Source organism: Ziziphus jujuba, chromosome 9 (assembly GCF_031755915.1).
Source record: "Ziziphus jujuba cultivar Dongzao chromosome 9, ASM3175591v1".
Lineage (NCBI taxonomy): Eukaryota > Viridiplantae > Streptophyta > Magnoliopsida > Rosales > Rhamnaceae > Ziziphus > Ziziphus jujuba.
In genome coordinates, this window is record NC_083387.1 from 16,579,230 (window position 1) to 16,651,318 (window position 72,089).

Here is a 72,089-nt window from a genome sequence, read left to right on the forward strand (position 1 = left end):
TGTCTCGGGTGGATTCGCATCAATAGACCATGGCAATTTGATAAAGATGCTACTCATTATAGTCGAGAGAATTGTATTATTTTTAGATTTAAAGGTAAGAAGGTTAAGCTGGAGCCATTGACCCTGAAGGAGGTTTTTAGACACTAACTACAAATGCAACAATGGAGGGAAGCCGAAAGGCTCAAAGAGAAGGCTAGTATGGAACCAACGGTTCCACCATCCATTCAAGAGGGAAAAGGTGAGCTTGCTGTCCAAGGTAAATCCTCTAAAACCTAGGTTGAGTGGAAAAATTATAATAAACCCAAGAGTGAGAAACTTGGAGAAGCAGCCGAGTGTGATGCAAAATTCAATGAAACCATGAGTGATAAAGGAAAAGAAAGAAAAGAAAGGAAAAATAAAAAATTTTTATTTTAGTTTTGGGGATGTTAATAAATCCATCTTGAGTAAGAAACCATTGCTGGTCATGAAGTATAAAGATGCTTATTTAAAGATGCTTTTGTTGTTTAGAACTTTATCTGCATTGTTGAGAGCTTAACTCTGTGGCAATTTGAAAATTAAGAAGAGATTATTTACTAAATTTAAAAAGTGTAATTTTTGCCATAATGAGCATGTATTTTTATATTTTGTTGTCATGGTGTTTGACCCAGGAGATTTGATTTAGTTGCACTTACGAAAGGAAAGGTTTCCAAAACAAAGGAAGTTAAAGCTTATGCCGTGCGTGGATGGACCTTTTCAAGTTTTTGAGCAGATTATTGAAAATGCTTACAAACTTAACTTACTGGGTGAGTATAATGTTAGTGATACATTTAATATTGCTGAATTATCTTCTTTTGCTGCAGGTGATGAATTTGATTTGAGGAAAAATCCTTTTCAAGAGGAGGGGAATGATGTGATTCCACCCGTGCCTGTTCAACTGATTACAGGCTGGGGTACAGGTCCTATACAAATAAAGATGGGGCCAATCACTATGGCACAAGTTAAGAGATTTAAGAATAAATTTTCTGGATTTATTCATGGCATGATTCAATCTCTAGAGGGCATGACAATATCTGAAGATACAAGACCCGTTTTAAGCCTCCAAGCGGTGGAGACCGATACGGACCCGAGTAGCTATTTTCGTACAAATTTAGGCTCTGGGCAGCAATGAATGGTTCCAAAACTTCATGAAATCAATGAATATCATTAAGAGGACATGGAATCTAGCCAAGGTAGAATCAAAAGCATCTAAAAAGGATTTGTACTGACAGCCTCTCAATTTGGCCGAAAATGTGCTGTTTTGCCGCTGATTTTGACTTTTCTTCTTGTTGACTTATTCCAATCAAGGGCCAACATGTGTGAATCATTATTAATCATATTTGGCATCCTATAAGGCATATGGAAGCTAATTTGGAGCCCCAAAAAGCTAGAGATTGGTCAAAGATACCTTAGTAGTCAAACTAGTCAACTAGTTTCCTAATTTGATTTTGACTTTTCGTTTTAGGAAATTAGTCTTTTATTTTTATTTTTATTTATTTATTTGCTGGACAAATAAGTTTATGAAAGTTATTATTTTAGTATTTCAACTGCAAATTAATTAATTCCTAATTCAAATTAAATAATCCAAATTAGTTTAGGAAACTAAGAAAAATTAGGCACTTTCCTTTTCTCTACTTTCTTTTTCTCAACACTTTGTGTTTAGCTTTGAATTAACTTTTTAGGGCTTTTTCTTTGTAATTTTAGCCTTTTTATAAGATTATTTTCAATGAGAAATCAACTTTGAATTTTATACAGAAAATTATTTTGTGAGATTGAATTTCTCTTTGTTCTTTTGAACACCTAAAACACCATTAGTGAATGAGTGTTTTTGTTTGACTTATCAATAGGATATCCATCATCTATTGGGACGTCTTTATTATACCAAGGTTTCTAATCACAGCTTGGTTAGGGGTTGAGGTGACCATTAGAACTTGAACATAATTAGATCCGGGCTAATATAATACAGGTTTAGGAGCAGGTCATCCTAGGTTCATATCATGCACCATTAAGAATTAATGAAGAGGAATCGATAGGATTTAAGGGTAATTCCCGAGCTTCGGGAAGTAGAGGTGAGCACACGGACATGATGGCACTCATGGAGCAATTACAGCAAATGAATACTCACTTTGATCACCTAGATCAAAGGATGGATGGGTTAGAAACATCACAAGCTGGGCTGAATCCAATGTTAGATGCACATGGTTGCCGAGGTTGAGGTTGAGGAGGCCGTGATTGACCTAGAGAAGAATTCGAGGAAGGTAACTTTGTAGCTGATTTTGAAGAGGGAGTAGATGATATTTTTGCTTATCAAGGAAGGCCAATTCGTGGGAGACCAGCAAGGAATAAGGATGATGATCTTGAAAATATTAAGGTAAACATACCATCTTTTATTGAAAAAGTGATCCGGAGGGTTACCTAGAGTGGGAGGAGCAAATGGAGATGATATTCGATTATCATAACTATTTAGAGACTAACAAGGTAAAAGTGGAAGCTATGGAATTTGGATATTATGCACTCCAATAGTGGACAAATGAGCAAAGTACCTGAAGAAGAGCTGGAGATGAACCTATTACTACTTGGCAACAAATGAAAAGAGCCATGAGAAAGAGGTTTGTACCGACCCATTACCATAGGTTGCTGCATCAGAGATTCCAATCATTATCACAAGGTAGTAGGTCCATGGAGGATTATCACAAGGAGATGGAGATGCTCATGATGAGATTGAACACGAATGAAGAAAGAGAAGCAACCATGGCACGGTTTCTAGGTGGATTGAATCAAGAGATAACTAATCAACTGGAATTACAACAATATGTGGAATTGGAAAAGATGTTGTATGTGGCTATCAAACTTGAGAATCAATTCAAGAGAAGGGGCACAAGTACATGGCTTTGAGGAGTATCAAATAGCGGGATATCAAATCCAAGTTTTTGGAGAAGCAATCTCACATATAACAACAAGCCAAAGCCAAAACTAGGTGATGAAAGCACCAATCAGCTAAAAAGTGAGGCTAGAACCAAATCTGTCCAAGCACTAAGGAATGAATGTAAATATGATCCTAAACCTTCTAGAGCCCATGATATTTTGTGTTTTAAGTGCTAGGGATGAGGACACATCGCTAGTCAATGCCTAAATAGGAAAATCATGGTGCTGAAAGGTAATGGTGAGTTAGAATCCGGAAGTGAGGAAAGTGGGGATGAAACCGAGCAAGAAGAGGAAGAACTTAAAGATGTAGCCGAGACCTTAAATGCTTCACATGCCAAATTGAGTTTGGTGTTTAGGAAAGTCTTGACCATATACAAATATGAGGATCAAATACAAAGAGAGAACATCTTTCACACTCGATATGAAATCCAAGGTAAGGTTTGTAGTATGATAGTTGATAGTGGAAGTTATGCAAATGTAATTAGTAATATTATTGTGCAAAATTAGGATTAACAACCATTAAGCATCCTGAACCATATAGATTACAATGGCATAATGATAGTGGTGAAATGAAAGTAAACAAACAAGCCAAAGTAAAATTTAACATTGATAAATATATGGATTTTTTTTGTGTGATGTTGTACCTATGCATGCCAGACATATTTTATTAGGTCGACCATTGCAATTTGGTAACGATACTATACATTATGGTCAAGAGAATGATATTGTTTTTAGATTTAAAGGTAAAAAGGTCAAGTTGGAACCATTGACTCCTAAGGAGGTATTTAGAGATCAGCTTCAAATACAACAAAAGAAGGAGGCCGAAAAGCTGAAAGAAAGAACTAGTGTTGCACCCACAGCTTTAATTATTATCTAAGAGGGCAAGACCGAACAAAAGCAGCCAGGTAAGTATCCTAAACTCAATGGTGAGGGGAAAAACAATGATAAAGCCGAGAGTGAGAAGAAACTTGAAGAAGCCAAGTGTGAGAGAAAACAAATGGAACCCGTGAGTGGGAAAGAACAAAAGAAAGAGAGAACAAAAGAAAGAAAAGAAAAAGAAAATGTTTTATCTTAGCTTAAATGAGCTTAAAAAGGAATTTATGAGCAATAAACCTATATTGATCATGATTTACAAATTGCTTATTTAAAAATGCTTTTTTTGTGTAGAACTTTATATGCATTGCTGAGAACTTTGCTTAGTGGAAATTTGAAAATTTTGGAGAGATTATTAACCAACTTTAAAAAGTGTGATTTCTGTAAAGATAAATTGGTATTTTTAGGATTTTTTGTGATAGTGTTTAACCTAAGAGATTGGGTTTGGTTACATTTAAGGAAGGAGAGGTTTTCCAAACAATGCAAGTCAAAGCTTATGCTTTGAGGAGATCGACCGTTTCAAGTTTCGGAACGGATCAATGAACATGCTTACAAACTTGACTTGCCAATGAGTATAATTTGAGTGCTACATCTATTGTTGCTGGTTTATTTCCTTTTGCTGCAGGTGATGATTTAGATTTGAGGGCAGATCCTTTTCAAAAGGAGGGGAATGATGAGAATCTGCCCGAACCCGCACAACGGACAACCTGCTGGGGTGCTGATCCATTACGGATGAAGATCGGGTCAATTACTAGGGCTCAAGCCAAGAGATTTAAGGACAACTTGGATGCTTTTATACAAAGAGTAATCAATTATTAAAAGGACTTGTCAATACTTGAAGATACGTAACCTGTTTTGAGCATCCAAGTGGTGGAAGCCGTTATAGACTTGGGTAGCTATTTTAGTGCAAATATGGACTTCGAGCAGTAACGAATGGATCCAACACTTCTTAGATTCAATGGATATCATCAAGAGACCATGGAATCATGTACAAGTAGAATCAAAAGTACTTAAAACCAGCTTGTACGGACAACATCTCAATTTGACCGAAAATATGCTGTTTAGCCATTGACTTTGACTTTTCTTCTTGTTTAAGTAAGTTTGACTTATTACAATCAAAGGGCAACATGTGGGAACCATAGTAAATCATATTTGGCATCCTAAAAGGAATATGGAAGCTGATTTGGAGCTTAAATTGGCCAAATATTGGTCAAAGATAGCAAGTGAAAAAGATAGTCAATTAGTTTCCTAATTTGATTTTGACTTTTTATTTTAGGAAATTAGCTTTTATTTTGGTTTTATTTAATTATTTTGCTAGACAAATTAACTTAGGAAAGCTATCTTTGACCAATTTCCAGTTTGTAAACGCTCCAAATCGTCCCATATGCAATTTATGATTCCAAATAGATTAATAATGATTCCCATATATTTCCTTTGATTGGAACAAAAAGAAAATGCTTAATCAACAAAATACAGCAAAGCCAACAGCAAATACAGCAAATTCGGCCAAAAATCTCTTCCATGCACGAATGGTCTCTTTGGTTGCTATTGCTTCCACCTTGACTTGATTCAATGATCTTTTAGTGATATCAATTGAGTTTCAGAAGTATTGAACCCATTCCTTGCTGCACGGGATCCACAAATGCACTAAAATAGCTACCTAGGTCCATATTGGCCTCCATCACTTGGATGCTTAAAACAGGCTTTGAATCTTCAGATATTTTCAAGTCCTTTTGAGAATTGATAACTCCTTGTATGAAACCAGCCAAGTTGTTCTTAAATCTCTTAGCTTGTGCCCTACTGATTGGCCCAGTCTTCAACTGTATCGGATTAGCACCCCAGCAGGTTGTCGGTTGTACAGGTACATGTGGATTCTCATCAACTTCCAACCAAGATCTAGACTTATTCTGATGGATTTGCACCATATGCACCACCCAAGAAGGTTACGCACCTCGAGATTTTTCAAAGCCTAAAATTTCAAGCCATTCTAACCTGCAACATGGTAGCAAACATCATGATTGGTCATGGAGCTCTAGTCAAACTGAAGTCTAGCCATTTTTTGTACAATTAATGCCTATTACCGAACCTACCGAACCTATTTTGATCCTCTTGAATCCATACATGGTGTTTACTTGTGCAAATTCTAAGAAAAATACAAGCTTTGTAGTAGCATTTTGGTAGTTTTTGAACTACCAATGATGTAATTACAACAAGGTGAGTTCATCATTATAATCCTTATCTCATGGGCTTTTCAACAATATATTATTTGCAATTTTTTACACTATTTGGATAGTTTTCTAATTTTTGGCTAAATTAGGTAAATTAGGTTATTAAGAAATAAAATTAATTTGTAATCAAATGACCTAAGACCACATTTGAGTTGTAAAAGTGTAATTGGAGTTTAATAACACTTGTTAGATGTTTCAACTTCATTAATTAGACCTTAAATTAAAAAATCCCAATTTTTAAGGTTAGGATTTTTGAAAAATTTTGAAAAATTATACTAGAAGGTGGGATTACAAGTTGTGAGAATGAATTTGGCCTTGCATATGTATCCTCAATTTTATTCTATCAAATTATGGTGCCTAGTTGGATAATTTTGAAAATATTTTAGATGATTCGACTGTGAATCAGAGAAGATCCGACAATGGATCAAGAGTGAGTTGCATTTATATAAGTGAATTTTATTTTTTGAAATGGTTTTAGGAATTATATATTTGATTTTATATGAGATATAAATTAGCTTATTGTTATTATTATTTATGGAATTATTTAAATCATATGCTTTATTACATGTTATGAAAGAATTACTTGACTTGGCATACTATGGTATATTAAAAGGAATGCTTTGACATAAATAATTTTTGGTATATGATTATACAAGCATATATATAAGATTATGTTGGATATTGTGAGAATATTTTGATATGATGGTTATAGGTACTATTTGATGGATTTTATATATATATTGGGCTATGAGTTAGATACTAGATTATGGATTATTGTGTGCTTATTATACCATGGATATGAATTTGTTAGATCATGATAAGGCACACTTATTTCACTATCCCTTACATAATCAGATGATTTTTAAGGTCCGATGGGACACTCCAATATGCAACGCCTCTGGAATTAAAAGGTCATATTGACAGTGCCCTTTCCCCTGATAGTTGACGACACACTAGAACCCTAGTCGTGGTCATATGACATATTATGGTAATGGATATGGTACATATGAATATTGTTGGTACATGACGGATACAATATATGTTTATATAGTTATATATATATATATAATAACTAATATTTATAAATTATGATTCATAAAAGTGTTAATTATTTATAAGGTGATGAATATTATTTGATTTTAATGTCCTTATTCAATGGATTATGAAATTGCTATGTTTTGAAAATAATTATAGGTTTTGTGAAAATTATTTGTAAAAACAGGAAAACTTTCAAAGAGTAAAAGTGAGCTCTTGGTAAAAATGATTTTTAACAATAATAATTATTTTCAAAATATTTTATATGTTCAGTCACTGAGCTCATCTCATAGTTTTGTATTTTTAAACTGTTTCCTAGCCTTAGCTGACAGGTTATGTACAACATGTCCAAGCATCTTTATTGTTCCTATGTTATTCTACCATGAATGTATTGTTCTTTCTTTGTCTCTAATGATAGTAAATATTCTTTCTTCCATGGATTATGATATACAAATTATTTTGAGCATTTTGTTATATTTGCCTTTATTCATTTGTACTCCTTCAATTGCTTCAGTAAATTAATCTAATATATATGACTTTTATATTGTCTTTGATAGATGAATTTGTGAAATTTTATTAAAAGTGTCGATGATATTTTACTTATACCATTGGGCTATATTCAATTTATAGACAGTCCTATTAAACTTTTGATAGCGGTTCTCCTAAGGTGGGAACCTGTCAGGTGTTTGAAAAGGACCACAGGAGTGGTCCTATCAGAGAGTGATGATAAGATTCACCATACCACCTTGAAAAGTTAAAGGTCATAATTAGTTTTCTATTCCCCCTTTGTCACACAGTACCATAGGATGTCAAGGATCACTTAACAGTACTAGATATATCATATGGTACATAAGTTTCTATATATGTATTTGATATTTATGATGATAATCTATTAATGAATATATTAATGCTTTTGACTAATTTATTTAAATGGTTTATTATATGACTCAATTATTTTCTTAATGGTAATCATATGACTTTGCACTTGGTTATCACTATTTTATAATGATGGTTATTTATAATTTTGATTTGTTTAATTGGTTGCATTTAAAGATTTTTTTAGATAATATAATGCTCGTGCTCTTTGTTTTCTCATTACACAAACTGATTCTTATGGAAAATTACATATTGATTATATATATGGTAATACAATTACTCATTGTAATACATATGGAAATCATGGGCTATACATATCAACAAAGGAGTAAGTAAAAATCAATGCTAGGAGTAGCTAAAAACCAGTGCTTGACTTCTAAAGTTAAGTTATGATCTTTGGATTCATATTGACTTACAGATTGGCTTGATGATAGCTTTCCTTTAATATCACCCACACAATCATTGCATGACAGTTTACCATTTGTGCATGACAATTTTCCATTTATGCATGTGTTACCATCTATGCATGCCTTATTACCCATAATATGCCCCCTCAAGCTGGAGAGGGGAACAATGTGAACTCTCATCTTGAACTTAAACAAGTCAAACTAAGTCAAGAAAGAGATTTGGTAAAAATATTGGCTAGCTAATCAGTACTGGAAATATAATGTTTAATAAGAGATCCTAAAGCAAATTTTTCACTCGCAAAATGATAATCAATTCCAATGTAACACCTCGACCCAAACCACATCGGAATTCATGCACGTTGACCGAGGTTGACCGTTGACTAAGTGGGTCAAAAGTTGACTTTTTGTTCCAGTTGAAATTTCTAGTTGACCATGGTACCGTGGCGAAGTGCATGATGCCCCGAGTTCGTAGACTAGTAGCATGACGAAAACAGAGCTACGGTTTGAAAGTTATGGGCAAAACAAGTCAAGATGCAAACTGTCCAAAAGGTGCCGGGAGTTGACATTTTATCGTTGTATAATTTTGTTTTGACTTTTGTATGGTTGTAAAGTACTCGTTGATATGAGTTCATAGACTAGCGGCACGCTTAAATTGGACATCTGGTTAAAAAGTTATGGACGTGTGAAGTTCGCCAGATACCGTAATATTTTATTATATCTGGCTTAAGTGCATAGTAACGCCATGTGTCATCACCTGATTGGTCCACATGGGTGAACAGTGTCACCCACGGTGGTTTTATTTGGCAAAAACGACGAGGAGGAGAGAGAAAGAGAGAGAGGAGAGAGAGAGGGAGAGAGAGAAACGACCGGCCGCTGGAATTGTCAAAGTTTTCGGCCGATCCTTGCTACATGCGCCAGCCAGACGTGAGCACCTCTCCATTCTCGGCCGAACCCCGAAATTTCACGACTTCCGTTCGCCGGACGCGCCCAGATCAAGCCGGCGAAGCTCGGCGGCAATTTTTCCCCTCCACCGCCGTTTGACCCGTTTTCGGCCACTTTCAAGCCACATGCGCCTGACCGGTCTCTCACCCGTGGGAATTCCGCCCTACCCACCAAATTTCACGGCCATCGGACCTCCAACGCCCGAAAACCTTCAAACCCCGATCTCTTCGCCGTCCGGCCTCCGTTTGCCTCACCGCCAGTCCCATTGGAACCCTCTCCCCTAGATCTGCAAAACTCCCAAAAATCTTAGCCATCGGCCATCGGACACGCCGCCGCCAACGACGGTTGCTGGTGACCGCGATGGCTCGCCGGGAATTACTGTTCTGGCGAGTACCCAGTTGCACCGCCAGTCCCTGTCCACTAATTTCGACCTCCTGAATCCAAATCCGGCATCCTTTTCCTCCAATTTGCGATGGTTTGGGAGAATCAAGGAGTTGAATCCCAAAAGCTTTCCGGCGAGATTCTGGCCACCTCGGGTCCGATCTCCGGGAAGTAAGATCGGATCTGTGATCCTCATCACTCAAGCCTTGATTCGGTATATTACTCGTCAATTTTAGTTGTCCTTTGTGTTCGCTCCCCGGGTACCCATTTGGAAGTTACCCGATTAAAATATTAATATATTTGGTTGGTGTACTGTGAATGTTTTAGGTGCACGTGGGGGTAGTAGAGTTGATCCTGCTGAGGATCTTAGCTGATATCCGTGCTTAAGGTGAGTGACCTACCTTTCAAAATATTTTGGGGCAATTAATTATATTTAATTGGTGTTTAATTGATATTTGGAATTATGCTCATGTGTTGCAATTTAATTATTATTTTATTGTGATTTAATTTTATTTATTACGCATGAGCAAGGTATTTTCAGTAATAAATCGTATGTGGTTTTAATATTATTTTTGGGCATAATTGGTTTAAATATTTTTAAGAAAAATATTTGTTGAATTGGTGGTTTAAATTTTATAATTATGCCCGTGGTATATTATTTGTTGAACCTCGTGTTACGAGAAAAATTATTGTTTTATCGTTATCGATGGTTTCGTATCGGGTATGTTAAAGGAAAATATGTGGGATGGTAAATTTGAAAATTTGTATATTTCCCACGATGATTTTGGAAAATCGGTACGGTTATAATTAATTTAGTAATTATTTTAGACGCACTCATAAAGTATTGGTGTTCCGGTGTATATGTGGTTAGCGTGCAAGTTATTATGTCTCTCGTGAGTTGCCATTGGACCGTGGGCAGGCAAGTTTGATATTGACCACAGCCGCTCCCCTCCTTGGCCGGGATGACGGTTTCAGCAGTGGTACTGTCGGGACACCGAAGTGCCATTTGAAAGTTTCTCTCCTTAACCCCCCGCTAGTCGGTGCTCGGGACACTGGGTATCGGAGGGTATCACTGGTATATGGTGTGGTGCGTCAAGTATAAATTTTCGGATAGAAATTTCAAACCCCAAAGTGTTCAAAATTATTTATCATATTTTATTACATTTTAATTATATTTGGGGTAGTTATTTATTTATTGTTTATTAAGTCATTTGATCCCTTGGTTTTCGGGAAATACAAATATCGGGTTTTGTGAAAATGTTTTAAAAAGGGAACATTTCCAACGGAGTGAATAGTGAGGGTTTTGAGAGAAATGATTACTTTCCACTATTATTATTTATTTATCTATTTAATTGCTGGTATTAATTAAATTTCCTTATTTCTTATATAATTGATATTAAAAGTGTTCAGTAGATGGGGTCACTCACTGAGATGATTAGCATCTCACGTTTTTAAATTCCATTCCCTTAGGTGCAAGGGGTGGTAGACGTTCTTCCGGAGCGAAACCAAATCTCCGCCGCTATCGTAGTTCGAGAAGTACCTTTGTACTCGTTTATTTCAATTGTAATATTTCTTTCATCTTTGTTGTATTCTCTGTTTAATAGTACTTCATGAAGCTCTGTATACTGTTCTGGACACTTATGTATTATTTATGCACTGGATTACTGTTATTCCTGTGAAGTGCTGTAAAATTGTGGAATCAATTTGTAGTATTGTGGGAGGAAACCCGGGGATGAATATAGAACTGTGTTTTCAGTGCAGGAAATTTGTGGTAAGTCCAACCCTTAGGGGAGGTTCTGCCGGATTTTCCGTTGGAGGGTCCGGTAGGGTTTCCCTGGGATCAGGGCTTGTCTAGAGTTCCGATGAGGAATTTTGGACGGGTCCTGATAGTTGGTATCAGAGCATAGGTTCTTATAATCCTAAGGGACTGTGCATTGCTATACAGCCCATCCGTAAATTTCTCTCTTTTTGTAATCGTGCTTAGGTGTCTTTGTTTCTAAACTCTTGTTTGTTTCCTCAGAATCTACTACGATGCGTAGACGGGACGCACGTAGTACTCGGGAACACTCAGCTGAGAGTTCCGGGAGTCGATCAAGCCTTAGGCAACTTGTCTCTTAACTAACTCGAGCCTTAGGAGGTTCAAGCTCTAGTAATCGATCAGTGGATCAGGCTCGACGTTTGGGAGCCGTGAATTTCGATGGAAGCCAAGGCCCAGCTGTAGCCATGAATTGGCTATCCAACATGGAGGGGATGCAGTGCCCCGACGAGGATATGGTGAGAATCTCTGGTTTCATGTTAGAAGGAGATGCCCGAAAGTGGTGGAAAGTAGAAAAGACTCGCATAAGGCATACGTGGGATCAGTTTAAGGTTGCCTTCACTACTAAGTATTGCCCTCCTGCCTACCGTGAGGTAAGAAGGAGAGAGTTCGAGGAACTGCGACAGGGGAACATGACAGTGTCCGAGTACGAGAGAAGATTTTGGGAACTATCCGAATTCTGCATGCACATGATTCCCGATGATCATGCGAAGAAGGTGAGGTTCATAGATGGCTTAAACGAAAACATAGCCCTCACCCTTGCTGGATCAGTACATTCCATTTATCAGTCCGCCAGGGATGCAGCGCTGGAACTAGAGAGACAAGTGGAGATGCGTAAACCCTCGAGGCGCAGATCATTCGAAGGTTCATACAGTGGAGCACCTAGCCAGGGATTGTCCAAGAAGAGCCATAGTTCAGGATCATCGGGTAGTGGTGGACCGAGCCCACGAGGCAGATTTTAGCGGAGAGGCAGTTATCATATGCCCCAGTCAGCTCGCCATTCGATCAGCGGGGATACAAGCTTGTATCAGCAGTCACACTTTGGTTCTGCGTGGATTTGTTCAATTTGTAAAAGGAAGCATTCCGGGCAGTGTCAGATGGATGGTTTATGCTTTCAGTGTGGGCAGCCAGGCCACATAAGGAGGGAGTGCCCTTATGGTAGTGCAGCATGCCAAGGGCAGGTCGGCGAGCACAGCATACTGGTGTATTTCAGGGTCAGAGTTCCCAGGGGAGTCAGGCAGTAGAAGCTTCTTCAGGATCAGCTCAACCGTCTGCAGGATCGAGTCGAGGTAGAGGAAGGAAGCCCCAGCAAACAGGTCAAGGTCGAGTGTTTGCTATGATGCAGCAGGAAGCCCGGGCCACACCTGACGTTGTTACAGGTACCTTGAATATTTTTGGTAATGACGCACGTATGCTTATAGATCCGGGAGCAACACATTCGTTCATCTCAAGAGAATTTATCGTTCGGGTCGGTATGACCCCTACTCCTCTAGAATGTCTATTAGAAATAGCCACTTCTGCAGGAGAATCCTTGTGGCCCAGCCAGTTGATCAAGGAGTGTTTCTTTTGCATTGAAGATCAAGTGATGGAAGCGGACTTGATCCTGTTGGATCTATCCAGACTTAATGTAATCTTGGGCATGGATTGGTTGGCAAGGAACCATGCATCCGTAGATTGTTTTAGCAAAGAAGTTTCATTCAGGAGGCCAGGTTTGCCTGAAGTGGTATTCCGTGGGGAAGTTGAGAGGCCTTTGCCGAGATTGATATCTACCCTCACCGCCAAGAAGCTACTGAATAAAGGTTGCCAAGGGTATTTGGCTCATGTGATAGATACCTAAGTAAGTGGGGTCAAGTTGGAAGATGCCCGTTGTGCGGGATTTTCCGGATGTGTTTCCTGAGGAGTTACCAGGATTGCCTCTGGAAAGGGAAGTTGACTGTCCTATTGAATTAATTTCGGATACCGTGCCTATTTCTCTACCACCGTATCGGATGGCTCCAGTGGAGTTAAGGGAGCTAAAGGTCCAATTGCAAGATTTGGTAGATAAGGAGTTTATTAGACCAAGCATATCACCATGGGGAGCTCCAGTTTTGTTTTTGAAGAAGAAATATGGTAGTCTAAGACTGTGCATCGACTACCGATAACTTAACAAGGTAACCATCCCTAATCGCTATCCGTTGCTAAGGATAGATGATCTATTTGACCAACTCCAAGGTGCCAAAGTGCTTTCCACGATCGACTTGAGATCTGAATACCATCAGTTAAGGATCTGAGAGTCGGACATTCCTAAGACTCCCTTTAGGACGAGGTACGGACATTATGAATTCCTAGTGATGTCGTTTGGACTCACCAATGCCCCAGCAGCTTTTATGGATTTGATGAACCGGGTGTTTCGTCCGTACTTGGATCATTTTGTCATTGTATTTATAGATGACAACCTAATCTATTCTAGGAGCCAAGAAGAGCACGTGAGGCATTTGAAGAGAGTGCTCCAAACTCTAAGGCAGCATCAGCTATATGCTAAATTCGACAAGTGTGAGTTCTGGTTAAATCAAGTGGGTTTTCTCGGACATATCGTGTCAGCCGTAGGCATCTATGTGGACCCTGATAAGGTGAAGGCAGTGTTGAGTTGGGAGCGCCCTACCACTATGAGGGAAGTATGAAGTTTTCTTGGATTAGCGGGATATTACCGTCGTTTTATAGAAGGGTTTTCGAGAATTGTTGGACCGCTTCATAACTTAATCAGAAAGAAGGTTGAATTTAGCTGGACGGACAGGTGTGAGCAGAGTTTTCAGGAATTGAAGCAAAGGTTAACATCCGCACCTGTCTTAACTTTGCCTAATGGGAATGAAGGTTTTGAAGTCTATTGTGATGCATCCCATCAAGGGTTGGGTTGCGTGCTAATGCAGAATCAAAGGGTGGTAGCGTATGCATCACGACAATTGAAGCAGCACGAACAAAATTACCCTACGGATGACTTAGAATTGGCGGCAGTAGTCTTTGCTCTAAAGAAGTGGAGACACTACTTGTATGGGGCCACATGCCAAATTTATACCAACCATAAAAGCCTCAAGTACATTTTCACTCAAAAGGAATTAAATATGAGGCAAAGGAGATGGATGGAGTTATTGAAGGATTATGACTGTGTGATTGATTATCACCCAGGCAAGGTGAATGTAGTGGCAGATGCTTTGAGTAGGAAGGCTATTGGATCTCTTGCTCACATCCAAGCCATCCAACTATCTCTCATGGTGGAGTTGAAGAAGATGGGAGTGTTAATACATATACATCCTTCGGGAGTTCTTATGGCTAGTTTTCAGGTGCGACCGGTGTTGGTGGATCGTATGTTGGAGACTCAAATGGAAGATCCTAAATTGAGAACAATTAAGAGCAAGGTACAAGAAGGTCTTGATCTGGAGTTTTCCATAAGGAGGGATGGAGCCCTCGTGTATAAAGGATGACTTTGCGTTTCTGATAACCCAGAACTCAAGAAGGAGATTTTAGAAGAGGCGCATAGCTCGATGTATGCGATGCATCCTAGAAGTACCAAAATGTACCGAACGCTTGTTAAGTATTATTGGTGGATTGGTATGAAGAGAGAAGTGGCAGATTTTGTATCAAAATGCTTAATTTGTCAACAAGTAAAAGCAGAAAGATAGAAGCCTTCAGGACTACTCCAGTCCTTACCTATTCCCCTGTGGAAGTGGGAGGAACTCAATATGGATTTTGTGTTCAAGCTTCCCTCTATGCCCAGGAGATATGATGGTGTTTGGGTGATCATTGATCGTCTTACGAAGTCGGCACACTTCTTACCGGTACGAGAACATTTATTACCCAAGAAGTTAGCCCAGTTGTTCGTGCAATGTATTGTGAGTCTTCATGGAGTATCGCTAGCCATCGTATCTAATCGAGATCCATGTTTTACTTCATGACTATGGCGGAAGTTGGCTGATGCACTAGGAGCAAGACTTAACTACAGTACCGCCTTTCACGCGCAATCTGATGGGCAAGCTGAGTGCACAATTCAGACATTAGAAGACATGCTAAGATCTTGTGTTATGCAATTTCGCGGTAGCTGGGATGAACAATTGCCATTGATAGAATTTGTCTACAACAACAGTTATTAGGTGAGTATTGGGATGTCCCCGTATGAGGCTTTATATGGGAGGCAGTGTCAGACACCTTTATGCTGGAGTGAGGTAGGAGAAGAGAGACTCCTTGCAACGAATAATGCGGTTGGATCTGAGTATTTACGGATGACCTTGGACAAGGTGAAGATCATTAGAGATCGGTTGAAGATCGCCCAAGATCGACAGAAGAGTTACGCCGATGTGCGTAGGAAGGATTTGGAATTCGAAGAAGGAGATTGGGTATTCCTAAAGTTATCTCCATGGAAAGGAGTAGTATGCTTTGGTCAACGAGGTAAGTTGGGTCCTCGTTATATTGGGCCTTACGAGATTACGAAGAGGATTGGCCTTGTGGCTTATAGATTGGCATTATTGGAAGAGCTAGCCCGAGTGCACAAAGTGTTTCATGTTTCATGGTACGAAAATATATTGCAGACCCCTCACATGTACTCGAGACTCCTGACATAAAATTAAGAGAAGATCTTTTGTATGTGGAGCAACCAGTGTAGATTTTGGATCGCGAGGAGTGGGTGCTACGTAACAAGACTATTCCTTTAGTTAAGGTTTTATGGCGGAATCATTTAATCGAGGAAGCAACATGGGAGCCCGAAGCTCAGATGCGTGATCAGTATCCTTATCTGTTCCAGTGACGTGTGAAATTTCGAGGATGAAATTCTTATAAGGGGGGAAGGTTGTAACACCCCAACCCAAACCACATCGGAATTCATGAACATTGACCGAGGTTGACCGTTGACCGAGTGGGTCAAAAGTTAACTTTTTGTTCCAGTTGAAATTTCTAGTTGACCATGGTACCGTGGCGAAGTGCATGATGCCCCGAGTTCGTAAACTAGTAGCACATCGAAAACGGAGCTATGGTTTGAAAGTTATGGGCAAAACAAATCGAGGTACAAACTGTCCAAAAGTTACCGGGAGTTGACCTTTTATCGTTGTATAATTTTGTTTTGACTTTTGTATGGTTGTAAAGTACTCGTCGATACGAGTCCATAGACTAGCGGCACGCTTAAATGGGACATCTGGTTAAAAAGTTATGGACGTGTGAAGTTCGTCGGATACCGTAATATTTTATTATATCTGGCTTAAGTGCACAGTAACGCCATGCGCCGTCACCTGATTGGTCCACGTGGGTGAACAGTGTCACCCACGATGGCTTTTATTTGGCAAAAACGACGAGAAGAAGAGAAAAAGAGAGAGAGGAGAGAGAGAAACGACCGGCCGCCGGAATTGTCAAATTTTCCGGCCGATCCTTACTACACGCGCTGGCTAGATAGGAGCGCCTCTCCATTCCCGGTCGAACCTCGAAATTTCACAACCACCAGTCCCCGGATGCGCCCAGATCGAGCCGGCGAAGCTCGACGGTAATTTTTCCCCTCCACCACCGTTTTACCCGTTTTCGGCCACTTTCAAGCCACACGCACCTGACCGGTCTCTCACCCGTGGGAATTCCGCCCTGCCCACCAAATTTCACGACCACCGGACCTCCGACGCGCCGGGATCGGAGTATTTTCCGGCGAGGCGCCGAAAACCTTCAAACCCCGATCTCTTCGCTGTTCGTCCTCCGTTTACCTCACCGCCAGTCCCGTTGGAACCCTCTCCCCTCGATCTGCAAAACCCCCAAAAATCTTAGCCATTGGCCAGCGGACGCGCAGCCGCCGGCGACAGTTGCCGGTGACCGCGACGGCTCACCGGGAATTACTGTTCCGGCGAGTACCCAGTTGCACCGCCGGTCCCTGTCCACTAATTTCGACCTCGTGAATCCAAATCCGACGTCCTTTTCCTCCAATTCGCGACAGTTTGGGAGAATCGAGGAGTTGAATCCCAAAAACTTTCCGGCGAGATTTCGGCCACCTCGGGTCCGATCTCCGGGAAGTAAGATCGGATCCGTGATCCTCATCACTCAAGCTTCGATTCGGTATATTACTCACCAATTTTAGTTGTCCTTTGTGTTCGCTCCCCGGGTATCCATTTGGGAGTTATCCGATTAAAATATTAATATATTTGGTTGGTGTACTGTGAATGTTTTAGGTGCACGTGGGGGTAGTGGAGTTGATCCTGCGGAGGATCTTAGCTGATATCCGTGCTTAAGGTGAGTGACCCACCTTTAAAAATATTTTGGGGCAATTAATTATATTTAATTGGTGTTTAATTGATATTTGAAATTATGCTCATGTGGTGCAATTTAATTATTATTTTATTGTGATTTAATTTTATTTATTATGCATGAGCAAGGTATTTTCAGTAATAAATCGTATGTGGTTTTAATATTATTTTTGGGCATAATTGGTTTAAATATTTTTAAGAAAAATATTTGTTTAATTGGTGGTTTAAATTTTATAATTATGCCCGTGGTATATTATTTGTTGAACCTCGTGTTACGAGAAAAATTATTGTTTTATCGTTATCGATGGTTTCGTACCGGGTATGTTAAAGGAAAATATGTGGGATGGTAAATTTGAAAATTTATATATTTTCCGCAATGATTTTGGAAAATCGGTACGGTTATAATTAATTTAGTAATTATTTTAGACGCACTCATACAGTATTGGTGTTCTGGTGTATATGTGGTTAGCGCGCAAGTTATGTCTCCCATGATTTGCCATTGTACCGTGGGCAGGCAAGTTTGACATTGGCCACAGCCGCCCCCTTCCTTGGCCGGGATGACGGTTTCAGCAGTGGTACTGTCGGGACGTCGAAGTGCCGTTTGCAAGTTTTTCTCTTTAACCCCCCCCCCCCCCAGTCGGTGCTTGGGACGCTGGGTATCGAAGGGTATCACTGGTATATCGTGTGGTGCGTCAAGTATAAATTTTCGGATAGAAATTTCAAACCTTAAAGTGTTCAAAATTATTTATCATATTTTATTACATTTTAATTATATTTGGGGTAGTTATTTATTTATTGTTTATTAAGTCATTTGATCCCTTGGTTTTCGGAAAATACGAATATCGGGTTTTGTGAAAATGTTTTAAAAAGGGAACATTTCCAACGGAGTGAATAGTGAGGGTTTTGAGAGAAATTATTACTTTCCACTATTATTATTTATTTATCTATTTAATTGCCGGTATTAATTAAATTTCCTTATTTGTTATATAATTGATATTAAAAGTGTTCAGTAGATAGGGTCACTCACTGAGATGATTAGCATCTCACGTTTTTAAATTCCGTTCCCTTAGGTGCAAGGGGTGGTAGACGTTCTTCCGGAGGGAACCAAATCTCCGCCGCTATCGTAGTTCAAGAAGTACCTTGGTACTCGTTTATTTCAGTTGTAATATTTCTTTCATCCTTGTTGTATTCTCCGTTTAATAGTACTTCATTAAGCTCTGTATACTGTTCTGGACACTTATGTATTATTTATGCACTGGATTACTGTTATTCCTGTGAAGTGCTGTAAAATTGTGGAATCAATTTGTAGTATTGTGGGAGGAAACCCGGGGATGAATATAGAAGTGTGTTTTCAGTGCAGGAAATTTGTGGTAAGTCCAACCTTTAGGGGAGGTTCTGCCGGATTTTCCGTTGGAGGGTCCGGTAGGGTTTCCCTGGGATCAGGGCTTGTCTAGGGTTCCGGTGAGGAATTTTAGACGGGTCCTGACACCAAGATGTTTCATACATGCATGAAACATAGGATTAATAGTCAGATATAAGGCACTAATGTTGTCACGTAATAACTAGGACGTTGAAGAAGTGGAGTACCAATATCTCAAAGTTAGCATAAGCCATAGATCTATATTCTACCTCTATACTAGACTTGGAAATAGTTGGTTCTTTCTTAGAACCCTAAGAAATACAATTAGCCCCACGATAGATAGAAAACCTAGTGGTGCTTCTTCTGGTGGATGGACAATCAGCCCAATTTACATTTGAGAAACCATATAAAGTAGAAGAGCTGTTGGATAGAAAACACAGACCATGATCTTGAGTAACTTTGAGATAGCATAATTTACGCTTGACAGCCTTAAGATGAACAATTGTAGGATTGTTAAATGATTAACAAACTCTAATAACTGCATATGTAATATCAAGTCTTGTAAACTAAATATTTGAGTGCTTCTCAATGCTACCAAATTCATGAACATTAACAAGCTCATTGTCTAACACATTAAATTTTTCTTTTTAAGAAATTGGAGTAGCAAGTGAAGAATAAGAAGTCATACCAACCCTAATGAAGAAGGTCTTTTGTATACTGAGATTGAGAAAGAAGAGCTCTACCTTAAAAATATTTAACAGAAACCCTTTAAAAATAATGTAGGGTACCTAAATCTTTAATGGCAAACTCTTGACCAAGCGTTTGTAATAATGTGTGGATGAGAGAATTATCATTCCCAGCAATAATTATATCATCCATATAAATTAAAAGCAAGAGAATAGCAAATTGATGATGATAGACAAACAAAGATAGGTCTGCTTTACTACAAAAGAAACCAATATGAAGAAGAAATTGTGATAGCCTATCAAACTAGGCATGAGGTGTTTATTCAAGACATAAGGAGATTTCTAAAGAAGGCAAACATATTTAGGGAAGCAAGGATCAGTAAAGTCAAGGTTCTTCCATATACACAGGTTCCTTTAAGTGTCCATGAAGAAACACATTTTTAACATCCAACTGTTTTAGAGTTCACTGATGTGTAAAAGTAAGTGATATGATAAGCTGAATGATGGTTGGCTTGACAACTGGATTGAATGTTTCATCATAATCGTGTCCAGGAACTCGAGTAAAACCTTTAGCAACCAAGCACCCTTAAATCGATCAAGAGAACGATCTTCTTTATATTTTAACCTATAGACCCATTTAGAACCAACAACATTGCCATGAGTAAGATGTGGTACTAATGTCTAGGTTTAATTTCTTTCTAATGCTTGAAGCTCTTCTTTCATTGTTGTTATCCATCGAGCATCTTTAAGGACTGTTCGTAACGTTTTAGGTTTAGTAACATGAGAGTCATCAACTGCCATAAACATCATTTGAGAAACAAGAGTTAGATTATGTTGAAGCTTTTGGTGAGTGATAATGTGATCTTGAGAAGAGTTTCAAACCATTGAGTTTGTTGTAGAATCAACTGGGAGTTAAACAAACAATTGGTTTGACATATCATTTTGAGATGCAAGAGGGATTTAAATATTTATTGAAGCAATAGTTGCTATAGAAGAAGTTAAAGGAGTCAAAGAAGTCTCAGTATTTTCAAATAATTTAGAACTACTAATTATTTCAGCATCCACATGAGGTTGAGAGTCATTGAGACTCTCAGAATCCATAGTAGTTTGAATGGGTGATGTGGCAATGGTGAAGGACTCAGTTTGGTCAATTATTATGCAATAGTTGGACTTTCAGCTGGCAAGTGAGAAGTATCTTGACATGAAGAGTCTTTCAGTTGCTAAACACTTTCTAAGGAACTTAAATTCTTGATAGTAAGGATTATACCACTCATCAAATTATGGGAATTCAGTGAGCTCTAAATTATGTGAAGTCTTATTATATTCTAGTGTGAAGCGTATGGAAAACAGGTTTCATTAAAGACAACATGTCTAGATATATAGACCTTATTTATGGACAGATGTAAACACTTATAGCCTTTATGAAGTGGACTATAGCCAATAAAGATACACGAGTAAGTTTTCTATTGAAACTTGTTATGGTTGAGATGTCTAAGTGAAGGAAAGCAAAGATAGCCAAACACCCACAAGCCTTTGTAATCTGGATGTCTCTAATAAAGTTTGAAAAATGGTGAGTTGTTATTCATAGCAGATAATGGCTATCAGTTTATCAAATAGACTGCATGCTTAAGTTTATAGGGGAGATTGGCTTGGAAAAGTAATGTAAGGCCAGTTTCCACAACATGTCAATGTTTTCTTTCAGTAGCTCTGTTCTATTCAAGAGTTCCAAGACAAGACACTTGTTGTTGTATTCCATATTGTTGAAGATATAACAAAAACAAATTTGAATGAAACTCACCTTCTCCATCACATTGGTAGAATTTTATTTTTTTTGTTAAATTGGTTTTCAACCAGACTTTGAAATCTAATAAAACATGCCAAGAATTATGGTTTTCTATTAAATGGATATAGCCATGAGAACCTTGAATAGTCATCAATGAAAATTGCATAAAAATGAAACTTTTGAAAGGAGGCTATTGGAACAAAGCCCTCCAAAGATCATAGGAAATTTAGAAATTTTATTTGATGATTCAAATAGAAGTTTATAGCTCTTTCCTAGCTGACAACTAACACAAGATGAAGTCTTAGAAACCCAATGACTAACATCAATATTTTTCTTTTCTTTCAAAATGTGTAAAAGCTTTGAATTGGGATGGCCCAATCTTTGATGCTAGATAGTTGAAGATGTTGCATTTCCTTTTATTGCTGAGAAACTGGATAATCTGGATCATTTAAATCATATGGACGACCTATGCTATTATCCTTTGGCTTGGGTCCTCTATGAAGAAGCCAGTATAAGAATTATCAAAGATCAATTTGCTAAAAGACAACAAATTCTTTGTAAAACCAGGGACAACAAGCACATCTTTCAATTTTGCTTGTCCATCACTCGTTCGAGATATTAACATCTCTAACATATGAAATAGGTAAGCTTTCTCCATTACCAGCATAAATAACATCCTTTCCATAGTAGGTTTGAGGATTTGTAAGTTTACTTGCATCGTTGGTCATATGAAATGTTGCTCCTGAGTCAACATAAAAAGTTTCGTCATTTGGTTCATTGAGTGAGAGAGCAACCAAGGCATGAGTTGTTTCATCCGGTTGATATTAGTAATCATATCTTTTCCAACAAGTTGCAGCAGTGTGATAGAAGTTGTTACAAATTTGACACTGAACTTTTGGATGATCTTTCTCTTGATTGCATTGAGGAGAATGATTTAGGGTGTTATGGTTATTTGAAGTTTGATTTTTGTGGGACAGAAATGTGTTACGTGAATCTAAGCCACATCCAGTAGCAGGTGTGCAACCTCTCCCTCATGAGTTAAAGTTTCAACCACCTTTGTTACTTCTTCCACATCCTTGCTATTAAAAAAATGTATGATTATGATCTAAATACTATTTTTCCTCTTCTTGCTGGACAACCACTGGTTGTTCATTCCTTTGGAAAGCTAGAATGAATTGATTAAACGTAGGATATTGAGGTTTAGTGAGCATAGTAAGTCTAAAATCGTGATATTTTGGACCTAATCCACAAGCCAGCTGAAAAACTTGTTCTATGTCAGAAATGGGCTGTCTTATAGCAGCCAAATTATCATAAATATTTTTTAATTTCTTGAGTTATTCGTCGAGAGAAAGAGAGCCCTTTTTAAGCAGCATCAACATATTTTTCTATAGTCCTTCTTTTTCTTTTGTGGACAGTAGCAATTGTTCTTCAAGTGATGCCCACATTTGTCTTGCTAAATCTGCTCCTACAACCTGGTTTAACACATCTTCAGACATGTTTACATGAAGCCATGTTGTTAGTAAGTCATCATTTGTGGTCCATACTTCATATAATTCGAGATTGGTTTTGGAATATCTATAATGTGATGAAGTATTCCCAAGCTTCAAATCAATGGAAAAATTTGACAACGTCAAATAAGAACGTTGGAGGAGGTGAGACGAATTAAAACAAGACTAGTACACTGATGAAAAATTTGGATATTGAGAACTGATTCGGAGAAGGTTGAAAAAGACATGTTTTGACTTGCAGGTTGTGGCTCTGATACCATAAAGATTTTTTGAGATAATATAATGCTTGTGCTCTCTATTTTCTTTTACACGAACTGATTCTTATATACAATTACATATTGATTATATATATATATATATATATGGTAATATAATTACTCATTGTAATACATATATGGAAATCGTGAGCTAAACATATCGACAAAGGAGTAGGTAGAAACCAGTGCACAAAAGAAGTAGGTAGAAATCAGTACTAAGAGTAGGTAAAAATCAATGCTAGGAGTAGGTAGAAATAAGTGCTTGACGTCTAAAGGTAAGTCTTGATCTTTGGATTGATGTTGACTTGAGGATTGGCTTGATGATAATTTTCCTTTAACAGCACCAGCACAATCTTTGCATGACAGTTTGCCATCTATGCATGATAATTTACCATCTATCATGTGTTACCATTTGTGCATGACCTGTTACCCTTAATAGTATTTAATTGGTTTTAAATGTTGATTTTTCTTTGGATATTGAATTTTATTCAATAAGATTTTTAGGGACATAAATTTGGGTTTTATGAAAAGGTTTTTCTAAAATGAAAATCTTTTAAAGAGGGAAAATGTGAGGTTTTGAACGAAGAGTTCCGAAGTTAAATCCATGCATATTTTCTCATAGTATATATATTGATTTCATGTTTTATTCTTTTAATTTGTTTCCTAGGTCCTGATAGTTAGTTAGCTGTTTCCCTCGTACCACATACCTTCAGCTTCTTTCCACACCAATAGTACCTAGTTCTCCTTGTATTTTAATTTATCTGATATATTTATTCCGTTTGTATTAACTTAATTCCATAAATCACTCTTAGTATGCTCTAATAGGAATACTAGACGTGATTGTTGTTGTGAATATTTTGAAGCTTTAGACCGATATTTTTGTTGTGGATGTGTTCGATGATATGTAACTGTGGTGGTTGTGATGCTATTGTGAAAATTGTATATTTGGAGTGTTTTTCATACAAGGACAAATTTTTGAGTTGCCTATGATATTTTTTTGACGTATTATTCTTCCTTATCAAAGAAGTATGTAAGGGTAAAAACTTATACAAAATAAAAAACAAAAAAAAAATAATAATCAATCCTAATTACAATTAATTAATGCTAAAGAAACTAAATAACCAACTATAATATTTCTATAATTAATGAATCATTGACATGTCATGCTGACAGTTTTATTAAAAACATTTTGTATATTAAGTAAAATATTTTATAAGATAAATTTTAAATTTACTATTCATAAAAATTTAAAAATTAACAATAAGAATAATTTTTTATATTTGATGTTGTGCTTTCGTATTTAAGAGACATTTATATATACATATAGAGTCAATGTATCAAGAAGTTTTTTTTCTTAAAAAAGAAAACAAACAAACAAAAAAACAAACTGTTCTATGTTAGTTTTAGTAGGCTTAAAATTTTTTGTTGTATCTCACATCACATGGTAGAAAAACAAAAACAAAAAAAAAAACAAAAAAATAGAATGTTGAATATTCCTTATATAATATTTGGAAAGATGCAAGAAATTCCAATTTTTAACATTTTCATTAGAAAAAATTTATTTGTCAGCATTGATAAAAAATTTTAATAAAATTTACATATTAAATGACAATTTAAATAATTACTATTAAAAAAATCATTTTTAGAATTTTAATATAAAAAATAACATAACTAAATATCCTAATTAAAATTTGATAAAAAAGTGATAATGAGCACTAGTTATAGCAAATAACAACACTCTTTCCAATATAATATTTCAAACAAATTATAAATTTAAACCTCAACATATTATTTAAACTTTTTATAAAATGGTAATCTTCGTTATGAAATAAAATGGGGAACAAATTTGAGATTGCATGCGTTTTTCATAATATTTAAATGAAAGATTCTTAGCATTTTTGCTATAATATTTAAATAAAAGTTGTCATTTTCTAACTTTATCTTCTCGTTTCTCTCAAAAGAAGAAAACTCATAGTGAGAAAACTCACCTAACTGGGAACGTGACAAACTTCATGCAATTTGCACACACACGTTGCAGTCTTATCCTAAAATGCTGCCAGCTGCTTATTAAACCAATTAAGCTTGCACTGTTTCCATTCTCAGTTCACATGAATTTTCACTCCTTCCTAGACTTCTTTGCCTCCAATTCACATCATTTTTAATTTTTTACATATATCTCTAGTTTTAGCCGCAAATTTTTATGGCACTTGTTTTGGCTTTCATCTTCTACTTTCTTATTGGGATCTCGAATTCTTATGGTCAACTCAAAGTTGGTTTCTACGATGAAACATGCCCTCAAGCCGAGTCCATTGTCCGCAACGTTGTTAGTGATGCCGTACTTTCCAACGCCAATATTGCTGCTGTCTTGCTTAGGCTTCATTTCCATGACTGCTTTGTTGAGGTGTGTCTCTTTCTCATTTCCTGTACACATATACACCCACTTATTATATTGTAAACAAATCAATTAGGAGTCTTGTTTTATATGTTAAACTCCTAAATTTTTATTCATTTGGACCCTTTTTATTAGATTCCCTCATCATGTCTCTCTTTCTTTTTTTTCTTTTTTTTTCCTCTTTTTTTTTTTTTTTTTTTTTTTTTTGCTTTTTCCTTTTTTTTCTTTTCTTTTTGTTCATTCTCTTTTTGGGGAAATATATTAAATTAAAAAAAAAAAGTGATTTTTTAGATATAGACCTGGTCAAATTCAAAATCTGGAGTTTTACAAGTGATTTAAATAAATATATAAATATATATATGCACATATATAGGTATTAGGGATTCCAAATCCTAATCATTACTGAGGAAAACAGTAAATTTACCATCATGGGCTGTCTATGCAAAGTGAATAAAATTGTGAACTTGCCTCGACAGGACAAACATATTACATATTAGATTGGAAGTCATATATCACACAACTATAGTGAATATTGGTGGTATAATTGGACGGCTATGAATTAATATGCGCTTCTTTAACGACAATACCAGGGCTGTGATGGCTCAATTCTGATTGACGACGGTAATCCAAATGCCGAGCGACATGCGTTTGGCCATCAAGGCGTTGGGGGCGTTGAAGTGATAGAGAAAGCCAAAGAACAGCTAGAGGCTGTTTGCAATGGCGTCGTTTCTTGCGCTGATATCGTAGCCTTGGCGGCTCGAGACGCTATAGCCTTGGTACTTTTCCCTTCTTTAACCTCTTTCAGGATTTTGCGTATAACATATGACTTAATGGCAACGCCGTCATTTCACTTGAGATTGTTGTTTCTTAGGCCAACGGACCGTCGTATGAGGTCCCAACGGGCCGAAGAGATGGTGGGATTTCTAATATTTCATTGGCAGACGACATGCCGGATGTTAGTGACTCGATTGAGCAACTTAAGGTTAAGTTTTTTAACAAGGGGCTCACAGAGAAAGACCTTGTGTTACTGACTGGTACTCTCTCTCTCTCTCTCTCTCTCTCTCTCTCTCTCTCTCTCTTCATGCATGCAAGTTTGATGACCTTATGTTTGGTTGTATAACCAAGCTTATACGAATATCGTACAATTCAAAGCACGACCTAGTGCATGTGAAAGGACCAAAATAAAAAATAAAAAAATAGTGAACAAAATATTCGGGTGATTACTTGCTGGCAAGAAAGTATGGTATATATGTCTAGTTTGTAAATAAGAGTTTTGAAGCATATTTAGCATAAAACTTGAATTTGTTTGACTACCTTAAAAAATAATTTTAACTATAATTACGTTACAAATATATAAATATACATATTCATTACAAATTATTTGACAAATAAAATTATATTTTGCAATTCAAAAAGAAATTAATTATAAATCCAATATATTTTTTTTCATTGACTATCATCACATTACGCAAAAAATATAAATATAAAAATAAAAAATAAAAAATTTAAGAAATGCATGCAACGTCACTGAACATAAAGAAATTAACTAGATATAAACTCCAATTGTAAATAAAGTAATCCACTGTAACTTTTAAATATGAATAATGCTAAGGATACCAAATAAATATATTAGCAAGTGTACCAAATAGAATGTGTCAATATTTTACTAGTTAACATATTGGATAAGTAAACTTTTGAAATGATAAGTATAACTAAAATATAAACTAATAAAATATTAGCACATGATACCTAGTACACTTATGGATACATTTATCCGGTATCCCTAATATCTAGCACAATAAATTTTTAACTAGATAAATGAAATAAAAATATTGTTTTGAACATAAAATTTTATTAATTGAATACTTATGAAAAAAATATAGCAATAGCATTTATTTGCAGAAATGCTTCTCTTTTTGTTTCTCTTTATTTTATTATTATTATTTTTTAAGCAAGTTGGTTTTTTTATTTTTTATTTTTAACATGATGTAGAGAAAATTAGATTGGATGATGTCGTTACTCCGTACACTAAAGCCTATATAAATAATTGCTCATAGGACTATAAAAAATTATCCATTCAAAAATATGATTTATTTATCAATAAATGAATAATTTATTAATTTATACAGAATTGTATACTATTTTTTAGTAATAACTTTCCTAGCTAGATAATATATTAATAAAAGAAAAGCTCATTTAGGATTAATTAATCTACAATAATGGAATTGATTATTACTCAATCAACAAATAAAAAATAAAGAATCAATAGAGAATTTTACCATATAGATAAGTCTACTAATAGAAGAAATCACACAAATAAATGCAAAGAGAAGACATTGGCTAATTAGTATACTACTACTTAAGGAAAACTACTTCTGATTATGGATCAAGTAATTAATTATTGTTCTAGATCTTGTTTTTATTTTCTTGTTCATCTTCTATTCATCTGCATTTATAGATACCATGGTAAACACTTTTAATCCATTATTAATTTATATATATAGTAGGTCCTAAAGAATTTTTTTTAAGAAATTATTACCTTATGCATTTAGCAAATTTATTCATTTAATACACTAGCTCAAGTTAGGACTGAACAGTTTTAATTATAGTGAAATTATTTATTTATCAAATATTCATTTATCTAAGTTTTACTGTATTATGAATAAACTTTATAATACTGGTGAAGATTTCTCTTACAAATTTATTAATAATTATTTGACCCAAAAAAAATCTTAATAATAAGAGGTTAAGAATTTCTTCTTGTGTAATCATTAATATTAATAGCTTAATTTCCTAAATTAATACTCAATTTGTAGGTAGTTTTCAAAAAATTAAAAGTATAGTATTATATATAACTAAAGTTCAAAAATTATTAAATATTTTTCTTTTGATAACAGAAAAAATTTAATTATTGAGAAATAGCATTACAACTATAAGCTTGAGTCCACTCAAGACTATCTTTAAGCCATGTCTTATAATAGGCCAAAATAACAGCATGCTTAGCCACACAATTGGCAACTTGATTTTGCTCCTTACACCCATAAGAACGTGAAAATCCCCTAAAAATTGAAAGCAAATATTGAATCTCTTCAACTAGAAAATAGAATGTGTCCAGACGGGGCCCTATCTCATCCACTAACTGGACTTTTTTACGAAACAGTTTGAATCTCACCCCTATAAATCCAACATCCATACAGAAGTGAAAAGCTTCACGAGTAACTTGAAGTTCATCCTATGTAGCATTTCACATGTGAGACATTGACTTAGCTAGTGCCCCCATAAATTCACCATATAAATTTCAAAGAACACCACCTATTCCAACCATGCTGAATTCAATCTTGATCCAACATCAACATTAATATGTAAAGAATCTCCAATCAGAGGAAGCCTAGACTGGCAATGACTCTGAATCAACAACTCTACTTTTCAATTTGCCTCATGAAACTCGACTTGTAAGCTATCTGCATTTGTCAAGATCCAACTATCACTATGAATATTACTACCTTGCACAGTGTTATTTCTCTTATTCCACAAACATCATGCCACCCCGACAAATTTCCCCTTTTACAATTTTGATAAAGCAGATAATGTCCAACAACATAAAGCAACAAAAGAATCATAACATTTCCCTTTCAAAATTAGATAAAAATCCATTTTTTTCCAAACCTGTTACACAATATCACAACCCCACAATGCATGAAGCACAGATTCGTCACTCCAAAAATATAGAAGGCACAAACCCGAAACATTCAAATGATGTTGAACTAACTATTGCATACATGGAATAGCAAGATTACAACTTACAAGCAAGCCATAAAAACATCTTAACTTTATTAGGCATAGATGAACCCTACAAAACTCACCAACCTTGATATCTCACATTGTCACTTCAAGCTGAAATTAGATTAGATACACAAGCATCTTCTTGCAAGAGGTAGATGGATAAATTTTCCTAGAACCTGAACAAGGTAACCGAGGATCTACATAGATACCTATGGAGCTGCCATCCCTAACTTGCCAAATTCCACCACCATTATCTAGAATCTTTGTACCCGAACAAGGACTTCACAGTAGATAAAATGTTGTCTTCAAATCGACACTAAAAAGAACAGCGAGTGAAATATTACCCTTTAAAACTAAAGTAGCAAGTGAATCCAGATTTTGAACAATTCTCCAACACTATGTCAGTAACAAGATCCTATTGAATTCCTCCAAACACCGATACCCCAATCCAGGTTTTGAACAATTCTCCAACACTATGTCAGTAACAAGATCCTATTGAATTCCTCCAAACACCGATACCCCAATCCTACTAATTCTTTAGGTTAGCATTGGCAAAAACAACCCATTAACCTAGTTAATATATTCAATAATATTTTAGGTAGCTTAAAGCATCTCATAGAGTTTGCAGTCTTACTACAACTTTTACAAAAAATTCTTTTTCCTTACACAATAGTTGTAACGCCCTATTCTCTTGCACTATTAATATTGTTGTTTATTTACCCACCACACTTTAAACAATATGAGGTTTTTTGTTCAAACTTTCCATTCTTTTGCACCATTGATATTGTTCCCTATTTACTCATCATACTTTGAATGGTATGGGGTTTTTTGTCCAAACTTCCCAGAAGGTCACACTTAACTTCAAGGTTCTTACGAATCCTGAAATCAAATGCTCTAAAAAGATCTCGATGATTAAGAGAGTGTTTATTTTACATTTGAACTATCATCGTTCCAAGCCTGGACAACATGGATTGGACACCAAATGGCCTTTGTCCATAAAATAGTGACAGGACTACTCCTAGGATCCTTCCTAAATGTCCAAGGTGATCCCGCCTATGGAAATCCCACTGATCTGGTACTAAAAGTGCATTGCGTCCTCCTCATAAATTGGATATATAACCAAATAGTATAAACAAAATAATGTAGATGCATTTTAATAGAATTCTCATAAATTCATTATCAACATCAATGGTTCTCAACCCAAGTCACAAGAGAAAGAAAAAAAGTAAAAATAAAATAAAAGAGAGCATATATATTAGGTTGATATACCAAAGCAATCTAAAGGAAGTATAGAAGTCTAAAAGTAAATTAAATAAATAAAAATAATAAACTCCCTAGAAGTATGTAGAAAAAGAGAAACAACATGAATAGTGAAGATATAATGAAGATGAGTATGCAAGAAAGATGGATACACAAATATGACAATGGAGGATATTCAAATCTTGTATGCATCAACTGTCAACTAAGACCTATGATAATAGTTTAAAAACATAAAAATATGAGACAAGTTCAATGAGTAAACAAGTTAATTATTTAAAAAAATAGACATTATTCTTTCAAATCATTTCTCTCATGATCACAGTTTGATTATATGAAAGTTCCCGTATTTTGGAAAATGTTAAAAGAAAGTAAACCCAAATATTTACCATGAGCAACTCCATTATAAGTTTGGAAAGGCTGACTAATATAATCATGAATAATAGAAAGTGTATTTGGACTATAAGTAATAATTATTTTGTTCATATTTATTTATTTTCCTTAAACATGCTCATATTTTCTTAATAGCTACAAAAATACTTGACAAGATTGCTATGAGGCATGAGTAAAAATGACTATATCATCGGTGAAAAATAAATGGAAGATCACTGGGTTCAAATAGCAAATTGCTAACCAAGGAACTTTCCCATTAATTTAGACTTTTTCAACAAACAAGTCAAACCCTCAGCACATAGGAGAAATAGATAAAGAGACAATTAGTTGCCTTGTCAAAGCCCTCTCTGAGTTATCATTCCATGCATAGTGTTATTCACCTAGGACCTTCTATGAGACAATAGAAATACAATGCATAATTAGGTTTATACATTGACTAGTGAATCCCATCTCCTACGTCATTAAGCTCAATAGACCCCATTCAACTTAACTATAAGCTCTATTCATGTTAAGCTTAATGACCATCAAAAAATCCAACTCTAAAACTCAGTTACTAATCATATGCAACATCTTAAAAGCAACCATAGTGTTGACTATTATTTCGTACCAAGTACAAAGGCACTCTTTTTGCAAAAGGGCACAAAACCTTTAAGTTTATTAACTAAAGTCTTTGATATAATTTTGTAGACTATATTATATAAACTTTTTGGTCTATAATCTACAACATGCATGGGGTCCTTAACCATGGTATTAATGAAATTAAAGTATGATTCACTTCTCGAGCATCACCATTATGATTTAAAACATTAAGACATGCCGTTGTTAGTTGAGGACCCAAAATAGACAAATATCTCTGGAAAAAAATAAAGCACGCATTCCATCATGCCCTGGCAATTTTAATGGATGAATTTGAAGTAAACTTATTTTCATGTTATCACCAGTAAAAAGGTGTCATAAAAAGGCATTCATATCCTCCCAAACTCAATCCAAACAAAAAAAGAAAAAAAAAAAAAAGAAGAATTCATAATCAACGTTATATCCATGAAGTAAAAGGGTTACTAAAATAATCAACAAATGCCAAAGGGAAAGATATTGTATTATCATCCCATAATCCAGAAGAACTTACCATTCCTTTAATTTTGTTTTGCAAGCTTTTTGAGCTTTCATAGTTATGAAAGAACCATGTATTCCGATCATCTTCCAATAACCTAGTCAATCTTGTACCTTGTTTTCATCTAGTTTTTTCTTTTTCCAGCAAAATATTTATTTTACGTTTAACATTCCCTATCACCTTAAAATTCTCTTTAATAGCAAGACCTACCTTTAAAATTTCTAAAGATTGATGACAATTACCAAGCACATTATGAATATCTTTACATGTGACTTTGTTCCCATTTTCCAATCTACCTACACTTGAAGCTAAAGCCAATTTCACTCTTCAACTCACTCATCCATACTGCATCAAAATGGATCATTTTCTAAAAACGAATTCTAGTTTCATGAGCTTTTAATAAGCATCAATAACATTCTAAATTTTTCTAATAACAAATTTTAAAATTGAAACAAATTAAATGTAAAAGATATCTATCTTTATTTTCATGGAAATTTTGGTACAAATTTCAAAATTTTGATCGATATTATGGAATTTTGACCAGATTATGAAGGAATTGATATGTTTATATAAACAACGGTTTCAAAGAATATAAAAAATTTAGATAGAAATAATAAAAATTTTATCCATATTTATTTGGAATCTGGATTTCCTATCCATCCTTTGAAAAAAAAAATCAAAATTTTGGCAAAATTTTGATGAAAATTTTGATGGAATCACTTGCCACCCAACTTTCTACAATATTAGAACACTAATTGAGTAGTTCTATTTATACTACGAAATTTAATATCCACACTATGTTTTACACAAATTCATTTTTAATTCAATTTTCACTTCCTACAATAAATTATATCTAATTTACCCCTAAAGATATAAGCTACATCATTTTATCATTAATTTCCTTTCACTGCCCAAATTCCCAAGTTAGTCTTGTCTTAGTCGTCTTCGACCTTATAAGCAGATGACTTAATCAAATTGATTAGATTGCCTAAATCATAAATCTTATATACCATGCTATGATCACCTCAACTCTTTTTCGGTAAGAGTTCGAGTATGAGTGGAAGAGCAAACCTTTTTTTGAATATATATCAACTACAAACTACTTTACATATTATTGAGTTTCTATTCGTTTTATATAATTTGGATTTAATTGTTTATTGTGCTATACAAAAATTCAAATCATCCAGTCTATGTATACTAAATGACTTCACATATTATTGATTTTTCATTCAATTTATATAATGTAGATCCAATTATTTTATCCGGAATACATCATCCGAACAAGTTCATTTTTTCCAGTCTATATACACCAAATGTCACATATCATCAAGTCTTCAAATTGTTTATATAATCCAGATCTGGCTATCTTATCCGATTTATATAACTTGATGAGCTCAAATCATTAGGACTATGTACATCAAATGATTTTAGAGTTTCATTTCTTTCTTTTTTGGATTTTTAAAGCAATTCACTTGAAGGAACAAATAGAATGAAAAATAACAAAAGAAAAAGAAGATTAAAAAAAATACATAAAAATAAAACAAATGAGTCATAAAAAGAAAGATAAACTCCATTATCTCCATTTTCAGAAATGAAATAAATGATTTGTTAATCTTATATTCTTCTTCTTTTTCTTAATTGCTAAGTTCCATTATTTAAATTGTTAGGATTTATTATTTTTCTAAAACTCTATTGTAGTGTATGTAATATTTTATTTTTATTCTTTTTAAGTGCTTAAGAATATTTGTGACCTTTTATTAAAGGATATTTTTGAAATATTTTATGGTGTAATACAACCACCTAAACTAATTTCTTGTTAGTCCACTTTTTCTTCAAACGCTTCAAAACCAAAAAATAAAAATAAAAGAATACCCAAATAATTGGGATACCATCTCAAGTGGTTTACTTTAGATTGTTGGTTTTACATTGCACATACAATAAAACATCAATAAATGAATGTTCAATGAATAAATAATCTCGTTAAATAAATAAAATTGTTCAATTCCAACTTGAGCTAGTGTACTAAATAAATAAATTTCTAAATGCATAAGATAATATTTTTTAAAAAAAAAATCCTTTAGGACCCATTAAACATATAAATTAATAATTGATTAAACTTGTAATAAATAAATAATATATATAAACATTTACCGTATATAATAAAAAAATTTTACTTAATATGTATTTAAAGTTTTTTTTTTCTTTTTTCAATATGTACAAAAAAAGAAAATAAGATTTGAAATAAAATTTGTTGAATTGATCCACATAAATAGAAATTCAACTAATTAGCCAACTAAACAATGGTCTTCGTTACATTTATCAATGGAATTCCTTCCATTTCTAAACTTCTTTGTATGGTGAAAATCTCTATTCTATTTTTTTTTATTTGTTGATTTAATGATAAATCCCGTAATTGTAGATTTGATCTAGCATGATTAATTTTTCCTTTATTAATATATATTATATAGTTAGTAAATTTATTGCACAAAAATAATATACAATTTTTTTAAAATTAATAAATATTTAATTATCTATAAAGTAATAAATTATTTATTTATCGATAAATTAATATTTTTTTTAAATGAATAATATTTTATAATCCTAAAAATATTAATTTATAGAGGTTTTATTATTTGTTGTAGGAACAACATAGCATAGTATATCAGTAGTAAGTATTTTCCATTAAATAAGACTTATATATACTAGCAAAATCATAATAATAATAATAAGACTTTTATATTATTTTTTTTACATCTTCCAATGCCATATTTTTTTTGTGTTTTTTTTTTACCTTTATAATATCACTTTTAAATTTTTTTTATATTTAGATTTTAAAATAGAAAGATATCTTTTCACACAAATTATGTTTAACGAATCGCATTCGGATTAAAAAAATATATTATTTGACACCAACACACAACACCAATTTAATTTAATAAGGAAAATTATTGGGTTTACTGTTTAGTTTTTTGTTACTTTTACAATGCAGGGATTTTTTAAAAAAAAAAAATAAATGGTGGAATATTTTTTTTTTTTTTTCTCTAACAGAGAAAAGGGGAGAAAAGATAGGTGCACACCATGAATATCAACTACTGAAGGAAAAATTAGAAATCCAGTAGCAAAATACCTAGAATTAAGATCCACTTTTAGAGTGAAACATCTTAAATTGCCTTTTGTTGAGATTAAAACTAAACCTACCACCCCCACCTTTTCCTATATTTTATTTTGGTACTTCTTTCTGAAAAAAATAAAATAAAAATGGTAGTTCGAGTTAAAATTATGTTAAATTAACAAACGTAGGTTGCGTATCTTCTATATATTTTTGATAGGCTTGTTTTCTAATTTTTTTTTTTTTTTTTTGGTTCCCGTAAAACTGTAAGTTGTAAAACATTAAAGAAAAAGCAAATTAATTTGAGTGAAACATCAGATTTAAACCCCTTCCACAACGTCGAACACCAAATGCTCACCACCAAACGTCATTTCTTCCTGCTAGAGATAGCCATCAAATTCAAACCTTAACTTCAAACTAAAATCAAGCCCCAAAAGATTTTACATACCAAATCATTACAAAATGCAAATGCTGGGAGCCTTGAACGATGACCGAGTACTGTAGTCCTTTTTTGTGCAACTCTCTCTACTAGATTTATTATATTGATTTGTTTTTGTTGGGATAACAACATTTTACTTCTCAATTATACTATTTTTTTTTTCACTTTGTCCATTATATTATAAAATACCTCACATTGCCTCATAAACTATTACTATCTTTTTAGTGAAGTCCAATAATATATTTTAACAGATAAATTTGATATACGCAATTCACACAACTTTTGTTTATAAATTGTTTTATTCAATTTAATATTTTATTTTTCTTTTGGACACTATGTATTACTAATTTTACAAAATTAATTACAGAAAATTGTATGGTACTTAACCGGTAGGGAAGCAAATGGTTCATGTGATAGAAAATATGAGACGATTTTATATTGTCATAGTATGGAATTTTCCTGTTAAAAGGAAAATCTCCAAAAGTAACCCCAAATCTTATCTTATCTTTAACTAATATATTTGTAACTTTCAGCTGCTCATACAATTGGAACCACTGCATGCTTTTTCATGACGAAAAGGCTCTACAATTTTCTCCCTGGTGGAAGGCCTGATCCAACCATCAATCCTGCTTTCCTTCAGGAGCTAAAAGCCAAATGCCCTCAAAACGGTGACGCTAATGCCAGGATACCCATTGACAGTGGAAGCCAACAAAGCTTTGACATCCATATTTTACAAAACATTAGGAGTGGATTTGCTGTGTTAGAATCTGATGCTAGGCTCAATGATGATCGAACTACAAAGAGCATAATTGACTCGTACTTCGGCTTGCTCAATCCACTATTTGGGCCTTCTTTTGAGGCAGATTTTGTTGATTCAATAATAAAGATGGGAGAGATTGGTGTCAAACTAGATTTTCAGGGAAATATTAGACGAATTTGTACCAGTTTTAACTGAACTTTGGGCACTTTTACATACATTATCTTTTGTGTAGCGTCTTTAATTAGATTTGAGTTCATGTAACACTTAACACGCATGTTAGGTACATTCAGATCTATGTAATTATTAACTCTATGTATATATAATTTTGATATAATAGGAACATTTGCTTTCTTATAAAGAAAACCATACTGATATTATATTTAGCTTTTGCAATTTCATCATATATTTGTTTTAATTTTTGATAATGTAGTGAGATAATAATAGTTATTCTAAGATATTCACTGTAGCACCCAGAGCTATAAATTTACTACTTTTCCAAATAGAATTTTAATATATAATCGTCCATTACAAGTAGCATCATACTTTTTTTTTTTGGGGGGGTGGGGGGGGGGGGGGGAAGGCACCTACAACTTAATTATGTCTTTCTATATAATATGTAAAATCCCAGTTTTTAGACACACAAAACCACACAAAACACCTCAAATAAAAGTAATAGTATAATTTTTCTAAAAATTAAAAAAAAAAAAAAAAAAAAACACTATGCATGAAATAGTGAAAATAACCGTTCACTTAAAAAAATAAAATTTGAAGCAACATTACAAACCATTCCCTCTTTTTTGTATCAAATTCAAAAAGGATGATCGATAATTGATGTGTTTCACATTGTTAAATAGCTTTAGAACCACTTGTCCACTCCATTCATGATTCTATGAATTGGAGATAACAAAAAGCTGTCGTCCACACATTGTATGTTCCACCGCCCATAATCAGAAAGGACACCAAAAACGGTCCACAGAGCCATAAAGAATTATTGGATGATAGGAATAAGGTGGGTCCCGGATGATGGATATAACAAGAAATTCTGATTTATACTAAATTTTATCATGTTTGAGCTTTTTGGTCCGTTCATAATTTTTTCAAATTGCTTTACTAGCTTTAGATCTAATAAATAAATAACTACTTTACTAGCTTAAAGGAAAAGTCTTAAAAAAAAATCGAATCTGTTGACAAAGTAGGCCTTCAGAACTGACGTTTTAAACTTAAAATATAATTTGTAGATTTCTTTTTTTATTTTGCTGTTAAAATTAATTACAGACTTTTTTTCTGTTAAAAATTATTATATTAAAATTTTTGTGGTTTTGAATCCCTGAAATTAATCAGCTGTTCTTTTTTTTCAAAAAAAAAAAAAATTATTTTTGAGGAACAAATTTTTTTTTTTTTTTGTTTAAATTTTTGGTAACTTTCAAGAAACAAGGTTGTCCCTATAAAAATGCTCATTCATGCATATGGTCCAATGACATTTACCAAAAGAAAATGCATATACTTCAATGTATGTATGTTAGAGATGGTGGTCACGTGATCATAATGCAGAATTCTATACCCATGTACATAAAGTTTCATTGTTCCTATCTTTTTAATAGAGTTTTCACAAGGAGCCGTATTCCATTCCAAGATTCTCATCCTACTCTAAAATTCTCTTTCTTGTACATCCACAGCTAGATCTCATTTACCTTCACTTCCACAACATGGAATCTCTTCTCTCCCAATTTACCATCCTCTCAAACCAAGCCTTGCAAGACAAAAACTTCGATCCTTCCACTGTTGAAGACCTTATGAAACTGTTCGAGATCGAAGCCTACAAGTCCTGGGCTGCTATGGAACTCCAACACCAAAATGAAGTGAAAGAAGCCGAGGTTGCGATGCAACAAGCCGAGGACTACCTGGATTCGGTCATGGAAAGTGCCATGGACGAGTTTAGACGCTTCGAAGAGGAGATGGAACGTATGGCGAAAACTGAATTAAATAGCTTAGTTGAGACTGCAGAAGGTGCTAGGAGGATGGGGAATTTCATGGAGAAGGCTGCTACAATTGCCTCCAAAAGGTATATTGAGGCTGCATTGAATTCGGCTACGGCTTCAATGAAATCGGCTTGGAAGGGACTTTCAACTAACAAGGTTCATCCTTCTTGAAGACCATTTTAGGTGCATCCTAATGGAGACAATTAAGCCCATTATGATGTGTCTTTATTTGTACTTGTATGTGATTTACATATACTTCAAGCTGCAAAGTTCCTAAAACAATCTTATATATGGGATACAGAAAATTTAAGATGAAGAAAACTTTGTATCATGTTAACAGCCAGTGATCATTTCCTAATAAAACTTCTTGATGTTCCTTGAATTTTATTTATTTATTTATTTATTATTATTATTATTATTTTTTTTTTTGGTTACTGCTTCTGTAGTGGACTAGAAAGATAGACCTCCAAATGGTCCGAACCACATTCATGATGATTTTGATAATGATAATAATACGCATCATGGTCGTTTTTGACAATTTTGAAGTGTTGTGATGAGAGAGCAAGTTTGATTGTTTTTGTGCTTTCTTTATCATGCTTTTAATTAATTAAAGAAAAAGGTTAGTTGGGTTGGTAGCTGTAATAATTGCTTGTTACCAGCCACTTCGGACAAATGGATTAAATAATTGAGGGAACAACATGATGGCAAGATGTAGGTACCAAAACGAGAACCAAAAACCTTTATTTATGCATTTATTTTCGGGTAAAGAGTTTGGGGTTTCCCTTTAGGATTACTGAATGCTAACTCCCAAAATCAACCACAGCAGTATTACCAGAACTACTTTACAAAAATTTGACCCATTATCCCCTTTATAAGCTTAAAGTTGAGTCATACCTCTCTTTCCAAATGATTAAACCAAGGGGCGGAGCTAGAAAATTTGACGAGTGAAGGCCAATTTGTGATGACAAATTTTAAGTAAGTCGACTTAAACACACCACCAATAATAGGGACATTAACTAGGATAGAAATTGTTATTATTATTATCATTATTTTTTTGAAAAGTTCCAATATTAGAAAAAGTGGGTCGTATTAATTGAATTCTAAATTATTTGGTTGTAAGCATAACAAAGTGATCCAAATTTTACATCAAAATTTTGATATTTATGATTTAGTATCTTTTAAATGGTTTATATTTCCATAAATATAGGACAATATTAATTAAAAAGCTATGATTATAAAATTTTGAAAAAAAAAATTTTGATACCTATAAATATTATAGCCGTTGATGTAACCATGTCTGAATAGAAATAAAAATAATAATACCAATACTTAAGAGATATTGCATCGAATTTTCCAAATAAAATAAAATCAAAATATTACAAAATTAGTAAAGATAAGCATATACAACAGTTATATGGACAAATAAAAAAAACAAAACGAATTACCAATAGTATAATATATAAATAATTAAAAATGAAAACGCAAGAATACAATGAATGTACAATTCTGAACTCTAAACTAATCAAATTTAAACAAACTATTACATTGAAATAAAAGAGTAATTACATTTCATCGTTAACTATATTGCATTTAACACTTTTTTTTCTTTTTTTTTTGGGTAATGGTAGACTGCATTTCGCACAGAAAAGGAGGCCCATTGAAGCTTATATGAGAGCAAAACTCCTTCTAGCCTCATACGAAGCTAACTTAACAAAGTCTGAATCAAGATTATCAATCTTACAACCATGAAAATGAAAAGAAAGATTGTCCGATAGTGACTTCTCAGCCACCGAGTCAGCCAGAGAACTGGTAATTCTAGCATCCCATTGCATTGTCGACATTGCATTTGACACTTTGACCCCTAAATTTTAAAAACTCTTTATATTTTCTCCAAAACTATTGTTTTTTTTCATATGTTTATTCCAATCATAAATTTTCGACATATAAATTTAATTAATTAACCATATGTATATAAAACATGCATGATTGAACTAAATCAACAAGAAAATATTAGTTCATGGAGCAATTTGAGTTATTTGTTGTGGGGGACCAAAACCGCCCAAAAAATAAATAAATAAATAAATAAATAAAGAAAAGAAAAATGCAAGCTTGGGTAAAATGTTACCCTTGAGAAAAAACAATTGAACAAAGTTCACTATTCCAAACAACAAAAATCACATATTTTCAACACTATTTCATATTAGCCACTTTTTACCAAACCCTTTCTTTCATGATCACAAAAAACCCCATTCCCACAATCATATCCCTTGTTATAACTCATAACTTATCTATATTGGCATCCGAATCTAAGTGAAACAGAGTTATAAACACGTTCTAAATCTATAGTACCGAAGTGTATGATTTATATAAAACTATAAAATTTTAACAAAATTTACCTGAAATCATCAAAGAGATTAAGAAACATGATAGAATGCAAGCTATGTACTTGAGGTCAATTGTGTAAAAACACACCTCCCTGCAGGACCAGAATCAATCATCAAAGATTACCAATAGATTATTGTAAGTATTGTAGAAAATAATAATAATAATAAAAGTAACACCACCCATAAAGATTCTTACATCTTGCACTATAAACTTGTCCAAGTAACTTAGTGAAGGAAGTAGCCATTCAGAAAGGTAAAGTGAGTGATTTTGACGATCCACTATAGTTACATGATCTGCAATAACAGAAAAACAGCAAAAGCTAGGGACAAAGAAGCTACAACCGTGTATTATTAGTGCTACTGCAAAAATGTAAGCAAACAATAGTTGAAATTTGCAGCATAAAGAAAATTCTACCTGAAGGTCGTACATGTACCCTGTGCGTGACAAATGACTGCAACAACAAAAGTAATAATTAAAGGTACAAACAGGTAGATAGACTAAAATGAATACTGAAAAAAGTCCCATGGATGAGGGTTGAACTGACTTAACCCATCCCTATCCATTCACCCAAGGAGGCACTAAGGACCTCTAGTGTAAGATGCACGTGTAGAGTTCACATTGTCATGCCCATCTAATTCAAATATGCCAAGCAAATCCACTAAATAGCATTATTGTTACATGTCTTTTTTTTTTAATCGTGACAAAGGGTATTTTTACGTTTATGGGCATTACCTTTATTTTTCTCTATTCTGATTCTCTCTACAACAAATTAGTAATGAAATGAAAACAAACAATCTATATTTTGTCATGACCTTTTTCTCTGAAAAAGTCCCAACATGTAAGAAAACGCTTTTGTGTTAAATCCAAAACATGTTCTTGTGGGTTCAACCAACCAAATTAAAGTCTAGTGGGCTTATTTTTTAAAATAGGTCTTGGAAGTAAATCTTTCATTCTTTTTGAAGGACATAGCAGTTTTCAGACTCTAAACAACAGATTTTATAAATCTTAGATCCACCAAAACACAATCCCATCAAGTTGTGAAAACTATTTTCTCATCCCAAACAGGATAATAACTTGTGACACGCACCAAGTTACCACAGCAATTGACAAATTCATAAGAGATTCACATCTCTTGATTATTTTTATCTCATGAAATTCCAACACATGAAAATGCAATATAATTTTCAAATTTTGTTTAGGTTATATTTCAATCTCACCTAATTGAAAAGTTGCTACAATTTGTAACTTATGCTTCTGATAATACATATTTCAAAGAATAAAGCATTTTCAATAATCATAGCTTTGAATCATTATAATCCACTTTTTAAAAGAACATTCTGTTGTTTAAGATAAGAAACATGTGTTATGGACCTATGGTAAGTGCACAATTTTTCTTACAATTACACACATGTAGACTAGTTTTCTCCAGGTACAGCACATGCAGTAGTCTAAGTTTATTTCAAAAAAGAAAAACCCGAACACAAAGTTAATATCTTGAGATAAATACAAGATTGGAAAATAGGACTGAGGGCAAAATGTATTATATGGTTATGCATTGACCCCCCACCTTATACCCTATGTAAAGCCAAGCAACAAATCATGGAACATTACCTGCCAGACAGAAGGCATATTCTCCTGATATGGAAGCTGTCGAGTATTAGTTGCAGCGTTTCTGAAATCTAAGGTATCTGGCAAATACTTTCTGAAAATTCAAGTTAGATAAATTATCCTCAGATAAGTCAAACCTAGACCAGAATAAATAATTTAAGAATAAACTGATATAAACATGTCATAAAGCCAGGTTCCACTGTTAAAACCTTTCTTTGTTCTAGCCTAATTTGACAATGATATATACCAATTTAGTCCAATATAGCAACTATGGTGATATTATATGAATCCCTTAGGTTAAACAGAAATAGTTAAAAGTCCGAGTGGATAGTCTAGTGCAGTATTATGCTCAACAAATCTCACCTTTCTTTATATTTTTTGGTCCCAAAAAAGTATCATAACCTTGTTTCATGCAATAGGTCAACCTACTTGATTTCTCTAGATTTTCTAATTTCGTTTCATCAAATATGTTGACATGCACATAAAAAATAAAACAGTAACTCAAGAAATGGTTCAAAAAATCATTGCAGTTATTTCAAGTTACTACATTCACAAAATTGTCACTAGTTCAAGCATGCATAAATATGACTCCAAGATTGGCAAAAGTAAAGCATATGGAGAAAAAACTTGCTTAAGGATGAGTGATATAAAAGGTTATGTTTTCACCCCCACACAAATATATATATATATATATATATATAAAAAGGTTATGTGATGTCCACTAACACGTTAATAAGATTTTCAAAACCAATCCGCTAAACATCTTGGGATTTAATAGTTTATCCAAAAATCTAACTTATGAAGAACTATAGATGTTGTGAGAAAGCAACACAATCTCTTTTCGTGCAAATGATAGTCTATATTTGATTTCTCTTCAAATCAAACTGATATCAATCTCAGTATCATGAAGTAAAGATCAATAATCAAATGCTTAGCATATAAAAACTTTATTACTAAGAAAGTTCATACCTAGTTCAACCAACCTTGCTTTGAGCCCTCTAATCGCATACAACATCAAGGTAAGCAAAAAATTACGTAAAGGAGGGTGGGTTTTTGCATTAATCTCACTTAACAAGTAGGTTTGAGGAAGAAGATAAGTGTAAAGAGAGCAAATACAATGAAAAGAGGGTTTATATATAAATCCTGTTTTCGGTAAAGAAGCAAGAAACAACCAAATTCCAACCATTGTTTAGGTCAGGCTGACCAGATTCTATATAATTCCAACCATAACTCCTAAATTAGACTTTCTTGATGGCTTCACGCAATCCTATTATTCTAGACATCCCGCAACTTATTCCTAGACAATGGGACATCCATAATGTTGAATCCAAGACTATACTTCTCAAATGCTTTGACGTTGGCTTCAATTCTTAAAGTGATCATTCTCTTGAACTTGACTTCATTTTTTCATTGGTCTTTCTAGCCAACAAGTACTCATATCATGAAAATTGATAGCCTAAAATCTATTACTTACTGTCCCCACTAATAAAATTTTCATGGAAACCTTATTCAACTATCCAAATACATTCCCTAGCTATAAACACTCATCATAAAAAATATGAAAAGGAATACTTCAATATACAAAGTGTTATCAGAAGCTTAATATTTTCCTACCAAAGACTACTACATTTTAATCCATGTTGCTTATATTGTTACCACTAACTTAACTTCATCCCTACAAGTAAACTATGGTATCTTACATAAATTATTGGTAAGCACCAAGTTATCGGTTTGGTACTTTAAATGTCCACGTGTTTGCATTTTGTTTTCTTTACATAACATACTTATTATCAGTTTTCTCGAATGTCGCAGCCAAAACTTTGCTAGAAAATGTGTTACCTTTTATTGTGAGCATGTGCCTATGGTCAAAACTCTAATTATTATTAGTCAACAGTCACATATTATATCAACTTTGGTAAGCAAGTGAAACATATGTAATTAGGATTGCATCAAACTTGTTCGATGTTTAAATATAATGAATTTACGTATGTAGAACATGGCATAAATCAAATACATATAAAAGAATAGAGAGAATAGAGCAGTTGAACAACAATTTAGACCTCAACGGTTGGCCTCCTTGCCTACACTGTGACAATCCTAAAGTCCTAACCAGAACGAAATAATCTCCATAAGAGTAAGGAGACTAGTGTACACCTTCATGTCACCGCATGGCCAGACGCAGGTTGTTGCCCTGAGGCCCTAGCCTCAGCACTCAGGTTGGTAAAATGGACTGCCTTGACACCTAATCCTCCAGTTAGTTGAGGCTCACCTTTGAGCTTATTATAGTGGGTTTTTGCATTTGGAATTTTGGTATAGCCAACAAATTGAAAATAATAATAATAATAAAGAACATCAAAAAGTGGTTAAAAAAACATAAAAGGGAGTGAAAAGAGACTAAAGAGCGAAGTTAGCTAGAAGTAGGTTGTTGATGGTAATACAGTCAAAGAAAGAAAAAAGAGAGGATCAATGGTCACTGCTTCCTCAATGCAGCCCAATGAGAATCGACTTCTGTTTTTTTTTTTTTTTTCCCTTCCTGCATGGCACCTCCTGCCTCTCATCTCCATCTTCTTCCTCCACCTCTAAGTGGGGTGATTCAATTCATGAATGCTACATGAAAGTATCAACTTGACGTTATCACAGATCTCAACAGAACACATGGGTAGAGGGTCACAATAGGAGAGACCGATGAACTAAAACTTCAAACCTAAAAATGATGCAAAGCAAGTGGGATCCATTATAAATCACAGTCAGTAAGTCAATATTATACGTTCCTAGGTAAAATCATGTGACTTGGAGGGAAAAGAAAAATTGGTTGCAATCAGTCAAGTGCAGAAGCTGAATTTAGAACAATACTTCAAGGCATCTGTGAATGACTTTAGCTAAAAAATAGTTCTCACAAACCTTACGGTTAAGGACAAGAGACCTATGATGTTTTCAGATGTCAAAAAAGCAGTAAGAAATATTGCTCACAATGGTCGAATATGATAGGAAAAAATCATGTGGAAGTGGATCATAACTTCATCAAAGAGATTTTGGATACTAATCAAATGTGTGCACCTTATCTGTCCTCAACCAACTAGCTGTTTACAATGGACTCAGCAGAGGTCAACCATATTTGACCTTTCACCAAATCTTGGACAAATTAGGAATGCAAGAATTTTCGCACACATTTGAGGGAGAGCGTTGAAAATTTGTTTTGTAATTATTTTTACTTTCAAACTCGTGCTAGCATCCAATAAATAAGTTACTGTAATTAAAGTAGGATCCTAATTAAATTAGAATGGGGGAGTTTCCTTAGTTGAACTAGTCTTGTTTAATAATAGGTGTAATGGTATAAATCGAAGTTAATACATAATAAATTATCATTTTTTCCACAAATATAATATCATATAATGTAGTATACTCTATAATATTACATAACAACAAACACCTATCCAATATCAAATCCATGAATTTGAATTATCCCATATTAATGAAAGGCAGAACTTGCCACAGTCCTCAAAGCCAACATGCATTTAATAGTATTAAATCTTTTTATCCTAACAAACTTGGTGGAACAATTCCTATAACATAATAAATAAAAAGTCTCATTTAGAACAAAGAACATCACTTTGTTAGATTAAAACATTTTCATATATAAAGCAAAAAAATGTCAAAACAGCTAAAGCAAAACTTGTTAGGCCTGTTAGGAACTAACCGATGAGCCTCATTGGCAAAATTTCTGTCTCCAAAAGTGGTAGTTTTTGTAGCTATAACAAGCATCGGATGCACCTGTACAAGTTTTCTTATCTCTTGAACCACAGTTTCAAACACACTCTGAAGAGAGAGGCTTTTCCTAGACACAAGATTGTAAACTTCCTCCCATTAGAAACACCAAAGGAGGTAAACATATCACGATTACTTTACATCTATGTGAGATTCTACAAGATCAAAAAAAATAAATAAATAACATGTTGCAATTCAACATTAAATGATGTATGGGAACTGATGAGAAATTCTAATAATAGTGCAAGAAAACTAAATACTATAATACTCATAAATCTCTTAAGAAACTATGGCAATAGATCTTTACACTTAGGAGTATTACAACAAACTGCACGCACCAAATTTGTACTGCAACATTCTTTCTTTGTTAAGTCCTTTCTTTTAGACCTAAACGGGCTAAAGTGAGCATTTAAATAGGTTATTTTGAATTACAAAAGCACTACCAGTTAACTTTATGTAAATCTCCATTGGCTCACTGGTTCCACTCCAACTAGTACTCAATTTTGCAGCAGCTATCTGAAAAAATCAGCTTGATTTTCATCACTATTTACTAAACAAGTTGCTTGGATACAAACATGGTTATGGACCTTTGCAGTAACCATATCCAAGCACCATTCTCTATTGTAGAGCAGATAACGGCATGAACATGACTATCAAAACAATAGTCATATGACCAAATCCTGAAGTAAAATAACCGCAAGGAAGCGAAGAAATGCATGCTTATTTTTACTATTTGAATTTACATGCATTATAAGTCTGCGCATCCTAGGAAAGTTAGCAATTTCTTGCTCCTAATCTGCTCATATTCAACCGCTTATTCTACAGAATCAACATGACCTGCTTTGTTCCCTTGTTGCTTTGCTGCCAAAAATAAAAACTTTCTATTATCCAATTAAAACCCTGAAGCCACTATGGCTTCTGCAGCCTTTACCAATAAAATTTCCCACAAAAGTGATCCTTCAATTCTCATGATACCTCCTATTGAATAACAGAAAATTAAAGCTCTTCCACCTGAGTTGTGACCCTCATCTCTTAACAATTTTCATTTTGCTATGAAAGAGAAACCTGGCCAGGAGATTACTTTAATGAAATATTCAAAAGTGCCTTTTTGGTACATTATATCCAAAAATGGGTTTTTAGATACCTATAAAGTACAAAAATAATCAAATCCTAACACAAACCTGTTAGTACTGCCTGATGGCAAGAAAGATGTGGCACGATCTACCCAATAAAAAGCTCCAATGCTGTTAAAAAGAATTTCATATTAGCAATTTTAAAATTAAAAAGAGCTTGAAAACTGCTTGTCAATTACTACTGTTGTTATTATGAAAGAAATTCATTAGAAAGGAGAAGGAAAACAAATTGAGGAAACTAAATGGACATATTTAGTTTCCTTATATGGTTGACGAATATTATAATTGATGCCAACTAGGTTGATCAGGATTCAATAATGTAAATAGGAAATTCCAATAGTTTCCTAATGGGTGAATTAGGTTGTCTATAAATATTTATATCATATTAATCATCAATAGTAAATGAACAGGTATTAGATTCTAAGATACATATAAATTTGAGTTTATTCATTTTTTTACTTCAGGTACAGAAATAAATATCCTAGTGCTCCAATATCTAAAACAAAGGAAATGGAGTAAGAAAATAAGAAGCAAAATTTTCAAAGCAACTTAAACTATAATCCATCACATGCTCACTGTTATAAGAAAATTCCAACAGGAGGGCTTCATCCATAATGTTTCAACAGGTAGAGAAGCGGGAAACTCGTTGCATTTAGAAAGATCAAACATTTTATTTTTCATAAATATGATGTAAAAAGAGGAACAAAATAGCCTCTTAAATTCTATTGTAGTCTAGTAATTCAATTATTTAGCTCAAGCACAGATACCTGTAAATATCTCTCTTTCTAACATTTTGAGTGAAGTATTATTTTAAGTTGATTTCTAATAATACTTTCTTCCAATCTATTTTTCTTTCTATCCTTTTTCTTTCTAACTTATACCAAAACTTAATTCTTCAGCTAATCTTGTCCAAATCCTTCTAACCTTAATTTTAAAGTAATTTATGTTGTTGCACATGTAAGGGCCAATTTATTCTGTTATTGGAAGATATACACCCAAGGGGTGATCTTAATTATTTAAATTATCATGCTACCTTAATATACATAGTTGTATATGCTTCCTAACAGCTTAAGATTTTGGTATTGATGGTAATAACCTTTTAAATTTCAAGACTATTTCTAGGAGTAGTGAGCCTAATTATGGAAATCCAAACAAAGGTAGATCAGGAACTTCTATATAAAACAACTCATGCACATGACTAGCATTCTAAAACATCTTTAAGGGAACTTATTGAATGGGAATTTGATTCAAGGAAGGTCAGAGTCATTATGTAATCAGTTATTTCGATGATGACTGGGATGTCTTGTGAGTAAGAAATCTACCAGTTATTGCACCTTTATGATAGGTTATCTTATAAGATAAGAAATAGAATGTGCAAGGTCAAGTGATGAAGCAAAATGTCTTGTTATGAAGGTTTAAGTGTTTGGAAAGCTAAATACATGTGATATTTTTACAAAGACTTTTGCTTGTTTGCCTCAAAATGTGTTTTGTGTGGCAAAAATAGTGGATCAATTGATCATTTATTACTTCATTGTGACATGGCTGCTAAATATGGTCTTGATTGGTGGATGAAGTATGCTTCGTTAGGGTAATCCCCAATCTTGTTCAGATTTCCTGATCAGAAAATTTAGCAGGTTTGGGGGCAGCAAAAAAGGGAAAGTTCATTGACATTGTACTATCATGGCTTTGTTTTGGTCATCATGGTGGGAAAAAAGTGCTAAGATTTTTTAAGGTAAGAGAAAAGACATAATGACTTTATGGGATTTTATCAAGTTCCAGGCTTCTTTATGGGCAGTTACTTTTAAAGGAGTTAAGGCATATCCCAACTTCTTTTGATATTCCAACTTCTTTTGATATTATTGAATTCGAAGGATGCAATGTAGTTATTCCTTTCAGTTTCTTTGAAGATTTGTCATCCTCTTTTATTTTCTCTGATGAGTACTTTTCATTAATAAATTATAGTTTTCTATCAAATAAAAATAAAATTTTATTTTTAAAAACTGAAAAGAATAACAATCTATATGTAAAAAATAAATTAATAAATAAATTAATAAATGAAATTTATAAAATTATTTTAAAAAAAGCACCAAAAAAAATATTTCAGATAGATAAGTTTTCAAAATTTAAGAAAAACTCTCAGAAAATAAAGTTAACAAAAGAAACCAAAAGCAATGTCTCTTAAAATTATTTTCTGTTTTCATTTCAGCGAAGAGAATATCAGAAACGAACTGAAAACATGTGCTGTTCTACTACTTTCTGGAAATTGTTTTGAAAACAATCTTAAGAAAATTAATAAACATGCCAACAAGTATTCCAGAATCTAAGACAAACCTGTCAATCATGAGCAAATGGATGCTAGAATGTTTTACTTCCTTCTCCTTCTGAAGGTGACAATGCATTGTCTAGACAAAAAAGTACTGATCATTGAAATAAACATTCATTCAAATAGAAGACGTACTATTTTGTCATATGCAGGGCTTGCGGAAAAAAGACCAATAAACATTGGCTTGTGGAGAGAAAGACCAATAAACATTCTTTTGTAGTAAAGAAAAAGGTGAAAATAGATCCATTAGTATATCCTAGGAAGACTCGATTCTTCTACGAGAGACTGAATAAAAATGGAAAACGCTCTGAAAATAACACCCTATAAATCTATGAGTCTAATAATACAGGACCAGAATAAAGCAAAAGAAGAGGGTGATGAGAATTTGCAGAAAAGGAGAAGAAATTAAAAGAAAAGGGAGAAGATAGACCTTAGGGTAGAACTGGACAAATATAGGGAGAGATTTAAATGGAAAGTGGAGAGATTTAAACATAAAGTATTGAGAAAATAGAGAATAGAAAGAAAGGAAGGTAATAGTCAACAACAAATCGATATTCTATTATCAAGTCTGTTTTATAGGATTTCACAAAACACTATTTATGGCTAAAAAACCTAAATTACTTCAAATCCTAATTAAACTCCAAATTGCTTTTAATCTCTAATAAAGCATAATTAAATATAGCTTCAATGATCATCCAGTTTGTATTGATGAGTTGCCTAATGCTACATTCTTTAAAAATACCATACAGTGAGCCAAGCAAACTAAACCAAATACTCCTGAAACTGCTTTGCTGTCATCCCTCCCACAACAAGATCATCATAAATCTTCTTCTCATCCATTTTTTTTTTCCAAGGCCTCAACCTATCAGTCCTAAACTTTCATTTGATCTACATATTGAAGATACATTATCAATCTTAAAGATTAGGTCTTGAACAGTCTCTCTGTTCTCCCCAAACCTAGTTCCATCAGCTCTTTGTTTTCATACTTTAATTTCATTTGAACTGTACTTAATCAACAACTTCATCACTTTGATCAATGACATGAATGATAAGCTTATTTTGAGTAATTGTTATTTTAAAATTTGTGGACGATGATTACAGTGAAACTGAAGTTTTCAATAAAGATGATAACCATGTGCATTCATGCCCGAATTAGTTCCTTATTGTTCTACTACTTGCACAAAGAAACAGCATACCCAAGACATTGGCCCTTTTGCTAAGTAATTTGCCCAATCCAATGGTCTTTTTGTTAAACGACTTTCTTCAGTCTTGTGTTTCCATATAATGAATCTATTCTTCAATTGTCTACAAATCTAACCATGGATGCAAGTTTCAGTGTGGTACAAATGCATTGTTATCAAGGTCTTCTGGAGACTTTTATATTGGTCGTCAACGCTTTGTCCGGGTGTTATGACATACCCATCATCTATCTCCATATTATACTCTCAATTAAGAAATTCCTAAACATGCTGCCTGTATGTAAAGTCGTTCAATTATCAAATTCATTCTCATTGCTGATTCTCACTTGGATTTAAGGAATGTGGAAGGTTGAGGATTAATTTCTTCATGCAACCTCTACTTTTTGATCTAGTTTCTTTCTATTATTATTATTATTATTATTATTATTCCTGAACAAACTACAATTTGTAGAAATAATTATTTTTTCATTTAATAAGAAAGAAGATTTAATGGGTAAGCAACATAAAACCCTGGAATACATGAATCAAGATCGTTAAAATGTAATAAATATATAAAGACAATAAAGATAAAAACAAAAGCAATTATTGGTTGTTACAGAGAACATCCTTACAACAAAGTTAAGGATGAGAGAGCTTGAAAACATTTGCCAAATGAAAAATATCCTCACCTTGAGAGTGGAAAGAAACTCAAAGCTATCATAACAACGAACATACAAGAACCGCCTCATGCACAGAGTATATAATTCTTCATCATACGCAATATTTGATTTTCTTCTTGTATCAAAGTTCTGCATGCCAATGTCCTCTTGGTCCTGATTCATCTTATTCATTGATCCTAAAAATCGCTAGATCAAACTTTAGCAAACAAAAATAACAAATATGCTAAATCTTCTAAGCAAAAACAAAGATACACACACACACACACACACACACACACATATATATATATATTAGACAACATCCAAATGTATTAGGCAAACATATTAAACCCACAATATTCTTTAACAAGGAAACACAACATAAATAAAATGTCTTAAACTATCAAAAAAATACATGATAAAAAACTGCAAATTTCTTTTTTCTTTTTATTTTTTTGTTCATCTAGGACAGTAGAGCAATTGGCTTGCTAAACAATTTCCATACACTAGAACCACACTTGCTAAGTCAACCATTGAAGAAAGCCACCACTTTTATTACTCAAAAAGTTAAGACGCTAACATTCCCAAATAACGAAAGGGGTTTACCATTCAAGTTCATAATTCGGTGCTTTAACATTTCCGAAAGGCATAGAATATCGAAACGACAATCGAGGTCAATGAACATCACTGAACGCTCTAGGCCTCCATAGTGGACCCCATTCCACTCACTGGGAAGGATGGTATTGATTGCAGCCTAAATTTAACGGAGTTAAAACACCTTCAAATATCTATCATGTATAATAAAAGCACAGAAAGGTTTACAAAGATTTAGGGGATTTGCAAAAAAGACGAAGTAAAAGAAGTGAAAGACGAACCTGAATCAAGATTAGGGTTTTGGCAGAAGGAGAGGGCCCGACGAGCTCAACCACGTTGCCAACGCGTAGAGGAAGACGGTGAAGTGGCGGTGGAAGAAGCGAGACTGAACGCTCTGCTGAAACCCTAGCCAGCATCTCAGCTGCACTCTCGTCTCCATCTATCCACCACTTCGCCGATGTTGGCATCGGATCGATCCCTTTTCACTCCTTTCTTTCCGGAAGATCGAGGCGCCAAGAGGCTTTTGGGCGGGAAAATAAATAATGCTGTTAAAACAAATAAAATAGGTAAGAAAGAAGCGAAATGAGGAAGTGCGTTTTCGGTAACCTCATCTTTCTTTTCTTTTTCTTTTTTTATTGAAAAATGACGTTTGGGGGGACTTGTGTGATGGAACACCATAGTATCCAGGCAACATTCATTGATATCTTAATTAATTAAATAGTAATATATATATATTTTTAATAAATATGTTTGAAAATTAAATGGCATCTACAATATTTTTATTTATGGATTTTGGCATATGGTCTATCCAAATAGGTGTTTAATGGTAGATATTCTATTATTTATCTATATTTTTTTTATTATTTCAACTATACTTTTATCATCAACTTACCATATTTAGGGGGATGTATTCAATTTAGAATTTAAAGGATTTTAAAAGTCTTTTAAAGTTTTGAGGTATTCAATTTAGATTTTAAAGGAGTCCATACAAATCTAATGATATTCAATTAAGATTTTGATGGATTTTATAAAAGTCCATTAAAATCTAGATGTATTCAATTAGGACTTTATAGAATTCTTTTAAAATCTAGTGGTATTCAAAAAATCATTGATTTTAAAAGACTTTAAAAAATGATGGATTTTAATGGATTTGAAAGGATTTTAACAGGGAAATTGTGAAGAAAATTGTCAATATGAAATCCACCTTTAAATCGAAAGAAAATCTTGTTCAATCTTTCTCTCTCCCTTTTGCTTTTTACTCTTTATCAAACACACCTCAAGTTCTCTTTCACCACATCAAACTCACTCTCAATAATTTTTCCAAAGTGTTCAAGTCTTAGGAAATATTATCAATAATCGTTATCGTGATTACCAATTGATAAGTTGAGTTGTGCAATTTTATATATTTATTTATTTATTTATTTTTAGTTAATAAATCAATTTGTTTTTTTTTTCTTTTTCTTCTATGAATCCATTTTTTTTTAGAATGATAAGTGACCTTATCTTATAATGAAAATGTCTTTTATTTATATTTATTTTAAATTGAAATTGAACTTATTAGATTCAGTAGTAGGTTCAGTCACATAATCTTTCGAATGAAAAGTTTCTATTATAGTTATACAACATAAATAATTATAATACCACATGTAGTATTATAAAAAATAATAATAATAAATAATAATTATCACAGGCATAAATTAACAAAATAAGTACTGAAACAGTGGATCAAAAATATCATTAGATGTTGTTAGTAATTTTTCTAGAGAGTAAACATACTCTCTAGAAAAATTACTATCAACCGTTATTGTAATTATGGATAGGCCATCAGTAATTTTGGTTGCATAATTTTTTTTAATAGGTCAATTTATTTTTCTTTATTTCCTTTTGTTTTTATTTATTTTTTAAGTTTTAATTCAATGTATTAGTATAACTTTTATGATGGCATATACAACACCAAATAATATTGTCTAAAAAAATTACCAATGATTGTTATTATTGCTATTGATAAGGCATTAATAATTTTGGTTGCATAATTTTTTTTTAATGGGTTAATTTTTTTTTTCTTAATTTTCTTTTGCGACTAAAAAATTATTAGCAATTTCTTCCTAAGCTGGCCGATTGAATTTCCTATAATTAAACTGGCAGCCAATTACATTGAATTTACATAATGCAACTTATTCAAGAAAAAAATGACATGAAAATAATCACAACAATTCAAAACTACACAACATAAAACAATAAAAAGTATATATATATTTGCCTTCATCAAATGTTCTATCTCCACTATCTTTTCCTATTTCTCCTTCATAGACAATAGACATAGCCTCTACTTACCTAAAAAGATCATGAAGTTCATCTTCACTAACCTTAAAATGATTTCTGAAGTTCACACGCATACAAATGCCGACTCCCAATTGAGTACATAATCAAAAGATAAACAAATCTTGTAATAATACAGCACTCACACCACCACTGCCAATGTAAAAAACCAACATGACATCCATATCTCATCCCCAACCAAAGTGTTTTAAAATTGAACAACCAACCAGCAGGAATGCACAAATGACATAATTGAGGCCATTGCTGCAGAAAAACCCATAGTAAAGCTACAAATCTTCTATCCAATAACAACCTTTGAAAACAATTAGGGAAATGTAACCTTACAAACCCGGCCACCAGAGTAGTGACTAAAAACACCCATCTGTGAACAACAACTGAATGAAGACTGAAACATACTCCCAACCTATTTCCAAAAGATGCAAACTCACCAATTTACAGGAAAAAAATATATTATAATAATAATAAAACGATTTTGCTTTTCATTGTACAAATCTAATTAAAAAAAAAAAAAAGCAAAGGAACAATCAAACAAAATTAAATATTTGGGAAACAATGAAACAAAATCGCCTCAATGTCATGGAAGGTGTACCACCTTGATGTAAAGTCGGCTTTCTTGAATGGTGTGCTTCAAGAGGAGGTTTATGTCAAGCAACCCGGGGGCTTCATTGTTTAAGGACATGAGGACAAAGTCTACCATCTACACAGGGCACTTTACGGGTTAAAGCAAGCACCTAGGGCTTGGTATGGCAAGATTGATGGTTACTTGACCTACCAAGGCTTTAGGAGGAGTCCAAATGAGCCAACACTATACATAAGGAATGAAGAATACATGATTGTTATCTCACTCTATGTGGATGATTTGTTGGTCACGGGTGAAAATGAAAAGAATGTGGAAGTTTTGAAAAATGAACTTGAAAAGGAGTTTGACATGTCAAGCCTTGGTGAAATGAATTACTTCCTTGGAGTGGAAGTGATGCAATGCTCTAGGGGTATTTTCATATCTCAAGAGAAATACATCAAAGATCTTTTGAAAAAGTTCAACCTTGATGAATGCAAGCCAATGTCAACCCCAATGAGCCAAGAAGACAAATACAAGAAGGAGGATGGCACACCAAAGGTAAACCCGACCCTATATAGAAGCATGATAGGAATTCTTCTTCTTCCTTCTTCTTCCTTTCCTTTCCTTTCTCCCTCTCGGCCTCACCGTATTTTTTAAATTTCGGCCACCCATAAGCTACATGCGCCAGCCATAGACGGAGCCCAGCCACCGGCGAGCTCACCAGCCAAATTTGGCGACCGGTCGGCTGGCGACGTGCCCAGATCGGGCCGGCGAAGTCGCGGCGGCGGGTTGAAATTTTTCCGGCGATTCTCGCCGTTTCCGGCCAGCCCAGTCCAAATTGCCACCCCTCTCCCCCTATTTTGGGTCCTCTGAGTCCAAATATGGCCTCCAATTTCCAAAATTCGAAGTGGTTTGTGAGATGCAAAGGAATCAAAACCGACCGAAGCTTTCCAGCCAAATTCCGGCCACCTCTGGTGGAATTGGGGTCGATGGAGACCGGATTTGTAATCCTCGTCGCTCAAGCCTCGATTCGGTATATTATTCGACTATTTTGGATAACGTTTGTGTTTAACCTCCCAGGTACCGGGTATTATTTACCCGATTAAAATATTAATTTATTTGACTGTGTGTGAATTGTGTTCTAGGAGCACCGGTGAGTCGTAGAATTGATCCCATGGTGGATCATGGTTTAATTCCGTGCTCCAGGTGAGTAACCCACCTTTAAAAATATTTTGGGCAATTAATTATATTTAATCGGTGTTTAATTGGTATTTGAATTATGCTCATGTGGTGCAATTTAATTATGAATTTTATTGTGGTTTAATTTATTTATTGTGCATGAGCAAAGTATATTTCAGTAATAATCGTACGTGGTTTTAAGTATTATTTTGGGCATAATTGGTTTAAATATTTTATGAAAATATTTGTTAAATTGGTGGTTTAATTTAATAATTATGCCCACGGTATTTTATCTGTTAAACCTCGTATTACGAGAAAAATTATGGTTTATTTGTTATCGATGATTTTGTACCGGTTTGTTAAATAAAAATATGTGGGATGGTAAGTGTGAAAATTTAATATATTTCCCACGGTAAATTTTGGAAAACGGTATGATTGGTTTAATAAATTATTTTAGACGCACTCATACAGTATTGGTGTTCTGGTGTATGTACACGTGGTTTAGCGTGCAAGTATTATGTGGTTTAGCGCGCAAGTATTATGTCTCCCGTGGTTGCCATTGGACCGTGGGCAGGCAAGTTTGATATTGGCCACAGCCGCCCCTCCCTTGGCCGGGATGACGGTTTCAACAGCGGTATTGTCGGGATGCCGAAGTGTCGTTTGCAAGTTTCTCTCTTTAATCTCCCCGCCAGTCGGTGCTCGGGACGCTGGGTATCGAAGGGCATCACTGGTATATGGTGTGGTGCGTCAAGTGTAAATTTTCGGATAGAAATTTCAAACCCTAAGAGTACAAAAATTATTTATTATAATTTATTACATTTTATTTATATTTGGGGTATTTATTTATTTGTTTGTTGGTTATTAAATTATTTGATCCCTTGGTTTTTGGGAGGTACGAATATCGGGTTTTGTGAAAATGTTTTAAAAGGGGAACATTTCCAACGGAGTGAATAGTGAGGGTTTTGAGAGAAAATATTACTTCCAATGTTTATGATTTATTTATTATTTAATTGTTAATATTAATTAAATCCCTTTATTTGGTATACTATTAATATTAAAGGTGTTCGGTAGTTAGGATCACTCATTGAGATGATTAGCATCTCACGTTTTTAAATTCCGTTCCCCTATATTATAAAAAAAAAAATAAAAAAAATATTTATTTATTTGTTTGTTAGTTATTAAATTATTTGATCCCTTGGTTTTCGAGAGGTACGAATATCGGGTTTTGTGAAAATGGTTTAAAAGGAGAACATTTCCAACGGAGTGAATAGTGAGGGTTTTGAGAGAAAATATTACTTCCAATGTTTATGATTTATTTATTATTTAATTGTTAGTATTAATTAAATCCCTTTATTTGGTATACTATTAACATTAAAGGTGTTCGCTAGTTAGGGTCACTCACTGAGATGATTAGCATCTCACGTTTTTAAATTCCGTTCCCCTAGGTCCAGGTTGGAGACGTTGATTATCCGGGGCGAGCCCAACGTCTCAGTTCGTTGCCGAAAGTTCAAGAAGTATTTCTTCCCTTTTTCCTCTCTATCTTGTATTGCTTTTTATCTATCATGGTATTAATTCCACATTTATCTGTATAATGCTCTGTATACTGTATTGGACGTGTACTTATTATTTATGCACTGAGTTGCTGTTATTTCTCTGAAGTGCTGTAAATTTGTGGAAACAAATTGTAGTAACGTGGGAGGAATAAGGGGATGTTTTTAGAAGTGTGTTTTCAGTGCAGGTAATTTTTGGTTAGTCCTACCCTTAGGGGAGGTGCTGCCGGATTTTCCGTTGGAAGGTTCGGTGGTATTTCCATGGGATCAGGGCTTGTCTAGGGTTCCTGGGAGGAATTCTGGACGGGTCCTGACATTTGGAACCTTAACTAGCTGGTGATTGGATAAAGACAGCTTATTTGCTAAGTTGGTCAACTACTTTTCTAATTTGAAATTTGACTTTTGTTTTAGAAAATAGTCTTTCATTTTTTTTATTTAATTATTTTTTGGAAAAATTAATTGAGGAATGTTGATATTTTAATATTTTGATTGTAAATTAATTAATTCTTTTTTCAAAATTAATAAATTAATTAATACAAATTTGTTAATTAATTCCTTTTAAAAATTAAGGAATTAATTAATACAAATTTGTTTAGGAAAAGAGTTGGAAAATTCGGCCATTACCTTTCCTCTTTGCTATAGTGGCCGAATTTTTGACCTAATTGCTTTAGGGTTTGATTTCTTGTAACTCTAACCTATTTAAAGGAGTTATTTTTCAATGAATAGAAGCTTACATTATTCATACATCAAGTTATTTGCGAGAAATAATTCTCTTTATTCCTTTTGAACACCTAAAACACCAAATAAAGATTGAGTGTTTTAATTTGACTTATAAATAAAATAATCCATAACCTATTGTAGTGTCTTCAATATGCCAAGGTTTCTAGTCACAAGTTGGTTAGGTCAAGGTGACCATTAGAATCTGAATTTAATTTCAATCCAGGCTAATTCAATACGGGTTTAGAAGCAAGCCAACCTAGGTTCGTATCATTTGGTATCAAAATCGAATACTGTTCATGATTGATCTATCTTATTTGCTTTGTTTTATTTTTTGTGTTATTCTACAATTTTAACATTAGGTTAAGGTTGTTTTCTACTCATACATGCTTTATATAAAAAAAAAATTCATAGTCGAATTAGGTTTCCTTTTGTTAGTCGAATTTTTTGCTTTCTAGTTTGTTGGTTGGTTTTGCATATTAGTTCTTAGTAATTTAGTTTATTCTTGATTTTTCTTTTTTATTTAATTTTAATTGGTTGCATTCATATATTCAAAAAAAAAAAAAAAGGAAGTTTGGAAAACATATTGCATAAACCTAAAATTTTACAATTTGTTTGTTTGGAAGGTGTGATTGGGTTTGACAATTTGTTTGGTATTGAAGTTGCAATTTTTTGTGGTAATTGTGCTACTGAAAATTGAGTGATATTATTCTGTTTGTGATAAAAAAAGAAAAAAAAGAAAAAAAAAAGCCAAAGTTTTAAAAAAAAAAAAGTGTAAAATGCCAATTTCATGAGATTGAAAAGTTGAATTTGATTTGGATTTGGAAATTCAATTGTGTTTGTTGAAGCTACTATTTGCTTATTCAATATTGGTTGCTGGATAGTTGAGTATTGGTGTTATTTGATTGGATTAAAATTGGTCTAAGGATTTTATACAAAGACCTAATTATGAGAACTACAACCAACAACTATCTTATATTTTGTTCAAATTGAGTTCTTATTAATTGTTAAATCTTTTTCTAAATTTTATCTTTGAATTTTTGATCTCTTAATATTCTAGTCAATTCTTTTATTGAATCCAAAAATCACTTGTTATCTTTCCTTCTTTTTTGTTAATAAAGCTGAGACTAGGTTTTATCATTCACTCGGAAATTGCTTGCTACTTGCTTTTGTTTTATTGATAGGTTTAATTAGAACATACTTGTGATCTAGTTGCTGTTTTAAGTGTGTTTTAAAAGAAATTTGAGATATCTTTTTGAGTGGAAAAATACAAGAGAGTGTGAGCTTATATAAAAGGGTTAAAAAGCTGAAACTAGTGTGAAAACACGAGTGAATGAGACCTTGTTTGAGTGAAACATATGGGGCAGTGAACTTGGTGAGGGTTTCTTGCATTTTTTTACTAACATGACAGATTCAAGATTAAGAAGAGAAGGTGACTCTTTAAGAGATCTTGGAAACGAATCCATGGGATTCAAAGGAAAATCTAGCACAAAGGGGAGTGGAACCAATCCTATTGTCATGCAAGCAGTGATGGAACAATTACAATGGATGAATGCCCGATTTGATCAATTTGATCTAAGGATGGACAGATTTGAAAATTCACAAGTAGGACCGAACCCTAGGATGGAACCACATGGACGATGTGGTCGAGGTAGAGGAGGCTACGAACATTTTAGGGAAGAATATGACTGGGAAACTTTGGACACAATGTAGAGGAGGAGTACGAAGGCATATTTGCACTCCAAGGAAGGCACACCCATGGAAGACAAGCCCGAGATGCAGATGATGACCTCAGAAATATTATAGTTAACATGATAAGAACCTAGGTTGACTTGCGCCTAAACCCGTATTATATTAGCCCGGATAAAAAAATTAAGTTCAAGTTCTTATGGTCACCTCAACCCCTAATCAACCTGTGACTAGAAACCTTGGTATATCGAAGACGCCACAATAAGTGATGGATATCCTATTGATAAGTTAAACTAAAACACTCACTTTCTAATGGTGTTTTGGGTGTCCAAAAAGAACTAACCAAATTCTTTCTCATAAATAAATTTATGAATAATATGTAAGTTGATTTCTCATTGAAACTAAGCCTTTAAATAGGCTTCGAATGAACAACATAAAACCCTAAAAGGATTAGGAAATTTTGGCCAACATAGACTCAAATTAGGAACTAATATAATTTGTATTAATAATTCCTTAATTTTGAAAAAGGAATTAATTAATTAATTTACAATCAAAATAATAAAATTCTAAATTTCCTAACGTAATTTGTATAGCAAATAAATAAATAAAAGATAGTTTCCTAAAACAAAAAGTCAAATACAAATTAGGAAACTAGTTAACTAGTTTGCAAAGTAAGTTATCTTTGACCAATCTCTAGCTTGTTAAGGCTCCAAATAAGATCCAATATGCCATTTAGAATGCCCAATAAGATTAATAATGATTCCCATATACTGTCTCTTGATTTGAATAAGTCAAACTTGCTTCATCAACAAAAGAAGTCAAGTCAGCGCCAAAATGGGTGATTTTTGGCCCTTATGAAGCTTCATGCGCACATGCCTCATTCGAATGGCTTAGCTTCAGTCTTGATAGGATTCCATGGCCTCTTAGTGATATCAATTAAGTTCATGAAGTGTTGGATTCATTCCTTGTTATATAGAATCCAAAAATGTACCAAAACAACTTACGAGGTCCATTTCCACCTTTATAACTTGGATACACAAGACGGGCTTTGGATCTTTGGATAAATTCATGCCCTCTTGAGATTGAATCATTCCTTGGATGAAGCTAACCAGATTGTCTTTGAATTTCCTAGCGTGTGCCCTAGTGATTGGTGCCGACTTCACTTGTAAAGGATCAACTCCTCAATGAGTAGTCGGTTGTATGGGTATGGACGGATTCTCATCATTCCCCTCCTGTTGAAAATGCTTTACCCTCAAATCAAAGTATTACCTATTGTAAAATGAGATAAATGAGTAACATTAAATGTAGCACTCATATTATACTCACATGGTAAGTGATGTGATTCCGCCCGAGCCCGCTCCACCGATAACCCGCTAGGGTGCTGACTCGACATGGATGAAAACTAGGCCAATCACAAGAGCTCAAATTAAGAGATTTAAGGACAACCTGGGAGTATTTATACAGGGGGTAATCAATCTCAATAGAGCTTGTCCATACTTGAAGATACAAAGCCTATTCTAAGCATCCAAGTGGTGGAAGCCGATACGGACCCGGGTGACGGTTTTGGTACATTTTTGGAGTCCGAGAAGCATGAAATGGTTCCAATGCTTTATGGGTTCAATACATATGCCTAAGAGGTCATGAAATCAAGTTAAAGCAGCCTCAAATGCAATAAAAAAGGGCTTGTACGGACAACATCAACAATTTGGCCGAATTTGCTGTATTGCTTGCTGGCTTTACTGTATTTTACTGTATTAGCCTTTTCTTATTTTTCCAAGCATGGGCAACATGTGGGACTTCATATTAAACTTATTTGGCATCCTAAAAATAATCTAGAAGATGATTTGAAGCTCAAAGAGGTCAAAGATTGATCAAAGTCAACTTGATCAAAAAGGCTAGCATTTTTAGTTTCCTAATTTGTTTTTACTTTTTGTTTTAGGAAATTACCATTACTTTTTGGCTTTTATTTATTTATTTTCTGGAAAAATAACTTTAGGAAGGTTTTTATTTTATTCTTTCCATTGTAAATTAATTAATTCCTAATTTAATATAAATGAATTAATTAATCAAACTTAGATTAGGAAAGGAAGTATAGTTTCAGCCAACTAGGTTTCTTTATGTGTGGTGGCTGGTTTTTCCTTTGTTTTTAGGGTTTTATTTCGTGGTTTTGTAGCCTATTTAAAGGCTTATTTTTCAATAATAATACAACTTTGATTTGATTGAGAAAATACTTGTGAGATTAATTATCTCTTTGTTCTTTGAGAACACCTAAAACACCATTAGAGAATTGGTTGTTTTAGCTTGACTTATCAATAGGTTTTCCATCCCCTATTGTGGCGTCTACATTATACCAAGATTTCTAACCACAGGTTGGTTAGAGGTTGAGGTCCATTCCATTAGAACTTGAACTTAATTAAAGATCCGGGCTAATATAATATGGGTTTAGGAGCAGGTCGTCCTAGGTTCGTATCAGTAAGTCAAGCTTGTAGGTATTATCATTGATCCGCCCCAATACTTGAAAAGGTCCATCCCTTCGAGGTATAAACTTTGACTTTCGTTGCTTCAGAAACCTATTCTTTCTCAGGTGCAACCAAACCCAATCTCTTGGGTCAAACACTATCACAACAAATCCTAGAAATACATGTTCTTTTTGGCAAAAATCACACTTTTCAATACTAGCAAACAATCTCTCCTTACTATGTATTCCTAAAACTAACCTAAGGTGTTCAACATGCTCATCTAAAGTTTTACTATATACAAGAATATCATCAAAGTAAACAACCATAAATTTTCCTATGAATGGATGCATGACATGATTCATTAAACTCATGAAAATGCTCGGTGCATTAGTTAAAACAAATGGTATTACTAACCACCCATACAATCCATATCTAGTTTTAAATGTTGTTTTCCATTCATCACCCTCTTTTATCCTAATTTGATGATACCCATTTCTAAGATCAATTTTAGAGAACATGCATGTGCCATGTAATTCTTCAAGCATATCATCTAACCTAGGAATTGGATGCCTATATTTAATGGTTATATTATTAATGGTCCTACAATCTACACATATACACCATGATGCATCTTTCTTATGCATTAATAAAATAGGAATAGCACATGGACTCATGCTCTCATGAATATAACCTTTGTTAAGTAGCTCACTTATCTGCCTTTGTAGCTCCTTTGTCTCATCGGGATTACTCCTATATGCAAGCCTATTAGGAATTGCAACTCCCGACACAAAATGAATGAGATGTTCAATCCTTCGAATAGGTGGTAAACCATTAGGAAACTCTTCAAGAAAGACATCTTCAAAATCCTGTAAAAGAGAAGAGGAGAACTTAGCAATTTAAGTTTTTTCAAGGTTAGCTTGATCATTTAAATAAACATCTTTATGAATCATGACCAGCATGGGTTTATCACTTAAAAATGCCTTTTTAATCTCCCTAAAACTAAGATAAAAATTCTTCTTTTTCTTTTGCACTCACGGACACCATTCCTTTACCCTTATTTTTTGCTGTTTCATGCTTTTTCTCACTCTCGAATTTATCATGACGTTTCTACTTAATTTGAGTTTTAGAGGACTTACCTTGGACAACAAGTTTGGACCTACCTTTTTGGATGGATGATGAAACCTTGGGTGCCATGCTTGCTTTCTCATTGAGCCGTTTGCCTCCCACCTTTGTCGCATTTGTAATTGGTCTCTAAATACCTCCTTTGGAGTTACTTAACCTTTTTTCCCTTAAATTTAAAAACAATAGAATTCTTTCTTCCATAGTTTATGGCATCCTTATCAAATTGCCATGGCCTCCCCAATAAAATATGACCAGCATGCATGGGAACAACATCACACAATACAACATCAACATATTTATCAATGCTGAATTTTACTTTGGCTTGTTTGTTTACTTTCATCTCACCACTATCATTGAGCCATTATAATCTATATGGTTCTAGATGTTTAATGGTTGCTAATCTAATTTATCAACTACCAAATTACTAATTCCATTAGCATAACTTCCACTATTAACTATCATATTACATATGTTACCTTGAATTTCACATCGAGTGTGGAAGATGTTCTCTCTTTGAGTTTGATCCTCATCTTTGTACATGGTTAGAACCCTTCTTGCCACCAAACTCAATTTAGCCCTTGATGCCTTGAGTGTTTTGGATTCCTCTTGTTCCTCACCTCCAATTTCTTCAACATCAAATTTGGCCTCTCCCTCGGAGTCCTCACTTTCGGACTCCAAGTCTCCATTACCCTTCAGCATCATGATCCTCCTATTCGAGCATTGAGTAGCACTATGTCCTCATCCCTGGCACTTAAAACACATAATATCATGAGTTCTAGAAGGTTTAGGATTAGTTATACCTTCAATCTTGGGTGCTTGGACAGATTCCTTGGCCGATTGGAACTTTCTTCTTCAAGTTTTGGTTTTGGCTTTGTATTATATGTGGGACTGTTTCTCCAAACACTTGGATTTGTCCTCCTGCTGCTTGAAACATTTCCAAACCATGAGTTTTCACCCCTCCTCTTGATTTGGTGCTCTAGTTTAATAGCCACATGCAACATTTCTTCCAATTCCACATATTGTTGCAATTCTACTTCATTGACTATCCTAGAAATCGTGCTATGGTTGCCTCTCGATCTTCATTCATGCTAAACATCATCATGAGCATCTCCATCTCTTTATAATAATCCTCAATGGTCATACTTCCTTGAGTTAATAATTGGAGTCTTTGATGCAGCAACCTTTGATAGTGACTCGACACAAATCTCTTCCTCATGGCTCCTCTCGTTTGTAGCCAAGTAGTAATCAATTCATCACCAACTCTCCTTTGGTTGCTTTGCTCATTTTTCCACCATTGGTGTGCATAATGTCCAAATTACAAAGCAGGCAATTTAACCTTCTTAGCCTCTGAATAGTTATGACAGTCGAATATCATCTCCATTCGCTCCTCCCACTCCAAGTAAGCTTTCGGATCACTCTTTCCCATAAATGACGGAATCTTAACCTTAACATTTCCAAGATCATCATCTTCTCCTTGTCCATGCCTCCCACAGATTGGCCTTCCTTGGTAAGTAAAAATATCATCAACCTTCTCTTTGAAATTATCTCCAAAATTACCTCCTTCAAATTCTTCCCTAGGCTGTCCATGACCTCCTTGTCCTCATCTTCGGCCTCCATGAAGTTCTTGCCTTGGATTCGGCCCACCTTAAGATGTTTCTAACTTATCCATCCTTTGACAAAATGAGCATTCATCCTTTGAATTTGTTTCCAAGATCGCCATCATGTCAGTAAGCTTACCTCCACTTCCCGTTGCTCGAGAATCACTTTTGAACCCTATGGATTCCACTTCATTAATTCTAAATGAGCTATCTCCTCTTCTCATCCTTGAATCTGCCATGTTAGTATGAATAACACAAAAATTCTCACCAAAATCACTCCCTCATGTGTTTCACACAAACAAGGTCTCGATACTCGTGTTTGCACACTAGTTTCGGCTTTTACCCTCTTTTAAGCTCACACTCTCTTGTCTTTTTCCACTCAAAAGAATATCTCAAAGTTCTTTTAAAACATACTTAAAATAGCAACTAGATCACAAGTATGCCCTAATTAAACTTATCAATAAAACAACAACTAGAACAAGCAAATACCGAGTGAATTGATTAAAACTTAGTTTCAGTCTTTCTAAGCAAAAAAAGGTAAATCAACAAGCAAATTTTTGGAATGAATAAAAAGCTGACCAGAAAATTAATAAACCAATAATTCAAGGATAAAATTTAGAAAAGGTAGTCAAACAATGATCAAGAACAATTTGAAAAAAATATGGAATAGTTGTTGGTTGTTGTTCTTGTAATTTAAATTTTTGTCCCAATTCCTTTAACCAATTTTAATCATATCAATTTTAGCATTCAAAATTCAAATATTCAGCAATCAAAATTGAATTTTCCAGCAACTCAAGATATCATAAATCAAATTTCCAGCTTAAACAAATTCAACCTCCAAATTTTTCAACAAACCGGCCTTTTATAATTTTTGTATTCTCGGCTTTTGGCATTTTTTTTTAAAATACAAATAGAATGATGCAAACAAAGTTTCTAGTAGAACCAAAAAAATCAACACAAACAGCAAACTTCAATGCCAATAAAATCCAAACCCGTGGCCAATACAATTGGCAACATTTTTTTTTTTTTGGGTCAATTTACAATATGTTGCCACAAATCCTCTTTTTTATTTTTTATTTTTTTTGAGTATATGAATGCAACTAATTAAGATTAAAACAACAAAGAAAAATCAACAATAAACCAAATTAACAAGAACAATGATGAAAAACAACCAATAAACTAGGAAACAAAATTTATGGTAAAACAAGGAAACTTGATTTGACTAGGATAATTATTTTTTTTTTAATGCGGAACGTGTATGAACTAAGAAAAATCTTAACCTAATGCCAAATTTCATATTAACACAAAACAAAATGAAACAAATAAGATAGATCAAACCTAAACAAAATTCGGCTTTGATACCAAATGATACGAACCTAGGTCAACTTTGGCCAAAACCCATATTATATTAGCCCGGATCAAAAAATTAAATTCAAGTTCTTATGGTCACCTCAACCGCTAATTAACCTGTGACTACAAATCTTGGTATATCGAAGACGCCACAATAGGTGATGGATGTCTTGTTGATAAGTCAAACTAAAACACTCAATCTTTAATGGTGTTTTAGCACTAATCTGTAATGGTGTTTTAGGTGTTCAAAGAGAACTAATAGAATCCTTTTTCACAAATACATTTCTAAATAATATGTAAGCTGATTTCTCATTGAAAATAAGCCTTTAAATAGGCTTTGAAAGAACAAAATAAAACCCTAAAAGGATTACGAAATTTCGGCCAACATAGAATTAAATTAGGAAATTGCCTAATTTCACACCCTTTCCTAATCTAATTTGTATTAATTAATTCCTTATTTTTGAAAAAGGAATTAAATAATTTATAATCAAAATAATAAAATTCTAACTTTCATAAAGTAATGTGTCTAGCAAATAAATAAATAAAACCAAAATAAAATATAGTTTCCTAAAACAAAAAGTCAAACTCAAATTAGAAACTAGTTGACTAGTTTGCCAACTAAGCTATCTTTGACTAATCTCTAGCTTGTTAAGGCTCCAAATCAGATCCAATATGCCATGTAGGATGCCCAATAGGATTAATAATAATTCCTATACACTGTCCTTTGATTGGAATAAGTCAAACTTGCTTGATCAACAAAAGAAGTCAAAGTCAGCACCAAAATGGGTGTTTTTCGGCCCTTATGAAGCTTCATGCACACATGCCTCATTTGAATGGCTTAGCTTCGGTATTGATAGGATTTCATCACCTCTTGGTGATATCAATTGTGTTCATGAAGTGTTGGATCCATTCCTTGCTGCCCGGAATCCAAAAATGTACCAAATAGCTTGCGGGTCCATTTCCGCCTTCATAACTTGGATGCACAAGTTGGGCTTTGGATTTTTGGATAAAATTATGCCATTTTGAGATTGAATCACTCCTTGGATGAAGATAAACATATTTTCTTTGAATTTCCTAGCTTGCGCCCTAGTGATTGGTCCTAACTTCACTTGTAAATGATCATCTCCCTAGCGGGAAGTCGGTTGTATGGGTACAGGCTGATTCTCATCACAACATACCATCATTTTTAGGAAAAAGTTACTCGGAGGCTTACTTGGAATGGGAAAAATAGATGGAGATTATTTTTATTGTCATAACTACTCGGAGGCAAAAAAGGTTAAGTTGGCCACCATTGAATTTGGACATTATACATCATAATGGTGGAGAAATGAGTAAAGTACCCGAAGGAGAGTTCATGATGAACTAATAACCACTTGGAGACAAATGAAAGGAGCCATGAGGAGAAGGTTTATTCCAAACCATTACCATAGAATGTTGCATCAAAGGTTATAAGCTTTGTCTCAAGGAAGTAGAATCATGGAGGATTATTACAAGGAGATGGAGATGCTTATGATTAGGCTGAGCATGAATGAAGATTGTGAGGTAACAATGGCTAGTTTTCTTGCAGGATTAAACCGAGAGATTGCCAACCAAGTGGAATTACAACAGTATGTGGAGTTGGAAGAGATGATGCATGTGGCCGTTAAAATTGAGAGCCAACTCAAGAAGAGGGGTAGTAGCTCATGGTTTGGAGGAGTTTCAAGTAGTGGGAGGACAAGTTCAACTAATTGGAGAAGCAATCTTGGGTTTGAACCAAGACTAAAACCAAGACAAGATGAGGGAAGCTCCAATCAACTAAGGAGGGACAATGAGGCCAATTCCACACAAACATTAAAACTAAGTGGTAAATCGGAGCCTAAACCATCTAGAACTCATGATATTGTATGTTTTAAGTGTCAGAGCTGAGGACCTACTGCCAACCAATGCCCAAATAGAAGAATTATGATGTCGAAGGAAAATGGAAAGTTGGATTCTGATAGTGATGAAGCTGAGGCCGAAATTGAACTTGATGAAGGAGAATTCAAAAGGAAGAACATGGTGAACCTGAGACTTAACAAGCTTTAAGGGTCGAACTAAGCTTGGTGGCAAGAAGAGTTTTGACCATGTACAAGGATGAAGATCAAATGCAAAGGGAAAACATCTTCCATACTAGATATGATATCCAATATAATATTTGTAGTATGATTATTGATAGTGGAAGTTGTGCCAATGTTATAAGTACTGTTATGGTGGAGAAATTAGGTTTAACAACAATCAAGCATCCAGAACCATATAGACTTCAATGGCTTAATGATAATAGTTTAGTATTGATAATTATGTGGTTGTGGTTCTGTGTGATGTTGTACCTATGCATGCTAGACATATTTTGTTGGGAAGGCTATAGCAATTAGATAAGGATACCATACATTATGGTCAAGAAAATGCCATTGTATTCCGATTTAAAGGTAAGAAAATTAAGCTTGAGCTGTTGACACCAAAAGAAGTATTTAGAGATCAATTGTAAATGCAATAAAGGAAGGAGGCCGAATGGCAAAGGGAGAAGACCATCATGCCACCCATGGCTTCAACAAGTATTCAAGAGAGCAAGGCCAAGCATCAACACTCAGGTAAGTTTTCTAAACCTGAGAGTGAGAAGAAATTGAAAGAGAAAACTGAGAGTGATAAAGAGAAAGAGAATACCTTTTTATCTTAGCCAAGGTGTGATTAAAAAGGCATTTTTGTGTAATAAACCGATATTGGTCATGATGTATAAAGATGCTTATTTTAATAATCTAGCTAACCCCGAAGAACTTATATTGCCAAGTTACTATATTTTCTCTTTTGTATGAATTTGATGATGACTTTTCGGAGGAGATTCCAAGTGGTTTACCACCTATTCGAAAGATTAAACATCAAATAGATTTTATGTAAAATCCCATACCACCCGCATGTGAATATTGTCCGCTTTGTCACTAAGGAATCCTCTTACAACCCAGCCCTCATGGGTTTAAAATGTGTCCACAAGGGAAAGGTATCCACAGCCTTATAAGGCATGCTTCGTTCCCCTTTTCAACCGATGTGGGACTTCATAATCCACCCCCTTGGGGCCCAGTGATGCGAATCCGCTCGAACCCATACAACCGACAACCCGCTGGGGTGCCGATCCGTTACGGATGAAGGTGGGACCAATCACTAGAGCACAAGCTAAGAAGTTCAAGGATAACCTTGCTGTGCTTATTAAAAGGATAAATCATAATCAAGAAGGAATGATCATGACCAAAGAACCAAGACCTGTTTTGCTGATACAAGCACTGGAGACTGGTACGGACCCGGGTGATGGTTTTGGTACATATTTGGAGTCCAGGAAGCATGAAATGGTTCCAATGCTTTATGGGTTCAATAAATATGCCTAAGAGGTCATGGAATCAAGTTAAAGAAGCCTCAAATGCAATCAAAAAGGGCTTATACGGACAGCATCAACAATTTGGCCGAATTTGCTGTATTACTTGCTGGCTTTACTGTATTTTACTGTATTAGTCTTTTCTTATTTTTCCAAGCATGGGCAATGCGTGGGACTTCATATTCAGCTTATTTTGCATCCTACAAAGTATCTAGAAGCTGATTTGGAGCTCAAATAGGTCAAAGATTGATCAAAGTCAACTTGATCAAAAGGCTAGCATTTTTAGTTTCCTAATTTGTTTTTACTTTTTGTTTTAGGACACTACCATTACTTTTTGGCTTTTATTTATTTATTTTCTGGAAAAATAACTTTAGGAAGGTTTTTATTTTATTCTTTCCATTGTAAACTAATTAATTCCTAATTTAACATAAAGGAATTAATTAATCAAACTTAGATTAGGAAAGGAAGTATAGTTTCGGCCAACTAGGTTCTTTATGTGTGGTGGCCAGTTTTCTTTATGTTCTAGGGTTTTTAAGTTGTCTTTTCAAAACCTATTTAAAGGCTTAGTTATCAATAAGAATTAACTTTGATTTGATTAAGAAAATACTTGTGAGATTAATTATCTCTTTGTTCTTTAAGAACACCTAAAACACCATTAGAGAATTGGTTGTTTTAGCTTGACTTATCAATAGGTTTTCCATCCCCTATTGTGGCGTCTACATTATACCAAGGTTTCTAACCACAGGTTGGTTAGGGGTTGAGGTCCATTCCATTAGAACTTGAACTTAGTTGATATCCGGGCTAATATAATACGGGTTTAGGAGCAGGTCGTCCTAGGTTCATATCATTTGGTATCAAAGCTAAATTTTGTTCAGGTTTGATCTATCTTTATTTGCTTTATCTGTTTTTGTGTTATTCTACAATTTTAGCATTAGGTTAAGGTTGCATCCATCATACACGTTCTGCATCATTAAAAAAAAAAATTCATTCCTAATTAAATTAGGATTTCCTAGTTTTATTATTTTTGTTTCCTAATTTATTGGTTGTTTTTCATCATTATTCTTGTTAATTTTGGTTTTTGTTGATTTTTTCTTTGCTGTTTTATCTTAAATATTTGCATTCATATATTCAAAAAAAAAAAAAGAGAGAGAGAGAGAGAGAGAGAAGGGTTTGCGGCAACATATAAAAAAAAAAAAAACTGCACTTTTGTTTTTGTCGGAGACAACGAGTTTGGTGGATTTTTGGTGTGGAATTACAATTTTTATTGTTGATCTTTGCTACTGCATTTGTTTTATGTTCTGTGAGTTAAAAAAAAAAAGAAAAAGAAGAAAGCCGAATATTAAAATATATATATATATATATATCGGTTTGTTGAAAATTGGTGTTGAAGTTTGTTGCTGGAAATTTCTTCTAACTGTTGCTGTGTTGATTATTTATTCGATATTTGGAGTTTCTGGAGAGTTGTTTTTACTGCTGGATATTTGAGTTTGAGTGCTAAATTATTTGGATTAAAATTAGTTAAAGGATTTGATACAAAACTTGAATTACAAAGAACAACAACCAACAACTTTTCTATATTTTTGTTCTCTTTGATTCTTGTTCGTATTTAAATTTCTTTTTCTAGAATTTTATTCCTGAACTCATAATATATTACCATCTGGTCCAGTTCTTCAAAATTCCAAAGTTTTCTCATTTATTTGCTTTATTTTGTTTAGAAAAATCGAAAATAGGTCTTTTCATTCCGTTCGGTATTTGTTTATTTTTGCTTACTATTTTGTTGATAAGTTTAATTAAAACATACTAGTGATCTAATTGCTGTTTTATGGGTGTTTAATTAGAACTTTGAGATAATTCATTGAGTGGAAAAAGGCAAGAGTGTGTGAGCCTAAAAGAGGGTAAAAGCCGAAACTAGTGTGCAAACACGAGTGTCGAGACCTTGTTTGAG

General features: G+C 34.0%; 3 protein-coding genes across 7 annotated transcripts; 2 read left to right on the top strand and 1 right to left on the bottom strand.

The window, feature by feature from the left end:
* The first annotated feature begins 25,323 nt into the window (after positions 1 to 25,323).
* On the top strand, positions 25,324 to 36,945 carry LOC107427162 (peroxidase 43). The gene is made up of 4 exons (XM_016037512.4): positions 25,324 to 25,735; positions 26,317 to 26,502; positions 26,598 to 26,760; positions 36,352 to 36,945. The coding sequence occupies exons 1-4, from the start codon at positions 25,535 to 25,537 to the stop codon at positions 36,771 to 36,773; spliced, it is 972 nt and encodes a 323-aa protein (XP_015892998.2). The 5' UTR covers positions 25,324 to 25,534; the 3' UTR covers positions 36,774 to 36,945.
* A 1,111-nt stretch (positions 36,946 to 38,056) lies between these two features.
* LOC107427163 (uncharacterized) lies at positions 38,057 to 38,939 on the top strand. The gene has a single exon (XM_016037514.4). The coding sequence runs from the start codon at positions 38,285 to 38,287 to the stop codon at positions 38,726 to 38,728; it is 444 nt and encodes a 147-aa protein (XP_015893000.2). The 5' UTR covers positions 38,057 to 38,284; the 3' UTR covers positions 38,729 to 38,939.
* A 1,137-nt stretch (positions 38,940 to 40,076) lies between these two features.
* LOC107427161 (DNA repair protein XRCC2 homolog) lies at positions 40,077 to 52,875 on the bottom strand. 5 transcript variants are annotated; one of them, XR_001582249.4, is made up of 11 exons: positions 52,484 to 52,874; positions 52,215 to 52,362; positions 51,639 to 51,805; positions 49,780 to 49,850; positions 47,497 to 47,559; positions 46,248 to 46,385; positions 42,554 to 42,644; positions 41,357 to 41,393; positions 41,138 to 41,235; positions 40,954 to 41,033; positions 40,077 to 40,418 (listed from the first exon to the last, which is right to left on the bottom strand). XR_001582249.4 is itself a non-coding variant. In XM_016037511.4 (10 exons), the coding sequence occupies exons 1-10, from the start codon at positions 52,667 to 52,669 to the stop codon at positions 41,010 to 41,012; spliced, it is 1,023 nt and encodes a 340-aa protein (XP_015892997.2). In that variant the 5' UTR covers positions 52,670 to 52,874; the 3' UTR covers positions 40,077 to 41,009. The 5 variants fall into 5 exon arrangements, 3 of the variants coding, with proteins under 3 accessions (XP_015892997.2, XP_048337131.2, XP_048337130.2); XM_016037511.4 differs by having other exon boundaries at positions 40,077 to 41,033; XM_048481174.2 differs by lacking the exon at positions 46,248 to 46,385 and having other exon boundaries at positions 40,077 to 41,033; positions 52,484 to 52,875.
* Between the last annotated feature and the right edge of the window lie 19,214 nt (positions 52,876 to 72,089).

What these genes read in the sequence shown, in the direction of transcription:
- LOC107427163 (XM_016037514.4), top strand. Translation starts at nt 38,285, where the DNA reads ATGGAATCTCTTCTCTCCCAATTTACCATCCTCTCAAACCAAGCCTTG.
- LOC107427162 (XM_016037512.4), top strand. Translation starts at nt 25,535, where the DNA reads ATGGCACTTGTTTTGGCTTTCATCTTCTACTTTCTTATTGGGATCTCG. An exon ending in TCCATGACTGCTTTGTTGAG is followed by an intron (nt 25,736 to 26,316) that starts GTGTGTCTCTTT and finishes CGACAATACCAG; the next exon opens with GGCTGTGATGGCTCAATTCT. An exon ending in CTCGAGACGCTATAGCCTTG is followed by an intron (nt 26,503 to 26,597) that starts GTACTTTTCCCT and finishes GTTGTTTCTTAG; the next exon opens with GCCAACGGACCGTCGTATGA.
- LOC107427161 (XM_016037511.4), bottom strand. Translation starts at nt 52,669, where the DNA reads ATGCCAACATCGGCGAAGTGGTGGATAGATGGAGACGAGAGTGCAGCT. An exon ending in CATTTGCTCATGATTGACAG is followed by an intron (nt 47,560 to 49,779) that starts GTTTGTCTTAGA and finishes TCTTTTTAACAG; the next exon opens with CATTGGAGCTTTTTATTGGG. An exon ending in GGTACATGTACGACCTTCAG is followed by an intron (nt 41,236 to 41,356) that starts GTAGAATTTTCT and finishes CTGTTATTGCAG; the next exon opens with ATCATGTAACTATAGTGGAT.